Raw genomic sequence first — 72,089 nt, forward strand, 5'->3', positions numbered from 1 at the left:
GCCAAGGCCCATAAGCCTTTTAGTTTAATATAGTCCATTCATTTATTTTTGCCTTTACTTCACTTGCTTTGGGGTCAAATTCATGAAATATTCTCTATAGCCATTGTTCATAAGTTCAGTACCTATGCTTTTTTCTCTGTACTTTATTGTTTCAGATCTTATATTTAGGTCTTTGATCCACTTTAAATTAATTTTTGTGCAGGGGGACAAACTATAGTCAAGTTTCATTCTTTTACATGTGGCTTTCCAGTTTCCCCAGCACCATTTATTGAGGAGGATTTCTTTTCTTCATTGTGTGTTCTTGGCTCCTTTGTCAAAGATTACACTGGGGAACAACTTTTTTTTTCACTTTCTGTTGCATGAGGTTTTAGAACTGTTTCTACATATTTCTGCATCACTGATTCCAAATCTGAAATCTGTTTTATGGTGCATGCTCTAGTTTTTAATGCAATTTTAATTTCTTTTTGTTATAGTTAATGGCGTGCATTTGTTTTTAAATTGGAGTTAAAGGGCAACAACTCTTGGATTGAACTACAAGGCAATTAATGAACTCTTGGATAACCACAAGGTAATTAATGTTTTACAAACATCACTTTTACATAATTGTAGTTGTTTTTAAATGTAAAAAATTATTATCTGATAAAAACGCCCTCTTATTTTGTTTTAAGATTGAATCATGGCTTCTTCGAGTAGGCATAAATATAAGAATAGTCCTGATACCTTCTGTTATATATGTGGCTGTTACACACTTCAACGTCAAAGGCACAATATTTCATCATTTGTGACACATGCATATATTGCCTATTTTCAGCAGTTCCAATTGGTTATTCAACTCATCTGCAAGAAGATTATAATGACATAAAAACTGTCCTTGACTTTCTGAAGTATGAGGAGCCTAACTATATCATTTGTGTGAATCTTAAAATGGTAAATTTCCTGCTAGGACAACAGAGAGGTTTTACAAAGTATCCTTGCTTTCTGTGTTTATGGGACAACCGAGCTCAGGAGAAACAATGGACACAGAAGGAGTGGCCAAAACGTAAAGCTCTGGAAGTAGGGATGCAAAATATTGTGAATGAACCTGTAGTTAATTGAGATAGAATCATTTTTCCCCCACTTCACATCAAACTTGACTTAATGAAGCAGTTTGTTCAGGCTTTGAGTAGAGAAAGTGAATGCTTTCTTCTTTTTTCTTTTTTTTTTAGATATTAAGCAGATCCTGGTATTATTATTATTATTATTATTATTATTATTTTTACAGGGACAGAGAGAGAGAGTCAGAGAGAGGGATAGATAGGGACAGACAGACAGGAATGGAGAGAGATGAGAAGCATCAATCATCAGTTTTTCGTTGCGACACTTTGGTTGTTCATTGATTGCTTTCTCATATGTGCCTTGGCCGCGGGTCTTCAGCAGACCGAGTAACCCCTTGCTTGAGCCAGCAACCTTGGGTCCAAGCTGGTGAGGTTTTTGCTCAAGCCAGATGAGCCTGCACTCAAGCTGGCTACCTCGGGGTCTCGAATCTGGGTCCTTCCACATCCCAGTCCAACAATCCATCCACTGCGCCACCGCCTGGTCAGGCGAAAAGTGAATACTTTCAACATATTATTTCTGCTTTTCCTGCCTTGTCTTTCGAGAAGATAAAAGCAGGTGTATTCAATGGACCTCAAATTCGAACCCTCATATGTGACAAAGAATTTGCCAGGAAGATGAATAAGGAGGAGAAAGCAGCATAGCAGTCTTTTGTGGCAGTTACAAAAACTTCCTTGGCAACAAAAAAGCAGAAAACTATAAACTTCTGGTTCAAAGGATGCTGTTGGCTTTCCGCGACATTTGATGTTACATGAGTGTTAAGATTCACTTCCTGAACAGTCACCTTGATAAGTTTCCTGAAAATCTTGGAGCTGTTAGTGATGAACGGATTACTGCTGGAGCATCAAACGAGATTGTCCTCAACAAGTACACAAACTTATGAGCTACAAATGCAAATTTTTGCCTGAATAGAATTTAAAAAGTTTTGTGCAAATTTTATGATTAAAATAAGTGTTTTAATATGTTCTATTTTGAAATTGTAGATAAATTCTGATGCAATCATATCTTTTAGTGTACTAGTGTATTTATTGCATTATGTAATTATATTTTCACAAAGATGATGCCCAAGAAAACATTCTACTTCATTATGTTAAACCAAACGTTGAAAATTTTACAATAAGATGAAAACATAAAATCTTGAATTGCAAAAAAACTGTAGCTTACAGAGAAAAACTAATGTCAGATTTGAGATCAGCACAATCGAAATAGGTGAGAACAAGTGTTTTTGTGGATGCAACAAAAACTTTGTTCCCCAGTGTTATTTGTCTGTGTAAATGTGGCTTTGTTTCTGCGTTCTCAATTCTGTCCCATTGATCTGTATGTCTGTTTTTTTTCTGCCAATACTATGCTGTTTTGATTATTGTGAGTCTATTATAATTTCAAGTTAGGTAGTATGATACCTCTGACTTCATTTTCTTTTCTCTGGATTGCTTTGGCTATTCAGCTTTTTTTTTTTATGATTCCATACAAATCTGGTAATTTTTTGTTCTATTTCTTTAAAAAAGGGCATTAAGATTATAATGGGGATTGCATTAAATTTGTATATTGCTTTGCGTCATTTTAACTCTGTTGATTCTTCTGATCCATAAATATACATATTTTTCTATTTCATTGTGTCTTATTCAATTTCTTTCAATATTGCTTTATAGTTTTTAATATATAGGTCCTTCACATTCTTTGTTAAGTTTATTCCTATGTATTTTGTTGCAATTATAAAAGGAATTATTTTTTTGAGTTCATTTTCTAAAGTTTTAATATAGGCCTATAGGAAAGCAATAGACTTTTGTATATTGATTTTGAATCCTGTAACTTTACTGTATTGGTTTATTGTTTCTAATAGTTTGTTAGAGGTTTTTCTATATACTTTGGGGTTGTCTATATATAGGATCATGTCATCTTCAAAAAGTGATACCTTTACTTCTTCATTCCTAATATAAATGCCTTTTTTTCTCTCTTGCCTAATCACTCTGGCTAAGACTTCCAGAACTATGTTGAATAAGAGTAGACAGAAAGGTCAACCTCGTCTTATTCTTGATTTTAGGGGAAAAGCCTTCAGTTTTTCACCATTTAGTATGATAGTGGCTGAAGGTTTGTCATAGATGGCCTTTATTGTGTTGAGGTGCTTTCCTTCTATACCCATTTTATTGAGTTTTTTAAACATAAATGGATGTTATATCTTATCAAATGCCTTTTCTGCATCTATTGATAGAATCATATGATTTTTGTTCTTTGTTTTGGTGATATGGTATATTACATTGATTGATTGATGTATATGGGACCATCCTTTGTTCCTGGAATGAATCCTACTTAATCGTGATATACTATCTTTTAAATGTATTATTGTATTTGATTTGCTAGTATTTTTTTTTAAGATTTTTGCGTCTGTATTCATTAGAGATATTGGTCTGTAGTTTTCTTTTCTTGTGTTGTCCTTGCCAGGTTTTGGTATCAGGGTCATGTTGGCCTCATAAAATGTGTTAGAAAATATTAAATTTTCTGTTTTATGGAAGACTTTGAGAAGGATAGGTAACAAATCTTTGAATGTTTGGAAGAATTCACTAGTATAGCCATCTGGTTCTAGACTTTTATTTGGGGGGAGGTTTTGATAATTGTTTCTATTTCCTCCCTGCTTATGGGTTTATTTAGGTTTTGCACTTCTTTGTGACTCAGTCAAAAAAGATTGTATAGTTCTAGAAAATTATCCACCAAGTATAACTTTTGACTCCCCCAAAATGTTACTAATAGCCTATTGTTGACCAGAAACCTTACCTATAAACAGTCAAAGAACCCTATTTTGTATGCTATGGGTAGTTTATACTGTGTTTTTACAATAAACTAAGCTAGAGAAAATAAAATGTTACTGAGCAAATTATAAGAGAAAATGTTTTTGAAAAAGTTTGCATATAAATGAACCCATGCACTTCAAATTCATGTTGTTCAAGGGTCAATTGTAGTTTCTTTTTCTGTGTCGAAAAGTTCAGGTCACATCTTGCCAAATCCCTCTCTCCCCCAGGAAATCCATCTCTTTTTCTAGTCACAGTGGATGACAGAGCTTGTTTACCTCTTGTCTGATCAACATCAAGAATTTTTTTTAATTGCCAATTTGACATGTAATATAAATGATCTAGGGTTTTTGTTTTTCTTTTGTTTGGTTTGCAATTCTTTTATTATATGTGAGGATAAACTGTTTTTTGTTTTGTTTTGTTTCTTTTTCTTTTCTTTCTTCTTTCTTTTTTTGTTTTTTTTTATTTGTTTGTTTTTGTTTGTATATTAACTTGCTGTGGTCTCTCTTCTGTGAATTTATAGTTTATATTCCTGGGACTTGACCTTATTCACCTTTAATTACCCTGCCAAAGAGGGAACAGAGAGGGTTTTAATAAATGCATTCCTGATTTCTGATTCCTGCTTTAGCCTCACAGACTTGAAACAACCCTATCAGGTGAGTGCTGGTTGTGTGCTATTTTAATAATGCAAATTCCTGTGTTGCAACAACACATATTTTCTGAATACTTTCTGAGTTCATCATGGTGCAAAGAAAAAAGTACTCAGAACTAGAAGACTTGGGGATGAGCTCTAATGACCAAAGGAAACATTATTTCTCCTGGCCTCAGTTTTCCCATCTGTACCATGGAGATGATAATGAAAACTTCACTCAATGCTTCTTTGAAGAATAAATAAGATTACAGGTATGCAGCACAAAATATAATGCATGCAGCATTGTATATACCACACAGTAGGCCCTTCAAAAGTTAAGTCTGCAGTGATGTTTCCTTTCTGACATCTATAGAAACTGCAACAAAGGAAAGATTTCTGTGGAGTAAGAGCAATCAGAAAAGGTTTCTTAAAAGAATCAGAATTTGGGAGATGATGTCAGAGTAATGGTGCGGTAGGAAGCGATACCGATAAATCTCCCCCAAAACTCAACAAGATCTTCAACCAGAAACAGAAAAACCTGTCCTTGGAGCCTCCAGATGTTTCGCAATACACGCAAAGGTATGGTCGAGTGAAAAATTGGCTAAATATATAATCAAACCCCAAAGGAAATAGGGAGTAAGAAATGCTCCGCCTTCCTCACTAAACTAAATAGGGCTGCTTTCACTGGAAACTGAGAGTATAGAAACTAAGGCAGACAAAGGGGGTGAATAGATCCAGGCTGTGGCACAAACTGCCGAACCAGGCTGTGGCACGGAGATCCAAGCCGAGGAAAAACTGTGCCTGTGGCAACCCAGGCAATACAAGCTAACACTCATGCCAAACCCAGACAAAGAAAGACAAGTGGGGCAGCCATTTTCCCTGATCTCCTGGTCGGCGCGTACAGATAGTGGGTGAGAGATTCCTTCAAAATCCCCGGGAGTGGGCACCCATGTTATCCCACAGAGAGGCAGAGTCAGAGGCTTTTGTGTGGGCCGAAAGTGGAATCTCCAGGCCGCCCCAGCGCCCTGAAAAAACCATGCACGGGGAGGAAGCGAGAGCCAATTCCAATGCTGGAACTTTTCCGTGAGGGTGGGGGTTTCACTCAGAGTGTGAGACTGTCGGCCTGATATCCTGGTCTGTGTACAGATAGTGAGCGAGAGTTTCCTCCAAGCACCCCGGGAGTGGGTGCCCGCCCGTGTTACTGGACAGAGTGGCAGAGCCAGAAGTCTTTGAGTGGGCGGAAGCCCCGTATGATTATGCTAGCAGCTCTGACTGACTGAGCCTTACCCAGAGCCCTGTGCTGAGTGGGAATAGAGTGGGGAGTTGCCAGCTCTTTGAGCCTCTTACTATCCAGGCAGAGGCAGCAGCAACCCCATAGCTGGATTATAAGGCTACTAATTGAGGAAGGAAAGACTAGGAGAGAGGCTCCAGGAACACGGAATCTCTCACTGTTGGAGCCTATAAATGCTAATGAGCCTCAACTGCCAACAAGACTGAAGCACAATACACAACATTGCCATAGAGACTTATCAACTGCAAACCTCTACCTGAGCATGCAAAAGGGGCAGAACCCGGGGTACAGAGTCACTGACCAGAAAGAGGGAGAGAAAAGAAAAAGCAAGAAGATAACCTCTCAAAATCAAGAATAATCTGCAGACTTTATAACCTATCCCATTTTATTATATTTGTTCATTTGTTTCTCTTATCTTCATTCTTGATTTTTTTTTTCCTCCTCCAATTTGGTTGTTTAACTCTCTGCTGGTCTTACTCTCTCCTCTCCCTGAACTACACTACCCATAAGTGTTACATCTCCCATTATCTTTTCTTTCCTCTTCCTTTCTTTCTATGAGGGTTGCACTCCAAAACCCTTAACTCTCTCTCTCATCTTTTTTCTCTTTTCTTCTTTTAGTGGTTCCCTCTTTTCTCTCTCTCTCTCTCTCTCTCTCTCTCTCTTTCTTTTCTCCCTCTATATTAGTTTCTTCCTTTCTCCTTTATGTCTCCTCTCATTCAAACCTCAATAACAAACAAATTATCTTATCTGGGACTCAAACTTATGTTTGTGGCATTTTGGGGGGGGTTTACTTCACCTTTTTAACTCACTAGCAGTGCTCCCATCCCTGGCTCTCCATTTTATCTAGTTCTTGTTCCACTAAATACAATAATAATTTTTTATTTTGTTCCCCCATTTTCCTGTTTCCCTCTTATTCCTCTCATCATAACTCTTAGTCAACCAACACCTAAAAGCAAATCATTTTATTCATGACCCAAATTTTTTCCTTATTTGCTTTATGTGGGTCCATACCCCCTTTTTTTTCTTTTTTTTGTCCCTTTATTACTTCTCCCCAATTCAGGCCCTCCATTACAGGCAATTTTTGTTCTATTTAGTACAATATAATTCACAGTTCACCACAAGATTTTCTCAAGAAAGAGGGGAGAGGAGAGGAGAGGGAAAAAAAGGGGGGGGAATAATTTCTTTTTTTAAAATTTTTATTTTATTTTATTTTTCTTTATTTCATTATTTTTTTTAAAAAACAACTCTTCAATTTTTTATTTTTTTAACTTTTTATTTTTTATTAAATCTCATTAATTCTATCAACAAAATCACCTTCAGATCCCATTAAAGAAGAGAAAATAAAATATCATGGATACAAAAGAAAGAGAGGTAACAGATAGATGAGGAAAAATCTATGGAGAAAAAATTTAATATATTAGAAACCTTGGAGTTAAACGACAGAGAAGTTAAAATAGAAATTCTAAAAATACTCAGAGTTATACAAGAAAACACATAAAGTGTTTTATCTCTAAATTTAGGGAGCTCAGAAAACAACTCAATGAACACAAAAAAGATATATCCAAGGAAATTGAAACTATAAAAACAAATCAAACAGAGATGAAAAACTCAATTTACGAGCTGAAAAACGAGGTTACAAGCTTAGCTAATAGAACAGGCCAGATAGAAGGTAGGATTAGTGAAATAGAAGACAAGACACTTGAGGCGCAACAGAGAGAATAAGAAAGAGACTCAAAAATTTAAAAAAGTGAGATAGCCCTACAGGAATTTTCTGACTCCATCGAAAAGAATAACATAAGAATAATAGGTATATCAGAGGGAGAAGAGAGAGAAAATGGAATGGAGAACATACTCAAACAAATAATAGATGAGAACTTCCCAAGCCTGTGTAAAGAACTAAAGCCTCAAATTCAAGAAGCAAACAGAACTCTGAGTTTTCTTTTTATTTTTTATTTTTTGTATTTTTCTGAAGCTGGAAACGGGGAGAGACAGTCAGACAGACTCCCGCATGCGCACGACCGGGATCCACCCAGCACACCCACCAGGGGCGACGCTCTGCCCACCGGGGGCAATGCTCTGCCCCTCCAGGGCGTTGCTCTGCGGCGACCAGAGCCACTCTAGCGCCTGGGGCAGAGGCCAAGGAGCAATCCCCAGCGCCCGGGCCATCTTTGCTCCAATGGAGCCTTGGCTGCGGGAGGGGAAGAGAGAGACAGAGAGGAAGGAGGAGGGCATGCAAAAGCAAATGGGTGCTTCTCCTATGTGCCCTGGCCGGGAATCGAACCCAGGTCCCCCACACGCCAGGCCGACGCTCTACCGCTGAGCCAACTGGCCAGGGCCCCGAGTTTTCTTAACCCCAACAAACCTACTCCAAGGCACATCATAATGAAATTGGCACAAACCAACAACAATGAAAAAATTCTCAAGGCAGCCAGGGAAAAGAAGAATACAACATATAAAGGAAGGCCCATTAGATTATCATCTGATTTCTCAACAGAAACTCTACAAGCTAGAAGAGAGTGGACTCCAATATTTAAAGTCCTGAAAGAGAGGAACTTTCAGCCATGAATACTATACCCATCAAAGCTATCCTTCAAATATGAAGGAGAAATAAAAACATTCACAGATACAGAAAAGATGAGGGAATTTATCATCGGAAAACCCCCACTCCAGGAATTATTAAAGGGGGTTCTCCAATCAGATACAAAGAACAAAGAAAACACAAAACCACAAGTAAAAGCTCCAAGAAGAACACAATAAAACCAAATTTAAACTGTGACAACAACAAAAAGAAATGGGGGGAGAGGATGGAGATTAACAGTTGCAAAGGACGATGGAGTGCAAAAGTACTCACAAAATAGTACACTACAATGAACAGTGTAGGAACCCTTTTCATTACTTAAAGGTAACCACCATTGGAAAAACCACCACAGAAGCACATGATTTAAAAAAGATAGCAACAGAGGAAAGATGTATGGAATACAACCAAATAAAAACAAAAGATAAAAAAAATGAAAGAAAAGGATCAAACAAGACACAAAACTAACAGAAAGCAATCTAAAAAATGGCAATAGGAAACTCACAAGTGTCAATAATTACACTAAATGTAAACGGATTAAACTCACCAATAAAAAGGCACAGAGTATCAGAATGGATTAAAAAAGAAAATCCTTGGCCCTGGCTCGTTGGCTCAGTAGTAGAGCGTCGGCCTGGTGTGCAGAAGTCCCGGGTTCAATTCCCGGCCAGGGCACACAGGAGAGGCACCTATCTGCTTCTCCACCCCCCTTTTCCTCTCTATCTCTCTCTTCCCCTCCCGCAGCCGAGGCTCCATTAGAGCAAAAAGATGGCCCGGGTGCTGGGGATGGCTCCTTGGCCTCTGCCCCAGGCGCTAGAGTGGCTCTGGTCGTGACAGCGATGCCCCGGATGGGCAGAGCATCACCCCCTGGTGGGCGTGCCGGGTGGACCCCGGTCGGGCACATGCGGGAGTCTGTCTGACTGCCTCCCCGTTTCCAGCTTCAGAAAAATACAAAAATAAGTAAATAAGTAAATAAACATGGAAAAAGAAAAAAAAGAAAATCCAACTGTATACTGCCTCCAAGAAACTCATCAAAGTAACAAGGATAAAAACAAATTCAAAGTGAAAGGCTGGAAAACAATACTCCAAGCAAATAACATCCAAAAAAAGCAGGCGTAGCAATACTCATATCTGATAATGCTGACTACAAGACAGCAAAAGTACTCAGAGACAAAAATGGGCATTTCATAATGGCTAAGGGGACACTGAATCAAGAAGACATAACAATCCTTAATATATATGCACCAAACCAAGGAGCACCAAAATAAGTAAGACAGCTACTTATTGACCTTAAAACAAAAACTGACAAAAATACAATCATACTTGGAGACCTCAATACACCGCTGACGGCTCTAGATTGGTCATCCAAACAGAGAATCAACAAAGATATAGTGGCCTTAAACAAAACACTAGAGCACCTGGATATGATAGACATCTACAGGACATTTCATCCCAAAGAGACTGAGTATACATTTTTCTCCAACGTACAAGGATCATTCTCAAGAATTGACCATGTGTTGGGCCACAAAAACAACATCAGCAAATTCAGAAAAATCGAGTTGTACCAAGCATATTTTCTGATCATAAAGCCTTAAAACTAGAATTCAACTGCAAAAAAGAGAAAAAAAATTCCACAAAAATGTGGAAACTAAACAACATACTTTTAAAAAATGAATGGGTCAAAGAAGAAATAAGTGCAGAGATAAAAAGATATATACAGACAAATGAAAATGACAATACAACATATCAGAATCTATGGGATGCAGCAAAAGCAGTGATAAGAGGGAAGTTCATATCACTTCAGGCATATATGAACAAACAAGAGAGAGCCCAAGTGAACCACTTAACTTCACACCTTAAGGAACTAGAAAAAGAACAAAGACAACCCAAAACCAGGCGAAGAAAGGAGATAATAAAAATCAGAGCAGAAATAAATGGAATAGAGAACAAAAATACTATAGAAAAAATTAATAGAACAAGGAGCTGGTTCTTTGAAAAGATCAACAAAATTGACAAACCCTTGGCAAGACTTACCAAGGAAAAAAGAGAAAGAACTCATATAAACAAAATCCAAAATGAAAGAGGAGAAATCACCACGGACACCATAGATATACAAAGAATTATTGTAGAATACTATGAAAAACTTTATGCCACTAAATTCAACAACCTAGAAGAAATGGATAAATTCCTAGAACAATACAACCTTCCTAGACTGAATCAAGAAGAAGCAGAAAGCCTAAACAGACCTATTAGTAGAGAAGAAATAGAAAAAACCATTAAAAACCTCCCCCAAAATAAAAGTCCAAGTCCAGATGGCTATACCAGCAAATTTTATCAAACATTCAAAGAAAACTTGGTTCCTATTCTACTGAAAGTCTTCCAAAAAATTGAAGAAGAAGCAATACTTCCAAAAATATTTTATGAGGCCAACATAACCCTCATACCAAAACCAGGCAAGGATGGCACAAAAAAAGAAAACTACAGACCAATATCTCTAATGAATACAGATGCTAAAATACTAAACAAAATACTAGCAAATCGAATACAACAACATATTAAAAAAAATAATACATCATGATCAAGTGGGATTCATCCCAGAATCTCAAGGATGGTTCAACATACATAAAACGGTTAACGTAATACACCATATCAACAAAAAAAAAGAACAAAAACCACATGATCTTATCAATAGACGCAGAAAAGGCTTTCGATAAAATACAACACAATCTTATGTTTAAGACTCTCAACAAAATGGGTATAGAAGGAAAATATCTCAACATGATAAAGGCCATATATGATAAACCATCAGCTAACATCATATTAAATGGCACTAAACTGAAGGCTTTCCCCCTTAAATCAGGAACAAGACAGGGTTGTCCACTCTCTCCATTCTTATTTAATGTGGTACTAGAGGTTCTAGCCAGAGCAATCAGACAAGACAAAGAAATAAAAGGCATCCATATCGGAAAAGAAGAACTAAAGGTATCACTTTTTGCAGATGATCTGATCCTGTACATCGAAAACCCCAAAGAATCTACAAAAAGACTACTAGAAACAATAAGCCAATACAGTAGGGTCGCAGGATACAAAATTAACATACAGAAGTTCATAGCCTTTCTATATGCCAACAATGAAACATTTGAGAACGAACTCAAAAGAATAATCCCCTTCACGATTGCAACAAAAAAATAAAATAAAATACTTAGGAATAAACATAACAAAGAATGTAAAGGACTTATATAATGAAAACTATAAACTATTGTTAAGGGAAATCAAAAAAGATATAATGAGATGGAAGAATATACCTTGTTCTTGGTTAGGAAGAATAAATATAATCAAGATGGCCATATTACCCAAAGCAATATACAAATTTAATGCAATTCCCATCAAAATTCCAATGACATTTTTAAAGAAATGGAGCAAAAAATCATCAGATATATATGGAACTATAAAAAACCCTGAATAGCCAAAGCAATCCTAAAGAAAATGAATGAAGCTGGGGGCATTACAATACCTGACTTCAAACTATATTATAGGGCCACGATAATCAAAACAGCATGGTATTGGCAGAAAAATAGACACTCAGACCAATGGAACAGTATAGAAAACCCAGAAATAAAACCACATATATATAGTCAAATAATTTTTGATAAAGGGGCCAAGAACACACAATGGAGAAAAGAAAGCCTCTTCAATAAATGGTGCTGGGAAAACTGGAAAGCCACATGCAAAAGAATGAAACTGGACTACAATTTGTCCCCCTGTCCTAAAATTAACTCAAAATGGATCAAAGATCTAAACATAAGACTTGAAACAATAAAGTACATAGAAGAAGACATAGGTACTAAACTCATGGACCTGGGTTTTAAAGAGCATTTTATGAATTTGACTTCAAAGGCAAGAGAAGTGAAGGCAAAAATTAATGAATGGGACTACATCAGACTAAGAAGTTTTTGCTCAGCAAGAGAAACTGATAAAATAAACAGACAGCCAACTAAATGGGAAATGATATTTTCAAACAACAGCTCAGATAAGGGCCTAATATCCAAAATATACAAAGAACTCATAAAACTCAACAACAAACAATCCAATAATAAAATGGAAAGAGGACATGAACAGACACTTCTCCCAGGAAGAAATACAAATGGCCAACAGATATATGAAAAGATGCTCATCTTCTTTAGTTATTAGAGAAATGCAAATCAAAACTGCAATGAGATACCACCTCACACCTGTTAGATTAGCTATTATTAACAAGACAGGTAATAGCAAATGTTGGAGAGGCTGCGGAGAAAAAGGAACCCTCATCCACTGTTGGTGGGAATGTAAAGTAGTACAACCATTATGGAAGAAAGTATGGTGGTTCCTCAAAAAACTGAAAATAGAACTACCTTATGACCCAGCAATCCCTCTACTGGGTATATACCCCCAAAACTCAGAAACATTGATACGTAAAGACACATGCAGCCCCATGTTTATTGCAGCATTGTTCACAGTGGCCAGGACATGGAAACAACCAAAAAGCCCATCAATAGATGACTGGATAAAGAAGATGTGGCACATATACACTATGGAATACTACTCAGCCATAAGAAATGATGACATCGGATCATTTATAGCAAAATGGTGGGATCTTGATAACATTATACGAAGTGAAATAAGTAAATCAGAAAAAAACAGGAACTGCATTATTCCATACGTAGGTGGGACATAAAAGTGAGACTAAGAGACATTGATAAGAGTGTGGTGGTTACGGGGGGAGGGGGGAGACGGAGAGGGAAAGGGGGAGGGAGAGGGGCACAAAGAAAACTAGATAGAAGGTGACAGGGGACAATCTGACTTTGGGTGATGGGTATGCAACATAATTGAACGACAAGATAACCTGGACATGTTATCTTTGAATATATGTATCCTGATTTATTGATGTCGCCCCATTAAAAAAATAAAATTATTTAAAAAAAAAAAAAGAATCAGAATTTGAACTGGGCCTTGAGGGTAGGGGCAATTTTTGTGTGGTGGATGGAAAAGGGAAGATATTATGGAGATGGGAACAAGGCTTAGAGTAAAAAATGTTCTTATAAATGCAACTGTTTTTTAGTCCCAAGTGCCAGCCATTAATCCACATGAGCAAGTGTTTTATTTTTATCATCATCATTATTTCCACTTTACAAACTGGGAAGCAGAAACTCAGAGTGGTTATGTGACTTCCTCAAAACCACAGAATTGGTCATTGGTGCAGGAATTTGACTCCCAAACCCTACCCCCTTTTTAGCAAACCATCTCTAACAACCATGAAGGTGATTCTGAGTCTCTGGCCTCAGAAGAGAACCTTCCATTCAGCTGTGGGAGCACAGGAGCCCTGCAGCCTCAGCACAGCACCTACAGGTCCACCTCCACTTCCGGTCTTGTTCATGCACTCTGGGGCTGCTTCCACCAGGGACTGAGGAGGGTTGTACTAGGGCCTGGCTAGTCCTCTCTGCTCCGACCTCCCTGTAGAGTTGGCTGAAACTTTGCCATGGTTGCGTGTTGCTCTAAGGCGATCCTGCCCAGTCCTGCTCCCTCCACATTTTCACAGGCATTACCTCCAGGAACCCTCTCCACTCTCTGTGTCAGCTCCAGGAGAACCCACAGACACACTGCCATCATCATCTGACCCCAACCCTGGCATGGGGGGCAGGCCCCGAGACTTGTCTACTTGGCATGGAGGGCTCAGTGAGGCAATGCTGGGGTGCGAGGGGTGGTCTGGGACAACACTGAGTGTTCCCCATGTGCCAGGCATCAGTTCAAAGGATTCTTTTTTTTACTTATTACTTCAATTAATCCTCACAAGAACCTGAGAGGGAAGGACTGTTATTATCTTTATTTTAAGACCAGGAGTGCAGGCCCAGAAAGATTCAATAACTGACTGTCCGGTAGACTGTTATATGGCAGCACCAGGATCCTAACCCAAGCAGTCTGGCTCTTGAACCCTTCGTTCTTAGCTGTGTTTCTACAGCTGGACCCTGGGAAGCTCTCTGGGCAGGAGAATGAGGGAGGCTTGTGCACAGAGGGTCCTCTAAGGGTCCTGCCATCTCTGTCCTGCCAAGCCCATCATTCAGTGCTGGTCTCTGTCCTACAGGCCTCAGCCAGTCATTGTGTGTCCAGAAAATGAAAAGAGGGAGGGAAGTATTTCAAGTGGACAGTAGAGCCAAGTTGCCAACAGCAGTGTTACGTGGAGATCAGGGGCCATGACCAACATTTAGAGGCAAAAACCCCATACCAGCCTGCCTTCTGGCAGTTGAAGACGCAGTCATGCTAATTTTACCCAATTCCTTTTCAGCCCTACACCAGCCTCCAAGCAGCTGCAGGACCAGTGCACCCACAGTGCTGCCATATGCTGTGGCCCTTGTGTGTCTGGAGTAAGGCTTGCTCAGCTCTGCCAGCCTGGATGCTTATCAGAGGAACTGTCAGACAGAGGTGTGAGTGGCAGTGACTCTCCTTCATCTCCTATCACTTGTTTCAGACAGACCTGGGTTCGAATCCCCCTCTGCCTCTTACCAGCAGTGTGTCCTCAGCCAGGTTAACCTTATCAGATGGTTATTACTGTATGACAAACCATCGCAAAGCCTAGTGGCTTTAGGCCACAACCACCAGTGCTTGCTCATGAACCAAGGGATTGGTTGGGCAGTCACTTCTTCTGATATAGTCCCCACTTGACCAGTCTCTGCTGTAGCCAGTTGATGGAGCATGGCCTCAGGGAATGCCCCTGCCCCTGGCTCTATATGCCCACTCATCCTCTGGTGGGCCAGCACAGGATTGGTGCCATAATGTGGCAGCAATTTTGAGAGACAGGGAAAGAGCAACAGATTGGGCTTCTGCTGAGAAGAGCAGCACAGACACATTGTACAGGCTGTGAATGGATGGTGTGAACTGAAGCCAACACACCATATTACTTAATCTCTTTGCGACTCTGTTTGCTAATGTATAAAATGGGAATAATCTCACTTGTATCACTGATGATGCTCTGGGATTCTGTTTTGTTTGGGGGCATGGTCAGTCAGGTGCGGCCACAAGAGTGGGCACAGGAAAGGAGTGGAAAAACAAGTTGATTATCCTCACAGGTCCTACTGGGACAGGGACACTCAGGCCGAGAGTGGCCATGCAAAGGTAGAGCTAAGGGAGCGGGCTCAACTGAGCAGTCAGGGAGCTGAGGGAGCGAGATTTGTGGGTAAGGACCTTTAGTGGGGGTCAGAGGGTACACAAGCAAAGGGCACAAGGGGATTTCATTTGTGCCTCTATCACTAGGTTATATTCACAGGGGGGTAGAAATGAGAATTTGTGGCAGGGGCCCACCTTCTCACCCTGGTACATCTGGTCACCTGGTCTCATACTCATAGCCTATTCACAGGGCTGTCAAAACACAGAAAGACACAAGTTTTAAAAAATCTTTACAGTAACACACCTGGTAAAATGTGGGCCCTGTTATTTTATTTTGAAAGCTAATGTTAAAATATGTAAAAGGCCAAGGATTAGATTTGCCTTTGTGCAAACCATGTCTTTGTATCTGGGAAGCTATTTTGAGTCAGGTCTTTAGTCAGAATAATTCGAATACAAGGTATGACAAAGACGCTCCTCATATGAGGAAAGACTATGAAGCAGTCCCCACACAGAGAGGCCAAGTGCTCTGATTAGCATTCCTTCACTTTTTCATTCATTCAGGAAGTTGATCAGAAAACATTTATCAAGAGCCTGCTGTGTATGAGACATTGCATGACAGAAATTGCAGGAACAAGGACTAGTTTGTAATAGAGAGGAATTGAAATATTAAGGTTGCTGAAGGACTGTGTGAGATCAGTTGTCAGGGTCACTTCCTTGTAAGCTGCGGTGATGAATATGGCCCTCTGCCTAAGGGACTGGGTAGCCATTGAAGGCTTTCGGCAGGGAGTGGGGTGGTTAATTTTGTCATTTCTAAAGATCTTATAGGCTGCTGTGTGGTAAATAAATGGGTGGTTGCTAGACTGTGGTAGAAAGAAAAGACCAATTTAGGAGATGTTTCAAGCATCCAGGCCATTAAGCTGTGGCTGGACCATTGTGGTGGCAAAGATGAGGAGGACTTGGTTGACTGGACAGATATTTGGGAGGTAGAATTAGTGAAACCTGGTGGATGAGGGGTAATGGAGGATAGGCGTGAATTGTGACACTCAGTTTTTGTCTTGGGCACTGGCTGGAGGGAGCCACTGGCTAAGACGGAGAATATAGGTGGGGTGAATGATGAGTCAGGCTTTAGCTGCCTGGCCTTTGTGGTACCCATGTGGACACAGTCTGTAAGCAGAAATATATGACCAGAGTTTAGGAGATAGATCTGCACCTTACCAGCAGCTCAGAGATAAGAACCAATGCCAGGTTAGTGTTGGGTGTGGTTGAGCCATGGCCTAGCTATGGTAGCACAGATGGTCCATTCTCTAAAAGGGTTTTGACTATTCTGTAGCTATAAACTGTTTTTTTTCCTGTGAAAAGATGTGTGTGTGTGTGTGTGTGTGTATGAGAGAGAGAGAGAGAGAGAGAGAGAGAGAGAGAGAGAGAGAACTCATGAGTGTCAAGTTATCTCTAAGTATGGCAGAAGGGCCCCCTAGGTAGGAAGCAGTCCCACAGTTCATCATTCTTGGAAGACGCCAATCCTTGGACACAAAATAAAGATTCAGGACCTTGGTCCAAGACTGCCAGGAGACCCTTGCTTTGTTTCTGTCTGCTCATCCCCTTTCCCACTATCCACTGGGCAAATGGGTAGGGGTGCTTTTACCTCATGCCAGTCCTGTTGGGTTAGGTCAGACCTTCTTTACTGAAAACACTATGATCAAGCCATCCAGGCTTAGCTTTTGATAAGGTAAGTGGAAAAAAATAGAAAATTGTTTTCGCTTTTGACTCTATTTTCATGGTGTTCATGTTTCTAAAGAGGGTCGGGAAGTCAGCTCTGAGATTCAGAGGGAGACAGGACATTGGTTTTCGGGCAGTGCCTGTTCTTGCCTTCCCTTAGGCAAAAAATTTTCTTCTTGGAAAATAAAGAACAGGCCACAAGATTTGAGAGATAAGAGGCTCTGATAAGACACTTTAGTTACACATTTTCAAAATATTATATACCAGAACCCCTAATATGGCTTAAAAGGTCTTCTCAACATCTTAAGTCCTCCCTGACCTACCATTTCCTCATCCTCACATGCCAGAAAAAGGTGCATCATTATAGAAGTTTCTGCCAAATTAACACAGCTAGCTTTTAAGACCTCTCCCTGTCAAGACCCCCCCCCTTTCTATTCCTTGCAGTGCTGACACTTGTTCTAGAATTGTGTATCAGCAGCCTCTGAAAGTGTGGAGGCTTCTGAGGGGATGGCTGAGCTCCCAAGGGAAGCCCAGAGGTACCTGGTGAGGACCACTCACTCTACTATGCTCGGTAGCAGCCAAAGTGTGGGCCACTCCGCCTCTTGGCCTCTCCACTGATCCTCCATATGTTTTAACCTTGGCTTTCCCATTGACAAGTAACCCTCAGCAATTTTCCTAATGCCCTGAAGCTGAGCTATTCATGGGTCAAGTGAGAATGACCATACATCAGAGTCATATCACACATGCATCTCACTCCCCCAGATTCAGCACTCTCCTGAATCATTTACAACACCTGGAGACAGGGCAGAGGTGTGTGGCCGCACTCAGAGAGACTATGGATCCCAGGGGGAGAATGAAGAGGGAGTCAGAACCCAAATTTCTCTGAGAGGGCTATCTGCTCTACCTTCTTGGTTTAATTCAGTCATTCATTGAGCAAATATTTACTGAGCCACTGTAAGAATGGATAAAACAGTCCCTACATTTCTGGAATTCGCATCCTAACTAGAACCAATTTTCATGCTTAAAGATACAATTCCTGTTCATCATGCAACATGGTTGGCAACCACATGCCAACCTCTGCATTTGCTGGCAAACAGCTCCAGTGGTTGGGGGAGAACTTGCGGTGAGAGATGCTATATCTGAATGATTTGAAGGAATGGTCACTACAGGTGATTTTCACTTTCTGCGTCACATTTAGATCACCTTGGCTATAAATGGAGACCCCACTGTACCTGTGTGCAGGGGCATGTGAGAACTCAATGTAATGCTTTGTGCATTGAGTGGACACATCAAGAAGGGTTGGGAGGTACAAATTAATGATTTCAGCCCCAGCCAAGAATGTGTCACTTGGAACTTTGAGTTTTATTGATGACCGCACTCCCTGGGTAGCACTCAGAGAGCGCTGGCACTTCGCCCAGGTGGGGGGGCATCTGTGCCTGTAGGCACCTGGGGGCTGTGCCCCAGAGACGGAGGGCTGGGCAGGTCAGCTGCACTCCACACCAGCATCCTCATTGTGGTTGCAATTGTGAGTGCCCCAGGAACTCTTGCTGCAGCTCCACAGTGTGGTCTCTGTCCCTCTACACGCAACGTTATCCAGCCAGATCGTCCCAGTGCCTAGACAGAGAAAGCAAGGAGGGGATGGAGAGTGGGGTCGGGCTGGAAGCTGAGTGACCCACTGGATGCTGAAGCTCCCATTCGGGGTAGATTGGCCAGTTTCTCACAGCCACTCCGGCCCAAGGTGTCGACGGCTGGGCTACTCTCTTATAATGACTCTGTCCCTGTGCTGCTTTAGAAAGTCTCATCCAAGTATTGCTACTGATCCACGCACTATCTGAAATCCCCTCCTGAGGGTCCCCCGGCGCTAACTCACTATGGTGTGTCCATGTTCCTCCCAGGAATTCACCTTCCTCGAACCCCCTTTCTTCTGACACTTGATTTCAGGTCAACAGCGCAGTTGGGACAGTTGGATTGTTTGAGTGTAGTAGTTTATACCACAGTGTGACAATCGATGTGAGGGAAATGTGTATTTTAGAGTTGTTTTACAATCAAACTAGACTCAGATTTAAAAGTAGTTATGTGCTTCAGGGGGGAGTAAGGGCAGAAGGCGTTCAGGGGGGAGCACGGGAGGGAGGGGCCATGCGTGCCTGCCGGGGCAGCCCTGGGGTGGAGATGGGCTCGGCCTGTGGGCTTAACTCTGGTAGAGAATGTCTGAACCTTCTGCTGAGAGACACAGGCTGAGTCTCCAGCACCTCAGACTGATTTTAGGATGTCCCTGCTCCAATTTCATTTATCTTCCTTTGCACCTTCTTAAAGGTGATCACAGCATGGGCAGCCCAGTCCTCAGTCTCTGGGTAACTGGCACCAAGGCTGGGGTGTGCCTGCCCTGTGAATTACTTTGTTCTTCAAGCACCAGCATCTCAGCTGGACTTCAGAGAGTTGTGCCTCACAAACACCATCAGCCACACCACATTCTGGCTCAGGGGCTGGACATACATTGACCCAAGCCAGGCTGGCCAGAACCCCAACCAAGCCTTTGATGTCACTCTTGGAGATGAAAGCTCATGTTTATTCTAGGGTGGCCAAGCTGGAAGGGTGTAAGTCTTGAGCCCTGAGCTGTAGAACTTTTCAGTTGCTTGAACCATCTTTTTCTTTTAACCCAAACCACACCGAATCGGTTGCAACCAAAGGAAAAGGAAGCCCACATCAGCTCCTCAAGGCAAGAGATGGAGGACTCACTTACCGGCTCCAACATTGAAAATGGCCTTTCCCACAGAGTAACCCAGCATATGGCAAAAGACAGTGGCATCTGAATTGTCCCAGTCATCATCACAAATTGTCCCCCAGGCACCGCCATAGTAAACTTCCGCCCGGCCTCGGTTCGCAGAGCCTACAATCCTGACACTGTGCAGGGATTCACCTGGGTGAGAAAACACATGGAAGAGAGGTGAGGCAGGCAGCCCAGGGCTTTGAGTGAAGGTAGGCTCTGCACTTGCATTTGGGGAAATTGAATTGTTAGGGGAAGGGGAAAGAAAAGAGCCTACGCATGGCACCAACATGGCCTGGCAAGAAGCCTTTGTGCCCCTGGGCCTGCAGCCATGATACCATTGGAACACGTGCCTCTGGCTGTCTTACAAATCCAGACGACCACTCCTTCACTTGTGTTGTGGGGAGATAAGAAAAGTTGAGGAAGAAAAGGGAGGAAGGAAAGGAGAGCAGGAGAGAAGAAAAAAAGGAGGAAGGATGGAAAAAGAGGGGAAGAGAGCAGGAGAAAGGGAGGAAGAGGAAAAAAGGAAGAAAAAATGTTGCACTGTGGTTGTTGCTGTGAACACACTTATCCAAAGGAAGAGCCCATTAACCTGCCAAAAACTGAGGAATTCCTCTGAGAACCAAGTCCTCTCCTCTGCTATCCATACATTTTTTAAGTACAGAATGGACTCTAAAGCTCAAATTAAAGAGAATAAAATCAGCAATTACCTTTTTGACCTTTTTCTCCCTTTAATCCTTGTGGCCCAGAGGATCCTGTCACAAGGAGAAAAACCACATGATTTGAAGGAAACCTGCCAGCCCCCCTTGCTCTCCTCTGCCAGAGGTGGGGAGGTAGGCAGAGGGGTGGGGAGGAGGCTGGACTCTCTTCCCAGCTTTGCTGGTGACCTGGCCTCATGGGGACTGGCTAGTCCCTGGGCACCAGTGGTTAAGTATGAAGAAATGGACCTACGCCACAGCAGGAAGGGTTTAAGCTAGATTAGAGAAGGACATGGAACAGGGAAGAGACATAGAGTGGGAAGCATCCCCTTCTCAGAAAGCTCTGGTCATTTGAGAGTGGCCTGGGCGAGGCTGGGCACGGTGTGCGTGCGTGCTCACGTGTGTCTCCGCTAGGCCAGACTGCCTGTCCACTTTGGTCGGCTCAGTGCTGAGGCAGTCCCAGGGCAGAACCCATCCACTGGACCGTGACCCTCTGCTTCTGACCACTCCCAAGCGCCTTACCTCAGGGCCTCTCCTCTTAAAACTTAAAGGAGAAGCAGAGGCCTTACCTTTCAGTCCTGCGTCACCCTTTTGGCCACTCGGTCCAGATGCACCCTTGGGGCCTGCCAGGCCTAGGCTTCCCTTATCTCCCTTCATGCCCACAGGGCCTGGGGAGGAGAGAGACCACCCTGTCAGATGTCCTGCTCCACTTTACGAGGGGGACCAAGAACCTTGGTGTTCAATGACTGAGTTGTCTTTGATTAGCAGGTTCCCCTGTGAACTGGGCTGTTTGGATATTCAGCTGGTGTCTTTGGTCCAGTGAGGAAGGTGGCACCACTTAATCCTGACTCCCATGTAAATGCTGGTTGAGAACGTGCTGACAGGGTTCCAGAGATCGTTGGTCCTCATCAGGCTACCTAATTGTGTGGAGGTGTTAGACATTCTGGAAGAATTTGCTAGAATGTTTCTCAGCCTCAATTTCTCCTCTGGTGACTTAAAATAGGGACAGAACATCCAGTTTTCAAGGAAGACGTGTGTCTGAGAAGTGTAGCTTCAGTGCCCCTTGGACTCGGGCTGTGGAGGACACTGGAGATGCTGCATGGGAAGTGTGACCAACCACAAGCAAGAGCTCAGGGACTGAGGACGGCCGTAAGAGTCTGGTGAGGTGAGCGAGGAGGGGGGGCGAGCTCGAGGTGCCTCAGTGGCTGCACAGGCTGACCTACCCAACCACTGGCTCTCTGCATTTCTTACCCTTCCCTACTGTCAGTTCACTGAATCCCTGTGGGCTTAGGCCACTTTGAAGGAAGGTCACAGCGGTGCAACAAAGTCAAGAAGAATCCCCCCCCCCACCCCCCATGAGCCTTTCCAGTCACCATTCTGAGGAAATTAACATGAAGTCAGCCTCTTACCTGGAACTCCTGACTCTCCTTTTGTTCCTTTCTGTCCTTGAAGTCCTAAAATCAAAATACCAGAAAAAAGGAAGAAGATAATGAAACTTGGATATTAGGCACTTTTAATCTTAGACAACCTCTACCTTTTGTCTGATTAATGCAGATGGAAAGATACATTGGTTCTTCAGATTGTTTAAAGCCTCCCTAGCAGAGCAGAGAAGGAGACAGACTGCGGCAATGGGAATGTGTGTGCTGGGTGACACAGAAATGGATGGGACGGAAGTCCGAGGTAGACAGCCCTGAGCCTGCTGGCTGGCCTTCCTTGCCAGTGATAGCCTGACTCAGTATCTCAATCCAATTCTATTCCTTCCTGTTGCGATTTATCGGAATTGAGAAATGTTTTGAAAATAAAGCTATCTTTATATCCAAAAGAATGTAGATGTTACACAGTGGCCACCAGGAATGTTGGAGGCCCTCACCCATAGCAAATGCTCAATAATTTGGTTGGCTTATTTCATTATGGCCCCCAGTGTGGTGAAAGATCCATTTGGAAGAATAATCATTACAATTATTGGTGACTATACTATTTGTAGTTCTAACATGAAAAATCCTTTTTCCCTCCCTCCTACCCTCCCTCCCTCCTTTCCTTCTTCCCTCCTTTCTTCCCTTCCAACCTTCCTTTCTTCCTTTTTTCCTCCCTCCCTCCCTCCCTCCCTCCCTGCCTCCCTCCCTCCCTCCTTTCCTTCTTCCCTCCTTTCTTCCCTTCCAACCTTCCTTTCTTCCTTTTTTCCTTCCTTCCTCCCTCCCTCCCTCCTTCTCTTCCTCCCTCCTTCTCTCCTTCTCTTCCTCCCTCCCTCCCATTTATTCTTTCAATCACTAACTTCTATGGAAGGTCCACTTTTCTCAGCACCAGGATGAGTCACTGTGGGATAATAGTTTATTGGTTTAGCAAACGCATAGTTTCTCCATTTTTAAGGGCCAGTGTTAGTGTTATTTCAGAGAGACAAGACTCTCCAAGACAGCTACGCAGACCTGGGAGAATGAAATGGTGACACTGATGTGGAGAGAGTTACTAGAGGACTTGAAGAGCAATGAGAGCAGAGGCCGTGCTCATCACCAGGCCCTTGACTGGCATCCCTCCTGGGTGCAAGCCCAGCCTTAACCAAAGGCCCGCCGTTTGGTGTTAACAGAAATCACAGTTACCCTAGCTGCACATTGCCTGGGGGAACTTCATACTAGAGGAAGTTCCTGCCTCCCAGGTCCTGACTTTCCTGAGCACCTACCATGTACTGGTCAATGGAGGGTAAGTTAGAATCCTGGTGAGTCTGTTTGGAACACCTTCTCGAAATAACAAGCCAAGGAAGCCCTGGCTCCTAGCACCTCTCAGATGTCTTACCTGAGGTCAGGTGCTGCCAAGGGTGGAGGGTCAGAGGGCCAAGGAGCCATGAGCTGCCACTACAGGCATTGGCTCCCAGAGAAGCAGGACACATGGGAAGGCCCTGAGCCGGCTACTGCTACAGCCCCTCCTTATAGGGACAGAGACAGGACCGAGGCTCAGAGCTTCATCTAGGACAGCAGTTCTCAACCTGTGGGTCGCGACCCCGGCAGGGGTCGAACGACCAAAACACAGGGGTCGCCATTTTCCGATGGCTTTAGGCGACCCCTGTGTTTTGGTCGTTCAACCCCTGCCGGGGTCGCGACCCACAGGTTGAGAACCACTGATCTAGGAGCTGGAGCACTGCAATGCAAAGGCCTGATGCTGGCAGCTCACCCAGGCCATTTGTGCTCTGAGCCCTCTATCTGGAATGCTTAACCCGACGGTCCCCTGAGAACTACAGTCAAGCCTGAAAAACCTGCTCAAATATCAAATGTCACTGACTGTGAAGCTTCTCCAACCTTGCTCACAGATGGCACGCTTCCTTCCAGGGAAGCCAAGAGCCTAAAGTCCGATGCCCTGCACTCTGACCTTGAGCAAAGTGTCTCTGTCCCTCCGCTTCCCTGTCCTCCTCTGAGTCTCCTGGCTGTCCCTGGAGAGCAGTGGTGAGACTTCAGTGAAGTTGTCTGTGTCAGCTGCTGAGCCTCATTTCTGGCAAGTGCTCAGTAAAGGTGCCCTGTCTCCCCTCCAGGCACGGATAGCCTCGACATGACATGCGCTCCAGGCTTGCTGCCCAGCAAGCCCCCGTTTGCTGTTGATCTGAGGTCAACCAGCAGGTGGCAGACGATTCCTCTCTGCTCACCTGCACCTGAACAGCCTGCGTCAGGATCAGGGGGGTGAAGATACATTCGGACACATATCTACACCATATCCAGACTCTTGGCCCTCTCTGTCTACATCCTACAGGGCACCATAGTGCAGAAATCTCTACCTTAAGACCCTGTCCCTAGAAGCAAAGTTCAGGGAATTCAGGACTGTGGCTCTCCTCCCCTCCAAAGAAGTGCCCCTCTCCAGCTGTCTGCAAAGCACCAGCCAACAAATACCATGTACAGACAGGAGCCCTGGGAAACCCTTCTTCATCAGGTTCCCAGTCCTTGTCCTGATGCTCCCTATTTCATTTCTCACATCTTTCCTTTCAGCCCCTCGCCTTCTGGGGACTCTGTGTCTGCTGCCGCCCACAGTGCACGGGGCACCTGCTGGGGGCGTTCCCAACACTGCCATGTTCTGTCTCTCAGATGGTTCTATCTCCCAGCTGCCCTGCAAGGCAGGGCCAGTTCCCTCTCTATGAACCAGGAAGTCCACACTCAAAAGCATCCGGGATCTGTCTAAGCCAGGTCCCAGGCCCCACCCACCACAGCCCTGTGGCTGCGGGCTCACTGCTTCCTGCAGCGTCTTCATTCAGGCTGTTCACCTGGTTCCTCAAACATTCCTAGCTGATCTTGGGCCATTCCTTTGTCCTAAATAAGTCATCAAACTGGAGTGTTCCTCAGCATCACCTGCAAGGGGTTTGTTAAAAAAGCAACATGCAAGGTCCTGCCCAGAGTAGCTGATTCAGTGGATGGGGTGGACCCTGCATTTCTAACGGACCACACCTTGAGTAGCACTGCCCCAAACACATCTCATTCGATCTCTAGAACCAGCTCACAGCCAGCCTCCTGTAAGCAGCCTTCCTGCCTCTGAGGAAGCCCCCATCTCTCTCACATCTGAGTGCCCCCAGAACCTGTGGGCCTTGAGAAAATGTCCTCTGGGGTGTGTGTGTGTGTGTGTGTGCAATGGATGGTGGTTTTGTCTCGAACACTCCCCTCTCGAGTGGAGGGAATTAGAATTGAATTTTATGTGATTTCTCTTAAGCCTCACTGTACTCTAGAGCAGGGGTCCCCAAACTATGGCCTGCAGGCCGCATGCGGCCCCCTGAGGCCATTTATCTGGCCCCCGCTGCACTTCTGGAAGGGGCACCTCTTTCATTGGTGGTCAGTGAGAAGTACTGTATGTGGTGGCGCCACAAAGCGTGGCATTGCTCACATATAGTACTACTTCCGGTGACGCAGGACGTACGCATCACAGCTCCAGAAGCACGTCATATCACTTGTTACAGCTAGCAGTGACAAATATGGAACCGGACATTGACCATCTCATTAGCCAAAAGCAGGCCCATAGTTCCCATTGAAATACTGGTCAGTTTGTTGATTTAAATTTACTTGTTCTTTATTTTAAATATTGTATTTGTTCCCGTTTTGTTTTTTTAATTTAAAATAAGATATGTGCAGTGTGCATAGGGATTTGTTCATAGTATTTTTTATGGTCCGGCCCTCCAACAGTCTGAGGGACAGTGAACTGGCCCCCTGTGTAAAAAGTTTGGGGACCCCTGCTCTAGAGGATATCCACAATTCAGTCAAAGAACTCATAATCACTTCACTATGAAATTTATAGTTTAAAGCAAGGCAGCATTCTGATTGGATCAGAAAGAGAGAATATGGTGGACAAGTAGGATCTAGATGTACATATAAAACTACGCAGGAAAGAGAGTGAATGCTGGGTTTCCTTCTTAACCACAAAAGAGCTGGCTCTCCTTGGGTATCGCAAACATAGAAGCTGAGAGGGCCCAACATATTTTTTTGCAAGGTGTTGACTCAAGGAAAGTATTCGCCCACCCCAAACCCCACCCCCATAATAGTTTAGTCAGAAAGCTATGGCTTCCTATTGTTTAGTGTTTAGCTGGCGTTCTGCCTAAAATTTTAGAATGTTCCTTTTTCAAGGAAAATTTGCCTATTTCAAACCCAGAGTACCACTGAGCTGAAAGACCCAGATATTATTATAGACTACTCATAGAGGGGGAAACTGAGGCCTAAGGAGGTCAAGTACCCACCCACAGTCACCTAGCTAGTCAGTGGCAGGTCCAAGTTGAGGCACAGTTTTCCTCATTGATTTATGCAGAAATTTCCAGTACAGATATTGATCGACTTATGACCTATGCAACTTACGACCATTCGACATTACGACCACAATTGCTAGCCACGACTGCTCCGCATCTGGCAACGCAAGCATTGCCCAGCTGGGTGTACGACAGTGCGGACCAGCTTCTGGCAGCATTACCATCTCTGCTTGTACAATTTCAACTGTTATCCCAGACTTGGTACAGGAATTTGTATTTTGTGTCTTGGATATTTTTCATCAAATCCCTCCCAAGATGTCTACCAAGAGGAAATTGTCTTTGTCTATGCCTCAGCCTGCCAAGAAGGAAAGAAAGGTCATCGATCTCGACACGAAAATGAGCGTGGGCTCATCCGACTTGAGCATGGTTTCACCAGCTTGAGTGCAGGGGTGCTGGCTTGAGCTTGGGATCATAGACATGACCCCTGGTCACTGGTTTGAGCCCAAGGTCACTGGCTTGAGCTAGGGGCCACTCGCTCTTCTGTAATCCCCTGGTCAAGGCACATATGAGAAAGCAATCAATGAACAAGTACGAAGAAGGAAAGAAAGTGAATGTGATCACACATGTTTATGAAAAAACCAACTCCAGTAACCCCAACTGCTGCCTCAGATGACAACATCAATGATCTGCAGCCAAGCACCAGCAGCCAATAAATGTTTTGTACATGTTTATATATTTTGATATGTTTTGCAATTGGGAAAATGTTTCCTATGGTATTTTTTACACCTGTATTTTGTATTTTTATATGCACCTGTATTTTGTAATTTTGTATGTTTTGCAAATATTAAACCAGTTGTACTGGTAATGCAGTGTTATACTTAAACCTCATGAATGTAAAAATAAGAAACAAAATGGTATAGAAATAATAAAAATGGCATAAAATGAACAAAGAAAAAATTATGATATATAACAATAATGAAAGAAAATTATGATAAAATATGACTTAAAGATTTTTATAACATCATTTCACAGTACTGTACATATAGCCTATTCAACTTACGACCAAATTGTGTTACGACCGGTCTGTCGGAACCAATCGTGGTCATAAGTCGAGCACTAGCTGTACATTAGGAAACCTCCTTACATACCATCCTGTTAACAGGCTAAAGGCAGCCTGGCATGTTTAGGATGAATTTAATAACTGACAAATTGAGCTGTGTGTCAAAATGGAAGAGGGTGCATAGTGGACCCAAAATTAGAATGCACGTAGGCCTCTGCAAATGTTTCTAAGAAATTTAGAGAAAGACAAGGAAAAGATTCATAAGTGACAATTTAATAATATGACTTGGTAGAATTTAATGAATTCTAGGACTAACTCAGTACTTAGATACAGAGAATGAAATTAACTGAGAATAAAATTCACAATATAGGGCTTAATTGCTATTAAGGATTACTTTTTGTTGCTTATCTTTTTTTTTTTTTTTAAACTCTTTTTTTTTTTTTTTTTTTTTCATTTTTCTGAAGCTGGAAACAGGGAGAGACAGTCAGACAGACTCCCGCATGCGCCCGACTGGGATCCACCCGGCACACCCACCAGGGGCGGTGCTCTGCCCCCCAGGGGGCGATGCTCTGCCCATCCTGGGCCTCGCCATATTGCGACCAGAGCCACTCTAGCGTCTGAGGCAGAGGCCACAGAGCCATGCCCAGCGCCCGGGCCATCTTTGCTCCAATGGAGCCTTGGCTGCGGGAGGGGAAGAGAGAGACAGAGAGGAAAGCGTGGCGGAGGGGTGGAGAAGCAAATGGGCGCTTCTCCTATGTGCCCTGGCCGGGAATCGAACCCGGGTCCTCCGCACGCTAGGCCGACGCTCTACCACTGAGCCAACCGGCCAGGGCTTGTTGCTTATCTTTAAAGTAAAACATTGTAAAATACAGATCAGAAAATAGATTTTAAGTTATTTTGCACTTTGGGTTTGTCTCCAGAGAAAACAACAGGACAGAAAATTCAGGTTCTTGTTATGGTTTAAACTTGAAGGCTATTGAGATGCAGAATTTCTGATCAGACTGGTGTTTTGGAGCTTGAACACTTTGGCTGTTTCTAACATCATTCCCTGAGGTAGAAATAGGAAAATACAGAGAAATGCCGTAATTACAAGTTGAAGTGAGTCCTTCCTCATTTACAAATCAACTTTATGAAATTTTAAGGTAAAATTCATTTTGTTGTGGGTTTTTCTTTTTGCCAAAATTTTTAAAAAATAATTTTGCAATTGTTTAAAAGATCAAAGGCTAGAAAATCTAAGTTTTGAGGGTCTGATAAAACCCTGTTTTGTGAATGGTAAAGGAAATTACTACCACAGAGAGTTCTGCTGTATGATAACGCCTACTTTTTTTAAAAAATTATTTTTATTTATTCATTTTATAGAAGATAGACACAGAGAAAGAGAAGGGAAGGAGGAGCAGGAAGCATCAACTCCCATATGTGCCTTGACCAGGTAAGCCCAGGGTTTTGAACCGGCGACCTCAGCATTCCAGGTCGACGCTTGATCCACCGCACCACCACAGGTGAGGCATAACGCCTACTTTATAAACTATGCAGTTCATTTTCTCTTCACCATCCTTAGTCTGAAATGGCTTCTTTTTCTCAAGAGGTATGAACAAGAGAAAACTTTGCACTGGAATGGGTTGGAATGGGGTTTGTGGCTGTTCATGGCAGCAGGGAGATTTGGTGACTAAGCCAGGACTTCTACTGTGAGGTGGGTGGTACAGGCAGTACTGATTTATCTTGTGACCTATACTTTATGTTGGTCTATACAACAAAGCTTGGAAAAGCAGTGTTGGAGTCAGACTCTGAGATTAACTCCCAAATTCGGTGTCTACTAACTGAAAGGCCCTGAGGAACGCCTTTGCTTCCTCAACTGTAAGGTAGGAGGGATGATGAAACTCGGGTGTGTGGGTAGATGAACTAAGGTCATGGGAATAAAGTCCCAAGCACAGTGTCTGTCACAGAGACATTGTGGATAATAAACAGACCTTTTTGTTTTTATTATCAATGCACAATATTGAAAACTAGCTATTTACCAGGTCAAGCCAAGGCACTCTAATTTCTCTGTTTTCATCTAATGCAACTAGATATCCTCTTGAGAGATTAATGATTTTATTTACAAAATGGGAAAACTACATCAGTTTGAAAAACTGGCTTGATATAATCAAAACTGTGCAAATACCATAGGACCTCTAGTTCGGGGAATACCAACATCCTGACATTGAAAAGTATGCGTTATCTTCCATGATGACATCTGGCCACCAGTCACCACCCATCCTTCCGTCTCCCACTTAAGAAATCTAACCTCTCCCCAAGTTCATGAACCTCTTACTTGAGGGCGATAGATAGGCCTATCTGCGATGGGGCTGATTATGGTCCTATCTATGGGAACTCTCTTTTGAGATGACCAAGTGGACCATCAGCGATTTGTTCGAGACAAGCATTTGGATTTGTGTGAGGAACCCGGGCAAGTTTAGAGAGGCTGTAACTACCACAAGCCTCAGAATGAAAATGTAGTTCATCATGTTCACATGGGCAGCGGGATTCAGTAATCGCCTTTGGAATGTGCCTGGTTGATGCTTCTCACTAGTCTGATTGATGGAGAGCCCAAGCTTCAGATCAGCCAGGCCTGGATTTGAACCTTGACTGCATCTCCGACTGTGCAATAGCACTCACAAGTGTGCTTAGCCCACTGGGTGGTCATTGACTGCATCTCCGACTGTGCAACAGCACTCACAAGTGTGCTTAGCCCACTGGGTGGTCATTGACTGCATCTTCTACTGTGCAATAGCACTCACAAGTGTGCTTAGCCCACTGGGTGGTCATTGACTGCATCTCCGACTGTGCAATAGCACTCACAAGTGTGCTTAGCCCACTGGGTGGTCATGAAAACTCTCACTGTCAGGAGCTGCCTTTTTCATGCAAGCTCTCCCAGGATTCAGGGTGCAGGGCAAGATTCCCTACTTTCAGACAGTGGAGACATAGAGCGGGGCCCGAGCAGTGGGCACAGTGCCCCTTTGGGTAGAATTTTACCCAAATATTCTTGCTTTGTCTACCAATGGGGGGTGTAGGTAAGGATGAATACTCCTTTTTTATAACTGAAGGAAGAAAGCCATGAAGCCAAGCAGAAAGCACAGGGGTGAGACAGTCTCAGGCCCCAAAGTCAGACACCTAAGGAAAGAGGAAGGTATAAGGTCAGAGGAGGGAGCCACCTGACCACCACACCAGATGAATTCTTCCTGGAAGATTTCCTGGAAGGCCACCTTGCTGGTGGCCTTCAGGTGGCATCAAGTTGAACAGCCCCTGCCTTTGCTAACAACCTGCGTGTCAGTGTAAAGAAAGAAATCAGCTCCAAGACTAGATGAACTGGCAGGACAGTGGGTGTAGCCTACACCACGGCTCCCAACAACCTTCAGTAAAACCCCAAATGTCAAAGGCCCAAAGCTCAAAGCTGGTCAGCAGGTGGCCTCACTTAGCCTCTGACTAAAGCCCCTGACTCTTCCACATCCCAACCTTAGACACCAATCAGGCACCAAGGACACCACCCCAGAGACCCTCCCTCACTCTTCCATGACTTTGGCTGCTCTGGTCCCCGCCTCTGCTCTTCCCTTCCCCTCCTGTGTAGGTCTGACTGCCACGCAGTCTCCGAGGCTCAACGCAAGCTCCTATATCACCCGGCACGCTCTGCTTCTTGCCACCCCCCTCCAGAGCCCCGCCACGCGAATCTGAAGCATTTAACAGGGTTAAGTCACATTTGTTTAAGGAATCAATCAGCCAACCATTTAATCAATGTAAATTGAGAGGCCCTGCCTCTGGTGTGGGTCCATAGCAAGCCCTGTGGTGAGGGCATCCAGGTTTGCAAACCCCAGCATGACCTTGGCCCTGGCAGAGGAGGGGACTGCAGCAGACCACTCACAGACATCCTATGCAGCTCTTTCTCACAGCCCAGCTCTGCCACCACACCTCCTGGCCTGCACCTGGTTTTCTAAATGGCATACAACAGTTCTCCGCGCAAAGAAACGTTCTCCACATCAAAGTGTGCCTGACACAGTTTGGCAAAGGTTTGTTTGCCTTCTAAACCATCAGTATGTCTGAGGGAAAGTATGGGGTCTTATGCATTGTTGGGGTCCAGCAATTAACATGGTTACCCAGACTTTATAGACCATTGCAGCTGTCCAGACTTGCGTAGTAACTAGATAAAATTGGCATAGTGGTTGAGAAATAGACCACATTGATATGATGGCTTATAACCTAGAGCAAGCTGGCATAATGGTTTATAACAGACTAAATTGACATGACAGTTTACAGCCTAGGCTCAGTTGGCACAATAATTTAGAAACTAGTCTCAATCAGTTAGTTGCTGTGGGCTACTACCGCTAGCCTGAGAACCCTGGGCGAATGCACAAGATAGGACTTCTCGATAGCCCATGCCCAAATCCCTGAGCCTCAGGGCCTCACTTTAGGTCAGCAGGAGGGAGTGGAAACTGTCCACAGCTAGAAGCAGAAGAGAAGACAGCATGGCTGAGGTGCCCTGCTCCTCTCCGATGGTGGAGGTTTGGTTATAGCATTCAAGGCCTTTAAGGAACTCTAGACAGAGGAGGAACAGCCTTAGAACCTTCAGAGGGCAGAGCACAGGAGTCCCTCTGCCTCTTTCTGGTGGGCCCACAGGGAGCCAGTCCTTCTTCCTGTTCATCCCTGACACCTAGCAGCCCCGCCCACCCACCTACCCACACCCTCTGTTACCTGGGTCTCCCTTGCTTCCTTTCATGCCTTCGGCTCCTGGACTCCCGGGTCTCCCTGGCGGTCCTGGACAACAGATGTCATGGCAGGCATCAAAGCTGGGGAGATGGGTCTTCAGACATCACTCCCCACACCCACCACCTAATGTGCTCCCTGAGAAGCTTTAGAAGCCATGCAGTGGCCTTAAGTGTGAGGGGGGGGATTAAAGTCTCAGCAATTTATCACTTGTTTCTATTCACTGCTGCAGTTTGGAGCTTGTGAATTTATTTAAAACCCTGGGTTGCAAATGTCCAGCTCCACCCCTGGGTGACAGAATGGGGTGCAGCTCTAAAGAAAAATATCAGTTAAGCATGCTGCTTGTTCCTCTCAGGAGGAGCCAGGCTTTAGAAGCCCCAGACACTCTGGATTAATACTACAATAAAATAAAAGATAGTGAAGTTCAGTCCTGGACTTGACTTTGCACAAGGACAGTGGGAGCTGGAATGATGCCCAGATTCCTACAGTTTTTACCTTGATCTCCTTTGGTTCCAGGAATTCCAGCTACACCTAAAAATTAAGAAGGACTTTTAGAGATTTTTCTCCCTCTAGCTCAGCCTTCCAGAGAAACATGTAACAGCAATCCAGTGGAGCTGATCGTGCTGCCTCTTACCTGGAGGACCTGTTTCCCCCGAGTTACCTTTATTCCCCCGGGCTCGAGGGGCTCTCCTAACCTCCCATGTCTCCTTTCATGCCCGTGTCCCTCTTGCTTCTTGAAAAACCAAGAAGTCACAGTCAGCCATGGGAGAAGGTCCCACTCTGATGCTTCTTGTGGCTCTCAGAGATACAGTGGCTGCCCTCAGGGAGCACACCACCTTTCCCCAGAGACAAGACATAAACTCATGGAAAATGGATGGAACAACCTGGCTGCCTGGTTGGCAGTGGAAGGTGCAGAAGCGGGGCTCTCAGGACCCAGGTCAGATGGGCCCCATGGGGGGCAACCACAGCTCAGGCTCCACTTGCACTGCCCGGCTCACTGGGGGAATTATTTTGTCAAGCCTCCTAGACTGAAATCTTAATCTTCCAGAAGACAATGGAAATGTGGAGACTAGGAGCTCTGGAGCACTGGTGGAGAGACCAGTATCATCGCAGTTCACTTTCCTGCCTGGCACCAGTGCTTCCCCCACGGTTTCCTTGTTTTCCAAGGTTTCAAATTTTCCACTTGTCATCAGCATGCGAGGTTTGTCCCAGCCTGTCCACTCCTTGATCTTCATTGCTTCTTCTTCTTTTCTGCCACTGCTTGGTGCATGTCAGTTGAGGGCAGCTCCTCACAGGGCAGGACGCACCAGCCCCTTCCCAAATTGCGAGTTTGGTTTGGGAGCAGGCTGCATGGCCCTCGCCAGCTGCGCCAGGTGGACCTGCTCATCAGTATCCCACTGGCTGGCTGAGTCAGGAAGCTGCTCTCCTGCCATCAGTAAAAACCCACCTGGGCAATTCCCAGGCATTGGCTTATTGGGATAGAACTGGTTAGAAGTTTCCATCCCATTTGACTTTATTACATCAGAGCTGGAGAGGACTCAGAGGCCCACCTGCTTTCTCTTCTAGTGAATGAGGAAAGGAAACAAGATGGTCTCAAGAAGAGGGAGAGAAGTAACAACTGTTGTAAACCTATCTTAGTCTAAGCTTTGAGTGGCGTTAAAGGCAGGGCTTAGAAATTAGATTTGTGGAGATGCTTTTGATACTCAGAGAGTGATTATTTCTTGAGGAAAGACAAAATAACTGTAAATTACTTGGTTAGAGTTGAGATCTCTTATAACAGCTTACATGCAAACAGCAAGAAGGCAGTTCTTGGTCATTCAGTATTCAGTTCAGCAGAAGGGCCAAATGGCACTGTTAGAAGGGACTAGAAATTATTTCCCTGGAGGAACTTGTTGGTGGCCCAACCAGGACCATCATGCCATGACCAACTGTGTGGTTGTATGAGGTTTTCTGAGCATGGCCTAGGCCTGAGTCTGTTTGCTATGACTTTCCAACCACAGCTAAAAATGGAGTGTGTCCTCTGGAACCTCATGGCTGTGACATTACCCATCTGCTGGCACAAAGGCAGAAAACTTGAGTAGTACCGGGGCAGGTCATACTTGGTTGGCAAGCCCCATCGGCCAGCTTGGGCAACAGTGGGTACGAGAGATCTTATAATCCTGGGAGAGGAGATTTGGGAAGAAGAGGGGTAGGTCAGAGTCTTGATTTCTGAAGAACTAAAGCTGCAGCCTTTCCCCTCGCCCAGCAGTGTTCCCAGGCTGCATCTGGGTGTGGGCTCACTGCCTTCCCATGTGGTGGTGGGTGAGTGCGGAATGGAAAACAGAGTGGCTCAGACTCCGTGGGAAAGGGCTGGAAGGCAAAGGCCTAGCTGTTGTCCCCTTCTCTGGGGCTAGCAGGGCCACCTCGAGAAAAGTTTGGGCCTCCCTTTCCTATTGCAAATAGAACTCTGAGTTCTACTTTGGGAATCATCCTTAGAGGTCAACTGTCCAACCATCTGCTTGGTGCCAGGATCCCCCTTCTACCTGAGCCAGGAGAATGCTGCACCTACTCCCCTCCCCAGGGGCAGGCTGCTCCCTAAGACCTGCACCTGCCCCTTACATCAGGGGCAGCCCTAGGTCTCCCTGGTCCTTCCTCTCTCACCATGGCACAACTCACAACTGGATCTCCTGAAAACTTTGGCTCAGGGCCCCGGGGGGCGTGGTGACTGTTTACTTGCCCTTCATTGTAAATCCTCTTTCTGCTCTTTGTCTAGAAACATCTTTGCATCCCAGCAGCCTCAGCCCTTCCAGAGTCCTAGAGGTTGGAGGGCTAAGTGGAGAGTGGGCCAGACTGAAACGGTTATGGACTATGACGTTTGGTTTCCCTCCTTCCTCGGGAGTTGCAGTGAGCTCCTCACATTCTCTGCCCCAGCCATGATGCAGCCATTTGTAAGGTGGCTGGGCAGGTTTGGCCTACAGCCTAAAAGACAGACACAATTGTGGGGTTTTTGGCATAACTGCTAATTCCCCATTGACCCTCTGAAGTATGCAATCCCCATTTTATAGACAAAGAAACTGAGATTCATAAGGGTAGGAGGATATTCTCAATGTCATAGAGCTAGTTCATGATGGAGGCAGGGATGTCAGACCCCAGTGTCCCTGCTACACCAGGCACCAATAAGCTTGACTCTGTTCAGTGATGCTCCCAGGAGATTAGAGCGTCCACACCCCTCCAGCCTCATCTAGATGCCCTTCCCACAATGCAGGCCGCTTCTCAGCATTCCCAGCCCAGCCAGGGTGTCACATGGAGCTGGCCTCCTTCACCCGCAGACTGACCCTGCTGAGTGTGTAGAGTGCATCTATGCCTGCAGCCCTCTGTAAGCTCTTTGAGAAAGCCTGCTGTAAGTGCTGACACATACAATGACCCCGGCTTACCTGCCTCTCCCTTGGTTCCTGGTGGTCCCACCTGTCCTGGGGAGCCTGGAAAAGAAAAGGGACTCAGAATATAGCCTGGACAAGGGGAAAGATGAGGCTTATGGGGCCAGTAGACACATGGTGGGTATCAGTGCCTCCTTCGTGTCCCTCAACCCCTTTGTCTCTCTTCTTATCCAGGAATGACAGACTCCTTTTGACCTGGAAAACCTGAGGAAGACACCAATGAGCCAAGCAACAAGGTAGGCTGACAATGCCATTGTTTATTCAACAAACTGTCATTGAGCACCCAAGACAAGCCACACTGTGTGAAAGAAAGAAAAATAAAAGAGGCAACTCCTTCCTCCAAGAAGCTTATGGCCTACCAGGCAAGTCACAACTGTATAGGTGACATCTTCTGAGGGAGGCTGTCAGACAGCCTGGGCCACAGCAGAGCAGGGTGTCCATGTACAAGTCGCTTCATTGTTTTGACCTTCACCTTCCTTGTCAGTAAGATGATGTTGCTACATCAGTTACCCAGGGCTGTGCCAAGGTGGTCATTTGGAGACCATACTGAAACACGCAGCTGGTTTTGGGTAATGGTACCTATTGCTGCTGCTATTTGTATGCAGTTCTCCCTATCTTTCTAAGGGCCGCTCTTGCTTTGTAAGTGTCACAATGACTCAGATGGGTAAGACAAGACTCCTTGTCCTCTCTCAGTCCTCTCCGGCTGCTATAACAAAACACCACAGACTGGGTGGTCTATCAACAACAGAAATTCAGTTCTCACAGTTCTGGAGTCTAACAGTTTAAGATCAAGGGGTCAGCTGGTTGGGTTCTGGTGAAGGCCTCTTCTGGGTTGCAGACAGCTGACTTCCTGCCATGTCCTCATATGGAGGAAAGAACTAGGGAGTTCTCTGGGGCCTCTTTTATAAGAGCACTAATCCCATTCCTAAGAGCTCTATTCTCATGACTAATCACCTTCCACAGGCCCCAGCTTCTAATACCATGACCTTGGACATTAGGATTTCTTTTTTCTTTTATTTTTTTATTAAATGAGAGGAGGGGAGGCAGAGAGATAGACTCCTGCATTCACTCTGACCAGGACCCACCCAGCAAGCCCCCTTATGGGGCTATGCTTTGTCCCGTCTACGGAGTTGCTCCGTTGCTTGGCAACTCAGCCATTCCTAGTGCCTGAGGCAGAGGCCATGAGCCATCCTAACTACCTGAAACCAACTTGCTCAAACCAATCAAGCCATGGCTACAGGAGGTGAAGAGAGAGAGAGAGAGAGAGAGAGAGAGAGAAGGGGGAAAGGGTGGAGAAATAGATGGTCTCTTCTCCTGTGTGCCCTGACAAGGAATAGAACCCCGGACTTCCACACATAAAATCAATACTCTACCACTGTATCAACCAGCCAGGACAAGGATTTCAATATATGAATTTGGGGGGAGGACACAGACATTCAGACCATAGCACCCCCCCACATCACCCTGGAGAAGAATGACTTTCTGAGAGACATGAGCCTTGCCCAAGGTAACACACTTGGAGAGAGGACAGCAGATTCTGGGTCTCCAATGGCAAAGCCTGCACCCATCCCAGGGCACCAAGGTGGGGAAGCTTTTATAGTCATAACTCGGTATTGGCAGGGGACTGGTTCCAGGACCCCCACAGATACTAAAATCATCAGGTACTCAAGTCCCTTTCATAGAATAATGCAGTATTTGCATATAGCCTATGCACATCCCCTGTATACTTTAAATTATCTCTAGATTATTCATAATACCTAAGAGAATCAAAGGCTATGTGAATAGCTGTGGTACTGTACTATTTAGGGATAAACTTTTTGGAATTATTTCTTTTTCAAGTATTTTCGATATGTGGTTGGTTGAACCTCCAGATGCAGAGCCCCAGAGCCGGAGGGCTTAGTTCATTTCGGAGTAGAATTGCAGCCCAGTGCGTGGAATCCATGATGTTATATTCATTTAATACACACAAGACTGGTGTCCAAGGGGGTGGAAGTGAACCGGGCCCTGAAAGCTCTCGCTTCAGCATGGGGTCTCAGGAAAGGCACCGCTGAGACTCTGTTCTAGTTTGACAGCTGGCTTCCCCAACCACTGTGTGACCTGTACTTGGCCGGGCGCCGTCTTCCTCTGTTCACAGGAATAGCAGCACCTTCCTCACAGGATCCTCAGGGGCTTTGATGAGGTTGTGGAAAATGATAGAAACCCAGTAAAAGGGTTTTTTGTTATACTTATTAGCCAAAGGGAAGGGTGAGAACCCCAGCGGCCTTGAACACAGGAAATATCCCCCCAGAGCTACTCCTCAGCCTAGTGGATCAAGGCCACAGGCTCCTGCCCTGGCACTTTAGAGGAAATGCCCCAGTTCTTGACAGGGCGGGTGCAGGCCCCTTGGAAGGGTTTTCTAGGGTGAGCCCAGGAGTCCTGTGCCCATCTGCATGGCTCCCTCCCACCACGGGCTGTCCAAACTCTCCCAGCTCACTGTGGTAGCATGGACCCTGGACAGGGAAGAGGTCTCAGGCTCTGGAGTCCAACTCCGCTCCTCCAATCCTGCCTGGGTCAGCTTGAGCAAGTGAACAGACCCCTTTTCTCATCTGTGAAAGGGATAACAGCAACAGCCACTCGGGTTGGTATGAAAGGTCAGTAAGCACAGATAAACTGTGCAGTCACTTAACTGGGGAGGCTTGCCCCACCCCGGGTCTGCCTGGTCCCTGACACCGCCACCACCACCCCACCCCTGCCCATCTCCCACCTGTGTTTCTCCTGCTCTTGCACTCCAGGCTCATGAACGCCCTTCTCTGCATTCCTGGACTCACCAAACTCCCTTCCCACCTCAGGGTTGTGCACTTGGCGAATTTCTTTCTAGGACACATGCCTCATTGCAACCTACCCCTCACCCTCAGGGGCAACTAAAAGGTGGCTCTGGAGATTTCCCGGCACCTGTGGAGGTGAGGTCCCCTCTGTGCTCTTTTTAACCAGGAAACCATCCCCATTCTAGAGCAGTAGCCAGGCCTGCTACCAAAGCATGCTAGGTGGGTCTCCTGTCTAAACGGGAAGGTTCCTGAAGGCAGGGGTCTTGTCTGTCTTCCTGTGTCTGGATGCTCACTGCCTGGGCAGTGCCTGATCTGTAAGAGGCTTCAATAAATATTTTCTGTGAGAAAAGAAAAAGGTCTGGGACACAGAAAGGAGAGAAACTGAGGCACAGGTAGATTCCATACTACCTTCCCCAAAGCTGAACTTAGTTGCAGTTGCACGCCCCCACCTTCCTCGACTGTGTTATGAAGGCTGGGCCAAGGCACAGCTCACAAGCAGGTCACCTCAGGTGAAAGCACTAGCTCCGAGCTCTGCACCAAGCTGTCCTCTGGCCAACCTATTGATCTCCATATGCTTCACAACAGAATGTGCCTCTGGGAGCTGTGGCCAGGCAAGGCAGGCAGTCCACGGGGTGGGGAGAAACCACAGCCTCCCGAGGTGGTGGGGAACCTGGGAAGGCAGGTGGGCCCTAAGGAGGAGCCCAGACCTCCTGCAGCCCAGGCTGCCAGTAATGCTATTCCCTACCCCTGGTTTCTGGCTCCAGAAGAGAGTGTGGGAAGAGAGACACACACAGAGATAGAAGTTGTCAGAGACTGAGAAACACAGAGAGGTAGCATTGGAGGTTACACACACACACACACGTTCACACACATATAGATACTCATCGAGAAGGAGCCTGTCCTCTGGTGTGGAGGAAAGTGGGCTCTATGTCTGGTCCTGAACCACTGTGCTTGGGGCAGGTAATGGAGCAGATTTTAAAGGTCAGAATAAACCCACTGGCTTGAAAAAACGTTTAAGCATTGATTGTGTCAGTCAAAGTGATGGGAGTTTTGGAGCAGCATCTCCTTAGAGGAGAGAAGCCGACCTTTATCGGGTGGGGGGCTGTGTCAGCACGAGCTCCTGTCCTCTCCCCAACAACAAGAATGCAGCAGACACCACCACCACCACCAGGTACTCAGTCCCGCCAGGCACTGGACTAGGCAATTTTCCAGTCATCATTTTATCCCGACACCAATCCTGAAGGCCCTACCATTATCCCCAGCTTATGGGGAAGGACACAGAGCTCAGAAATGAGAAGTGGCTTGGTCAAGGCCACGCAGCTCCTGAGAGGCAGAGCTGGGCTCTGTGCTCCAGTCCGCCAGGCGGCACTTTTAGGGCTGACTAACTCCACCTGGTCCGTGGTGCATCTGGGCCAAAAGTGAAAAATGATGAGACTGAAGAGGTCTGCCCTGAGAACGTTGTGTATGTTTATTTTCAAGATGAAAGTTCTACCGCTCAGCTAATGGTCTGGAGGAGGCTGTGAGTGAAATGTGTGTGTGTGTGTATGTGTGTGTGTGTGCGTGTGTGTGTGTGTGCGCGCGCGCAACAAAACATGTATGTGTTGAGAGGTAGGAAGAAAGGGCAACTATGCTGCAGGCTTTGCCCTCAGAGCACCTGTTATTGTCAGACATGTTTTTTGTTGTTGTTTTTTTGTAGTTTTCTGAAGCCAGAAACAGGGAGGCAATCAGACTCCTGCATGTGCCCAACCAGGATCCACCCGGCACGCCCACCAGGGGGCGATGCTCTGCCCATCTGGGGCGGTGTTCTGTTGCAACCAGAGCCATTCTAGCGCCTGAGGCAGAGGTCATGGAGCCATCCTCAGTGCCCAGGTCAACTCTGCTCCAATGGAACCTTGGCTGCGGGAGGGGAAGAGAGAGACAGAGAGGAAGGAGGGGGGGGAAGGGTGGAGAAGCAGATGGGCACCTCTCCTGTGTGCCCTGGCCGGGAATCGAACCCGGGACTCCTGCACGCCAGGCCGACGCTCCACCACTGAGAAAACCTGCCAGGGCCTGTCAGACATGTTTTCACATCACCTCACTTGGGTCTTACAGGACCTCTGAACAGTGACATTATCTCTCTTATTTTCTACACAAGTGAGCAGCTGAAGTTCTAGAAACAATGAGTAACTGGCCCAAAGTCACATAGCCAGTAAGCGCAGACTAGGACTAGAACTCAGGTCAGTCTGAACACAGGCTGCCCCTCCCCAGATCATGACAGTGACACAGCCAGACGGGTGCTCAGTGTTAAGTGTTGGGTCACAGGCACCAGGCCAGAGCACTTACGGGAGGCAAAGGAGCTGACTTGTGTTGGCAGCTGGGACCTTTGGGGGGAGGCCAACGGAGGAGATGCCCTGGGGCTGGTTTTAGAAGTGGCTAGATTTGGACGGGTGAGCCCAGAGGGAGCCATGTCCCGTTTCAGGCATGGATCAGGTCAAAGGCTCAGAGCTAGGCGTGCAAACATGGTGAGGGATCAAGAGGGGAACCCAGGTGAGGACTGAGGAGAATGCGGGGTGGCTGTGAGGATCCACGGAAGGCAAGTTGGGTCAGGTGTGGAGGCCCAGGAAGGCAGAAGACGAGGGGTTCATGGGAGAAGGTTGTGGAAGGGTAGCGTGGATCAGAGTGAAGATGAACCCACCTGGGGCACCTTGTTCGCCTTTGATCTGGAAGAGCTCTGCAAGAGAAGAAGAGGGATGTCACAGGTGAGCTGAGGTGGCCCGCCCCCAGAGCCCCCAGAGGGATGTCACAGGTGAGCGGAGGTGGCCCGCCCCCAGAGCCCCCAGAGCCCCCAGAGGGATGTCACAGGTGAGCGGAGGTGGCCCGCCCCCAGAGCCCCCAGAGCCCCCAGAGCCCCCAGAGCCCCCAGAGCCCCCAGAGCCCCCAGAGGGATGTCACAGGTGAGCGGAGGTGGCCCGCCCCCAGAGCCCCCAGAGCCCCCAGAGGGATGTCACAGGTGAGCGGAGGTGGCCCGCCCCCAGAGCCCCCAGAGCCCCCAGAGCCCCCAGAGCCCCCCCGCTCGGGGCTGAGGGTCAGCCCCTCTCAAGGGAGGAGCAGAAGGCAGACGGGGTGGGCAGGAGGGAGCTGGGGGACTCTGGGCTAACAAGCCAAGCACCTGGGCATCTTTTAGGAATGAGTCCTCAGAGTGAGCCAGGTGTTTAGTTGGACCCATGGTCTATACCTGAGAGCTGTAGATCCCTAGGAGTCCCAGAAGCAGGGCCCTCAGAGAACACCTCATATTGTCAGAAGATTATGGAGCCAAACCAGCAAGGTAAGTGTTCCAGGTTAAAGGAAGAGCTTTTGTACTAATCAGAACTTGTCCTTCATGTCTCAAGGACAAGAATGACACTCCCTGTGCCTGAGCACCTGAGCCTGGACTCCGCCCATCAGCCACACTGTGCCCTCTCTTCACATCCCAGCTTAGCACTCACCTGTGTTCACAGCGGGGGCAGCAGCCTTTGATGGGAGCGGCCCTACTGGACCCTGTGTTCAGCACGTGCTCCCTTGGGCCCAGCTCCCTGGCTATAGGCTCACCCTTCTAAGCCCCAGCTCGCCCCAGACACAGAGGTCAGAGCAAGGACCCTGGGCTCCATGCAATAGTGTAAACCCTCCAACAGCTAGGAGCTCGTTTTCCCTAAATGAACCCTTCTCATCCTAAAGCAGATGGAGGGAGCGGCGGGTGCAAGGCCTGGAGAGGACCAAGGGAAGGGGAACACGAATGGCTCCAGTTTTTCCTGTCTGCAGCCCTGCAATCTAAGCCACCATGTTGCCCCGATGGTCCAGCTATCCTGTCTCCTCTACAGTTCCCACATCACCGGGGCTGGCTTGGTACCCACCATGACTTTCTACTAGCAATGTCTGTGTGCGTGGGGTCCTGGGAATTACCAGGCTCCGAGTCTTACCCAACTTTCTAAACATTCTGGATAGGTCTGAAGGTTTTATGACAGACTTGGCCTTGGACTGGTTGCCCCAGTCCTGGCTCTTGAGGTCACACTCTGCTTGGACAGGGTCTTTGGTTCCTACGTTCCTGGTCCCACTCTCCCACACCCCTGTCTGCAGCCCCTGGGCACTGTAATTTCATATCCATCCCATATGGCAAGCCCCGTGTGCCTTGGGCCTCAGGGTTTCATACCAGGCCAGGGTTTGGGAAGACTCCCTTGCCAGGGAAGGAGATTCAGCCCAAAGGCCCCCTTGCCCATGAAAAAACAGCTTGTACTGTCTCGTCCTCCTCTGTGGAATCTCGATCTGGAGGGGAGGGGCCAAACCTGGGTTCCGAGTGAAGTTGTCCATTTGTTGCAGCAGCCACTCCTGCCGGCTGTGGACCTGGGTGAGCTGGGCCTGCACGAGTTGCAGCCTTAGTGGCCCTGCAGCCCGGTGAGGGGCGCGCTCTGACCAGAGCAAGGCGTAGGATGGGCTGTCCTCGGCAGCCAGCGTCCCGTTGTCGAAGCGACCTTCCAGGGCCCGGAGCTGCTCCTGCAGATTCAGAACTGAACAACCCATCCGGTCCCTCAGCATTCTTTTGCAATCTCATGAAAGCCCGAGGCATTTGATCCTATTCCTGACACTTTTGTGTCATACATGCATAATTTCTGTAGGCTCTGAATGCATAAACACATTTCACAGGCCGTGAGGACTTCTATATCTTGCACATGCATCCTCCACACTCAGGCATGGCATTACATGGTCACAGAACATCCCTGCATGTACCCACAGCATCACAATCAACCTTCAACCTTCATGCAGTTAAGACCCTAGTGCATGCTCTGGTCGTGAGCACACAACTCATGTGATGTGCTGGTCTGACTTATTCATGCACATGACACGTGTTCATGACAGCTGGGTACAAAATGTTCTTGAGTGACTTCAGTGTCTGCTGATGAAATTGTTTCATAACCTTAGTATTTGGACTAGGAACACTTTGAAAGGTAAAGTCCCATTAAAATGATCACTGTGATTAACAGAGCCCCTTCTCACTCAGAGGCTACAGTTCTTGCTGTGAGCTGCTAAGGGCACACCCATGTGAAATCATTGCCTCTCGCTGCTTTGGACACACACACAGGCTTGCACACGAGTTCTCTCTCTCTTTCTCACATGTGCAGCACAGCGCACTTTCTCTTCACTCCCCTCCTCAAACTTCACCAATGAGCTCAGGGACTGAGAACTCTCTCCGAGCAGGTGGGCAGCAGTGACCCCCGGGCTTTCCATTCAACTGGACCTCTGTGTCAGTCAGGGACAAGTTCAGTTGCTCCCAGAAGGACCAGGCAGGACCCAGAGTGCTTTACCTTTCATCATCAGCACCCCAGTGCCCACAGAGAGCAGAATCAGGTAGATGACCACCATGGCCATGAAGCACTTCACCTCGTTTCTCTTCCTGGGCTTTGGATCTGAAAAAAACCCAGGCGGAAGCTGGCTGCTGCCCAAGGCGGGGGGCAGGGGCTCCAACCCAGCCCACAGTCCTCTCTGTGTGAGCAAGCAGAAGGCTCCCTGTGAAGCTGAGTAAAGAAGACACCAGAGGCCCATGGCCCCAAGACTTCCCCCAATCCTCCTTCTTGCTACAGCACAGGAAGTGCCATTGTGGGTTAGTCATGTGTATGGCCAGGCAAGCAAACGCTTGTGCTACCTATCCTAGCATGGAAGAGGGTCCTTAAACCAAGTGTCAGTGCCTGGCCACAGGGGATTCTTGGGAGATGTTTATTAGATAAATTAGTAAAATGATGCGTTTGTTTCAAAACTCTGAGAGGAAGATGACCCTATTTTATAAACAAGGAGTAAGGTTTGGATAAGTTGAAAACTTATTAGGTTGTAAGACACAGACCTGGAATTCATGTCCAGGTCTTTATTTTCTTTGTCTTTAGATTTTGAAATTATAACAGTAAAACATTTCTAATAGAATTAAACAGTATAGAGAACATTGCAAGAGCTAAGACTCTCCCTCAACCCTCATGGTCCTCACTGAGACGATGAGCTCGGCTTGTATGCTGGGCTGCGGCTTTCAGCCCACCCTCTTTGCTCTTAGAAACTTAATACCCACAGACTCTTAGGTAGACTTTTCAGTTTTTTAAATTTTACACAAATTATATAATATTATGTATAGAAAAGCACTTTGGTTTCTGCAATGAATGATTTTTCATGGACATTCTTCTAATTTTTATTGAAGATAAAGATTAAACAATTCTTTTTAACTGCCTAAGAGTTCTTATAAATAAAACCCACAATACATACAAATACTTCCCCACTGATGAGCTCTTTCCAGTTTGGGGTGTTACAACAGAGGTTGCAATGGTTCCGACTCCAGGCGTGGCCCCCCACCAGCTATCTCCCTGTTTAGAGGCATCCGAAGGCAGGCAGGCACGTGGCTGTAGACAGCCCACCACTCCCATGGCCGAACACCTACCCTGCTCCAGGAATTAATGAAACATAACCTAGGGTGGAAATGGAAATATAAACTGTGCTTCAGAGACACAGGTATCATAGAGATCAAAAGCAGGGGTAAGGAAGTAGAAGCTATAGATATGTTCAAACTAGATGGTAGGGCATCGTGGAAAGAAGGTATCTAAGTAAGGATAGGAGAGGAAAACAGATGTAGCAGAATGATAGGAGAAGCTCAGGAATATCCACTGAGGCCCAGAACTCTTTTCTATGTCTTACCACCTGGCATAGAAGCAAGATATTGAAGAACCTGTCAATTTGGAATCTGTGGGCATTATCTAACTTACTCTGCATAAAGCAAAGGAGCTGAGAGATTCTTTACCCTCTATGTTGATCATTTCATCTTTTAAAAGACAGAAAATACTTCAGAGGAATACCTACTCTAGATTGATTTGTCCATGAGGAATTGTTGCTTAAAATGAGAGAGGAAAAAATGAGAGAGTTTACCCTGAAGTAAACTGTGGTGAGTCTGCGTGAAGATTTTAGGGAAGCAGTTTTCAGAAATTTGACAGCTCTATTGTCTGACTCAGAATGAAAATATGGCTCTGGAGGAAAATAAAATTTTAATTTTATAAAAGATATTCATGAAGAAAAATGGCTGCACACACAAACTAGGGTTCCCAGGCCTGTCATCTCCCGCCCCCTCCCCCAGTGGCAGAAGGCAGTGGGATGGGCTCACTTCTCTTCTGTTGCAATACCAGTAGAGACGGAGCAGGAGCACCCACCCCTGCCCGCAGCACTGGGCTGTAGTGAGCAAGACGAGGGAGGCGGTCTCTGCTCTGTGGGCACGATATCTTCCGTCCCCCACCTAGTAGCACTAGGCAGTCTGGAGCAACAGGTGAACAAAACACAATCAGGGCTCTGAAAACGAAGTTGTTGTTTTTGGCATCACAGCCCACAAAATGGGACCAGAATCTATGTAATAAGTCTAAACAGTGCGACAACTTAGAAAAATAAAATTAAATGGGATCCAGAGTCTCTTGATGTGCTACCCATAACATCCATTATCTTATGGAAAATCCAAGAACAGAGAACAGAGACAATTACAGCTTGAATGAGAAAAGGTATTCAACAGATGCCAGTATTATGATGACACAGATACTGGAATTATTGATAAGGATCTCAAAGCAGACTAACAAAGATTTTTTAAACATTTTATTTAGAAAATTAAATTTAACTTCTCCCAGGAAGAAATACAAATGGCCAACAGATATAGGAAAAGATGCTCAGCTTCATTAGTTATTAGAGAAATGCAAATCAAAACTACAATGAGATACCACCTTACCCCTGTTAGATTAGCTATTATCAACAAGACGGGTAATAGCAAATGTTGGAGAGGCTGTGGAGAAAAAGGAACCCTCATACAACACTGTTGGTGGGAATGTAAAGTAGTACAACCATTATGGAGGAAAGTATGGTGGTTCCTCAAAAAACTGCAAATAGAACTACCTTATGACCCAGCAATCCCTCTACTGGGTATATACCCCAAAACCTCAGAATCATTGATACGTAAAGACACATGTAGCCCCATGTTCATTGCAGTACTGTTCACAGTGGCCAAGACATGGAAACAACCAAAAAGCCCTTCAATAGAAGACTGGATAAAGAAGATGTGGCACATATACACTCAGCCATAAGAAATGATGACATCAGATCATTTACAGCAAAATGGTGGGATCTTGATAACATTATATGGAGTGAAATAAGTAAATCAGAAAAAAACAAGAACTACATGATTCCATACATTGGTGGAACATAAAAACGAGACTAAGAGACATGGACAAGAGAGTGGTGGTTACCAGGGGTGGGGGGAGGGAGGATGCAGGAGGGAAGGAGGGAGAGAGTTAGGGGGAGGGGGAGGGGCACAGAGAAAACTAGATAGAGGGTGACGGAGGACAATCTGACTCTGGGTGAGGGGTATGCAACATAATTTAATGACAAGATAACCTGGACATGTTTTCTTTGAATATATGTACCCTGAATTATTAATGTCATCCCATTAACATTAATAAAAATTTATATAAAAAAAAAGAAAATTAAATTTAATGAGGTGACACTGATTAGTAAGAGTACATAGGCCTCAGGTAAACCTTTCTATAACTCTTGAATTGTTAATTGTGTTGTTTGCTCAGCACCCAAAGTTCAATCATTTTCCTTCACTGTATATTAGTCTCTTTTTTCTCTCTTTACCCCACATCTTCCTCCCCAATCCCACTGCTAACCATTTCAGTTTTATATCCCACCTATATGTAAAATCACACATGCATAAGAAAACAGCCTTAGAGACCTGTGTATCAATAACTAAACACATAATATTTACTGTATATCATTGATATCTTAGAAAGAGTATGAGGCTGAAAAAATATTCAAAGAAATTAGAGGTGGCTGAAAACTTCTCAAAATTAATGAAGACATAAACCTATAAATTCAAGAAATTGAGAAAACCCAATCATGCTAGATGCAAAGAAATCAATACCAAGACATATCACAAGTAAAATTTTTGGAGAAAAGAATCTAGATACAAAGAAAATATAAAAATCTTAAGAAAAAGAAAAACTCTTGAAAGTAGCTAAGAGAAGAAAGGCATATTACCTATAAAGGCATACCAATTTGGATGATAGAAGATTTCTCATCTTATCCCATGGAGATCAAATAGAAGTGACACATTTTTCCTATGCTGAAAGAAATGAATTATCAACCATAAATTTCATATCCAATGAAAATATCTTTTGGCCTTGGCTGGTTGGCTCAGTGGTAGAGTGTCGGTCCAGTATGTGAATACCCCAGTATCAATTCCTGGTCAGGGCACACAGGAGAAGTGCCCATCTGCTTCTCTACCCCTCCCCCTCTTGCTTCTCTTACTCTTTCTTCCCCTCCTGCAGCTATGTCTCAATTGGAGCAAGTTGACCCCAGGTGATGAGGATGGTTCCGTGGCCTCTGCCTCAGGTGCTAAGAAGAGCTTGGTGGCTGAGCAATGGAGCAACATCCCATATGGGCAGAGCATCACCCCCTAAGGGTGCTTGCTGGATGGATTCTGGTTGGGGAGCATGTGGGAGTCTGTCTCTATGCCTCCCCTCCTCTCACTGAATAAAAAAAAAGAAAATAATTAAAAGGTGAATGGGAAGTAAAGAACTTCTCAAATAAAGAAAAACTAAGAGAAATTATTGGTAGTAGATATTGGCAAAGAAGTTTAAAAAGCATGACCCCAAAATACAGAAGAATTGAAGAACACCATAAAGCAACAGGGTTTAATTAACACTGATAGAATACTTCACACAACAGCAGCAGCACACATATTCTTTTCATGCACACATGGAAAATTCACTCAGTCCATATCCTGGGTCATAAAACAAACCTCCACAAAATGTAAAAAAAAAAAAAAAATGAAGTCCTGTTAGAGCATGCTCTCTGACAATAGAATCAAAATAAAAACCAATAACATATAGACAATAGAAAAAGTTCCAAAATCCCACTTGAAAATTTAAAAAAAACTTTCAGTTTTTATACTTATTTTTTTTTAATTTTTAACTGAATTTATTGAGACGACATGGGTTAATAAAATTATGTTTCAGGTGTACATTTTTATTATACATCATCTGTACTCTGTATTATGTGTTCACCACTCCAAGTCAAGTCTCCTTTTATCACCTTTTATCCCTTCTATAACCTCTTTTATCTCCCCATTCCCTTTCCTTCTAGTAATCACCATGCTGTTGTCTGTTTCTATGAGGTATTTTGTTTGTTTGTTTGTTTTTGCCTTTATTTTTTAATTGATTTTAATTTGTTGTGTTTACATAGTTACAAGGGTACCCCCCCAATTTATCTTCTGCCCTCCCCCCCATGTTCTCCTTGATACCACCTTTGCTTCTTCCCCCACTGCCTTCCACCCTTCCCTCCATGATTTACTATCTTGCCCTCTATGTCTCTGTGTTATGTGTATATATTTCACTAATGTCTTTCCTTTCTTTGATTGCCTCCTCTTATTCCCTTTCCCTCTGATCGCTTTCCCTCTGGACTCTTTGACCCTTTCTCTGCCTCTCTTCTGTTCCTCATTTCACATTGTTCATTAGATTCCTCATATGAGTGAGGTCATATGATATTTTTCTTTCTCTGCTTGGCTTATTTTGCTTAGCATAATAGATTACAGGTCCATTCATGTTGTCGCAAAGGATAAGATTTCCATCTTTTTCATGGCCACATAGGATTCCATTGTGTAACATGGCTTTTTATTCCACTCATCTACTGATGGACACTGGAGCCATTTCCAGATCTTGGCTATTGTAAACAATGCTGCAATAAACATGGGGTGCATTTCTTCTTTTGAATCAGTGATTTGTTATTCTAAGGATATATTCCTAGAAGTGGGAAGGCTGGGTCAAAAGGCAGTTTGATTTTTAATTTTTTGAGAATCTCCATATTGTTTTTCACAGTGGCTGCACCAGTTTGCATTCCCACCAGAAGTTCAGGAAGGTTCCCTTTTCTCCACACCATTGCCAGCACTTGTTATGTATTGTTTTGTTAATGAGCGCCATTCTGACAGGTGCAAGGTGGTATCTCATTGTGGTTTTAATTTGCATTTCTCTAATGATTAGTGATGTTGAACATTTTTTCATATGCCCATTGGCCATCTGTATGCCCTCTTTGGAGAAGTGTCTATTCAGTTCTTTTGCCCAATTTTTGATTGGATTTTTTACTTTCCTGGTGTTGAGTTTTACAAGTTCTTTGTAGATTTTGATTATTAACCCCTTATTGGACATGTTGGCAAATATGTTCTCCCATTGTGTAGGTTGTATTTTTATTTTGTTTATGGTGTCTTTTGCTGTACAAAAGCTTTTTAGTTTGATATTGTCCCATTTGTTCATCCTGTCCTTTATTTAACTTGCTTGTGGAGTTAAATCAAGGAAGATACAAACAAGTGGAAGTACAGGAAGAATAAATATTATTAAAATGTCTATACTACAGCAATATATAAATTCAATGCAATTCCTATTAAAATATCAATGTCATACTTCAAAGATATAGAACACATATTCCAAAAATTTATATGGAACCAAAAAAGAACACGAATAGCCTCAGCAATCTTGAAAAGGAAGAATAAAGTGGGAAGTATCACACTTCCTGATATCAAGTTATACTACAAGGCCATTGTACTCAAAACAGCTTGGTACTGGCATAAGAACAGGCATATAGATCAATGCAACAGAACAGAGAGCCCAGAAATAAACCCACACCTTTATAGTCAACTGATATTGACAAAGAAAGTAAGAGCACACAATGGAGTAAAGACAGCCTCTTTAACAAATGGTGCAGGGAAAACTGGGCAAATACATGCAAAAAAAATGAAAAGACCACCAACTTACACCATTCCCAAATTAAACTCAAAATGGATAAAAGACTTGAATGTAAGTTGTGAAACCATGATCATCTTGGAAGAAAGTATAGGCAGTAAGCTTTCCAACATCTCTCACAGCAATATATTTGCTGATTGTCTATGAGTTTTTTTGTTTAACCCCTTCAACTTTTCTACCCTACCCTGCATCCCCCATCCCTCTGACAGCTTTCAGTGTCTGTTCTCTATCTATGAGTCTGTTTCTATTTTGTTTGTTAGTTTTAAAAACATTAAATAATGGATGAACCATATAGAAAGTATCAAATAAAATTAAAAATAGAACCAAGTGAAAGTGAGAATACAACATATCAAATTATGGGAAATTTATAACACAAATTCTTACATTACAAATGAGGAAAAATCTCAGATCAATAAACTAAACTCAAACCTCAAGAAACTAGAAAAGAAGAGGCAAGTAAACCCTAAGCAACCAGAGAAAAGAAAATAATAAAGATCAGAGCAGTGATCAGTGAGATTTAAAATGGAAATACAAAATAGATTAATTAACAAAACGGAATGCTGAGTCTTTAAATACAATCAATTAAATTGATAAAGCTCTAGCAAGACTGGAAAGATTTTATAAAAATTAGGCAAATCACCAATATCAGGAATAAAAGAGAATATTACCACAGATCTTGCAGCCATTAAAAAGAAAATAAATTACTAACTTTAGTTTACAACTTAGAATAAATGGCACAGTTTCTAAAAAACATAAGCTACCCAAACTCAGTCAATATAAAATAGATAATATGATATCCATAATTATTAAATAAGCTTAATTTATAATTAAAAGCTTCTGAAAAAGAAATAGGAAATATTTAATTAGAGTATCTTGACAAATCCTTAATAAAGAATAAGGACCAATTCTCCCCAATCTCTTTTGATAATATAAGAGTAGAGAATACTTCTTAACTCATTTTATGAGGTCAGGATTACCTCAAAAGAGACAAAGACAGTGCAAAACACCCTCCATATCTCTCAAAATTTGACTTAAAAATCTTCAACAAAATATTAGTAAGCCATATCAAGCAATGTATAAAAAGAATTTATATACCACAACTAACTCAGATTTCCAGATATGCAAAGCTTGTTCAATATCCAAAAATCAATTGATATGACCCACCATATCAACAGATTAAAGAAGAAAAATTACATAATATTTAATTCAGTGGTTTTCAACTGTATGGACTGGCAGTTGAAAACCATTGATCTAATTGACACAGAAAAAGCACTTGACAAAATCCAGCTTGTAATAAAGCTCTCATAAGTATGATTCATAGTCTTATCTCTAATAATAATAAATTCATAATAAAAACTCTCAGAAAACTAAAAATAGAGAACTTCTTCACCTTAAAAAAAAAAGGAGTGTCTACAAGATATCGAAAGATTATGTGATACTTAGTGGTGAGACAAAATACTTTTCTCCTAAGATTAGAAACAAGGCAAGGAAAGATCTCCGTTCTGGCTTTCTTATTTAATCACATTTCAACATACTATGGGCAAATATGTAAAAATCAAAGTTCAAACACAATGGCATTTATAATCACTCTGAAGAAAATAAAATATTTAGATATAATTTAACAAAGTGTATATACATTATCTATATGCTGAACGTGGCAAAATCTTGATTTAAAAAATAAAATCAAAGACCTAAATTAACGCAAAGGCATGCCATGTTCATGGATTGTAAGACTAAACAAAGTAAAGATGTCAATTCTTCTCAAATCTATTTATAAGTGTAATATAACTCCTTTAAAATCCAAGCAATGCTTTTTTTGTAGGTATAGGTAAACTTATACTAAAATGTATTAGAAAGGCAAAGTCATAAAATAGCTAAATAATATTGAAAACAAAAATAAAATGTGAGAACCTGGTAGTAAGTCTTGAAGTAAATTTACAGTAATCCAGACAGTGTGGTATTGATGGATGATAGACATATAAGTCAATGGAACAGAATAAAGAACAGAGAGATAGACTTACACAAATATATATGTGATTTTTGACAGAGAGTTAAAAGTAATTTAATGGAAGGATAGCCTTTTTAACAAAAAGTGTTGGAGCAATTAGACAGCTATAGACAAAACAGACAAACGGACCTTGACCTAAACTTCACATCTTTTAAAAATAATCAACTCAAAAGAAAGCCACAGCCTGACCAGGTGGTGGCACATCAGATAGAGTGTTGATTGGGAACACTGAAGACCCAGGTTTGAACCCCAATGTCACCGGCTTGAGCATGGGCTCATCCAGCTTGAGCACAGGCTCACCTTCTTGAACCCGGGTCACCTGCTTGCGCATGGGATCACAAACATGATCTCATGATCACTGGAGCACAAATATTGCTGGCTTGAGCCCAAAGTTGCTGGCTTGAACAAGGGGTCACTGGCACAGCTGGAGCGCCCTGGTCAAGGCACTTATGAGAAGGAATCACTGAACAACTAAGGTGCTGCAACTATGAGTTGATGCTTCTCATCTCTCTCCCTTCCTCTCTTTCTGCTTCTCTGTCTCTCTCTGTTTCTGTCTCTCTCACATACACACACACACACACACACACACACACACACACACACACACACACACACAAACCTTAAACTTAATTTTAAAATGTAAAACTATAAAAGAAAACTTTTAAAATGAAACATATGGGAAGATCTTCAGTGTGAAGGGCTTGAAGAGTTCCTTGACTTGATGCCACAATCCCCACCCCCTAAAATGACAAGTTGGACTTTAATAGAATATAATAATTTTGCTTTGCAAAAAACTCTGTTTAAGAGAATGGAAAGACAAATTACAGACTGGGAGAGAATATTTGAAAACTACATATCCAGCAGGGACTTGTATTTTTAATATATGTATAAAGAACTCTCAAAAATAAAAAATAAAGAAAAAAACTAATCCAATTAAGACATTGGCAAAAGACAGGAAGACATTTCACCAAAGAGAGTATACAGATGGCAAACAAGCACATGAAAATATATTCAACATCATTAGCCATTAGGAAAATGCAAATTAAAATTACATTGAGATATTACTATCATACACCTATCAGAATGGCTCAGATTAAAACAGTAATAACAACAATTGCTGGTAAGAATGCACAGTAACTGGCTCAGTTGTACACAGCTGGTGAGAATGTAAAAGGGCATGTTTACCCTGGAAAAATAGATCAGCTGCTTGTTGAAAAACCAAACATACACTTAGAATCCAGCAATTGCACTTTTGGGCATACATCCCAGAGAAATAAAAACTTATGCTCACACGAAAACTTTTACTAAATAGCCATAGCAGCTTTCTTTGTAATGGCCCAAACTAGAAACAACCCAGTGTTTTTCAATGGGTAAACTGTTAAATAAACTGTGGTACATTCATGTCATGGAGTAATTACTCATTGATATAAAGAACTAACTATTGATACACACAGCAGCTTGGATGGATCTCAAGAAAATTATGTTATATGGAAAAAAAGCTAATTCTAAAAAAGAAACACACTCTGAAATTCCGTGTGTAGAACATTCTTTAAATAACAAAATCACAGAAATGGAAAACTGACTAGTGGTTGTGTGGGGGAGGGGGATAGTGAGCACTGGTGGGGGGTGAGGAGTAGGTGCAGCTAAAAAGGAGCAGCATGAAGAGATGTCTATGGTGACTGAATGCACATCCAGCATCTTGATTCGGGTGGTGCTTACACAAATATACACATATGGTTAAATTGTGGAGAACTGAATTCACACACACAAATGAGAGCCTGTAAAACTAATGAAATCTAAATAAGCTCTGTGGATTGTACAACATCAATTTCCTGGTTGTGAAATTGGACCACAGCTATGCAAGATGTCATTGCTGAGGGAACTGGATGTGGGACACAGAGACTTCCCTGCACATTTGTTTTGTGCAACTTTCTCTAAATCTATGATTATTTCTAAATCAAAAGTTAAAAAATAAAACACTGTAGGATAAAGCCAGCTGTTTAAAAAATGATAAGAAGTAGTGACACAACAAGGAAAAATTCAGATCAATGACATGAACAAACAGTGGTCACCTCAGCAAGGCTGACCCTGAATGGACTCCAGGGTTAAGGTGTTGGGAAGTTTTAAGAATCATCTTAAGAGAAGGAAGAAGGGACAATGAGGCCCACAGCTGGAAGCCAATGCTTACTGTTAATTAAAACAAGCCACACCACAAAACCCATAACTTTTCTATTTATATTGGGGGGAGTCTTCTCTGTCAAGAAAAATGTTCTTTGAAAAGATGAAGAAAAGATAGATGCAGATAAATATAAATTACCAGGACAGGGCTAGAAGGAGATGGGAATACATACTTGCAACTAATGGAGAAATGAGTCCTAAAGACCTATTACAGTACAGTGATTTATAATCAACAAAACTAGATTATAAACCTCAAACTTGCTGAGACTAGATCTTAACTTCTCTCAACAAGGAAATAACTGGCAATTATGTGATGTGATAGAGGTGTTAGCTAATGCTATAGTGATGATCACACCGCAGTATAAATGTATCATGTCAATATATGTACACCTTAAACTTACACAATGTCCTGTGTCAAATAAAAAATTAAAAATGAATAAATAAATAAATAAATACATGAAGTTCTTGAGACTAAAATTACTGGAAAGAAGCAACCATGAAGAAAGATATGAAGCCTGAAATAAGGAGCTCGTGGGAGGTCAGACAGATGACAGTCCATAGGCCTGCAAGAGCTTCCTGATCAGGGGATAGAACCCCTGGAGAAACCAGACATGTCAGGAGAGTGACAGGATGACTCGAGCCAGACAGCCAGACGGGAGCACACCCAGGACACACCAGAGTCTCTTGATCAAGTTCAAATACTCCATTCCCAATGTGGGAGATGGGGTTGAGAGCAGCTCATGAGGAGAGACCTGGGGTTTTGTTAAAACTTCAGGGATCAAGCTTCTTTGAGAAACTAAAGCAAGCTTTGCAGAAATAAATCAATAATAAAGACCCCTGGAGCCCTTTAGTGCTGAAACAAGTCATTTTAGTCATCTCAGTAACACTAGAGGGGGCCACTATGTTATGAAGTCCCATAAGGATTACTCATCCAGAAAGTTCCATTTGTTCCATGATTTTTGTATGAGATGACAGGATTCATAAATGAGTAAATGCATTTAGGAAAATATTTCTTCCATCTGAATTGGAACAGCAATTTTGTTTCTTGGTTAGACACTGAGTCAATGACATCCACAACCCAGGTCAGAAATCTGAGCTTCACCCTTGACCCTTACATCTCTCCCACTTGCCGAGTCCCACCATTATAGTTCCACTGATTTGACTTGTACTATTTCTCCAGACCACTCTCCCTTTCTTCTTTTACAACCACTGCCTCTCATCTCTTGCTGCCATGCTCCTCTCTGTCCTCAGCATTACTCTTTCTGGCTTGTCCCCCCTTCCATAATAATGAGTAATCTTAAATGGAAGCCGATGCCTCTCAGCTCAGCTTGAACCTCTTCAAAGCTCCCCACTGCCCTTAAGATAGAGTCCATATTAATTTGCCCTGGTCTCAATTCCCACTGAGCTTTCTCTATGCCATTGCTGGGCTCACCCTGCCAGCCTCCTGCCCATACCAACAGGACTGCAGGCTCCGTGTTTATTCCTGTCTGTTTCTTCCATGCTGGCTGCAGTGCCTGGGAGGTAGTAGGTGCCAAGTAAGTTTTATCGGCTAACTTTGAACATTTCATATCTTAAAAGTCATATATCTAGAATGCTGCATTTCCTGATGTGCTGAACAACCATCGATTATTAAAGATGTTTACATGCATGCCTTTTCTATTACCATACCATAAACTCCCAAAGGCAGCACACCAGACCTTTCAGCTTTGTACCCCCCTAAATTCCAACCATCAATCTGCTCAGACACATGCTGGATGAGAGGGGTCCTGACTGAGGCCGGCGGACAGAGTTGCAGTAGTTACTGAACATACGTCTCCCAGAAAAGACTGGAGTGAGGAAGGCTGGTCTGCTTGGAAGATGGTTCGCAGAAGGTATTCTACAATAGGAGATCAGAGCCCCCCTCTGGAAAGCACTCACTGATGACTTTATATGCTACAAATCCTAGAAGATTTACACAAGGTGTCACCAGTGTGACACTGAGGGGAAAAAATACAGATGACAGAGTTGACTGAACCTTTTACATCTGAGTTTAACCCACACAAATGGATTATGGAGCTACAGATGTATCTCAGCCAGCGAGAAACAGAGAAAGCATTCCCTGATCAACACGTCAGTTATAACAGAAGTAGCCTTAAGAAGTTCTGAGGAATTGCATTAACATGAAGCACTTGGCTTCTTTTCATCCTCTTGTTCTGACTCATGATCTCATCCCACAACCTGCGCGTCAGAATGAGACACTAATCAAAGAAAGGGCACTCTAGGCATTAGCTTATATATACAAGGGGTAAAATAAGCATTAGCATTAATAAAAGAAAAAATATTTAAATACAAATGAAAAAAATTGTAAAGCTTTAAAAGAAAACCTCTCTATGCTAAAAAACACAGAATCTATTATTAGCATTATACAAATTCTAGATTGAAGCATTCCAGAAAAGTATTAGTGAGAGTCCATGGTGCAAACCCTAGACTTTCTATCTCTACTCTACCATCATCACCAACAGAAAGACTACATACAGCACCAGGGAGTGTCATTATTGGGGAGTAGTAGTACTTTACCATTGATTTCAAAAGGCTCCATTGTAGATGACATGGATTGGTCCAGAGCAGCTCTTTCTCCAGTGGTAGCTAAGAATTCTTCCTCCTTGAGAATTTCCTGAGATTCTATCACTACACTTTATAAATGGTTAAAGTCCTGAAGCTAGCAGAAATGCTTCCCTCCTGAGGAAGCACTCGGGGGAAGATTGTTCCCATTTAACTACTGTAGCTAGTTGTATACTATGCAGCACTTCCTTTTGGCTCTGACTTCTGAATTTTCAAAATGTTTCCTACCATGATCAGAACTGGCCAGTTCTCAAAAATAGGCTATTCATGCGTGGAGCTCCTGCTTAGTGCAGCAGCTTGTGAAGGCGGGTCGAGATGGTTTCTCTTACAAGTCCTTGAAATTGCCCCTTGCTCCTAGACCCCTGAGAGCAGAGAGTTGGATAATCCTGGGAAGGCCATTTCTCTACCTCCCCCCACCCCTAGCTAAGCCCTGACCCAGCTCGCTATCCCAGGACCTCTCCAGCTCACACTGAAATCTCCCTCCTCTGACCTCCTTCTACTTTTGGGGTCCATCCTTGCTTTTCAAACATGGACTGGCAGCATCAGCATCACTTGGAAACTTGTTAGAAGTGAAGTCTTGGGTCCCACCACAAATAGACTAAATCCCACTGAATGGTTAGTCATATCCTCAGGTGGTATATGTGTACATTAACATTGGAGAAACACTGCTTCAGGCCATGTGTTTTAGCATTCAGTTATATCTCCTCTTGTAGTTTGCCCATGCTCTGTGTGCACCTATGTGTTTTCTGGTTAGATCTGAGAAACTTGAGGGAAGAAACCCCTTCCTTCTGTCTCCCGTGTTGGGCATGCCCTACTGCGGACGTTGTATGGGGCATTGGTTAAGACACAGACCCTAAGAAGTTGAAAGCCCAGATTCGAATTTCTCCTCTACATAGCAGCTACGTAACTGTGGGCATGTCACTTAAACTTTAAGTGCCTTACTTTCCTCATTTGTAAAATAGGAAAGTATACATAGTAAATTAATTAAGCCACATAAAGTGGCTAAGATGGTGTCTGGTGGACAATGAGCACTAAGGTAATGCAGCCCAGTTATCACAGGAGACACTGTGAGCCTACAGGACATCTTTGCCTTATAGGAATTCATGGTTCAGTAACTGGATGTGGGTACAACTGAAAAAAAGAAACCCAGAAAGTTACTGTTAGGTGTGGTGGGAATGAAGTAGCTGAGAGGACAGAGTGGCCTGGAGTGGGGGGACTGAGGGGTGGGAATACCACAAGACTCATGATCTAATCTGGGTTTAAAGGGATCACTACAGATCCCTTTCCTGGAGGGAAAGGGAAGGGCCTGCAGTTAGGAGAAATGGCAAGAGCAGCAGGGAAGCGCAGGATTCCGGTCACTGGAGTGTGGGAGGGGAGGAGGACCGGGGGCAGCACTGAGGCCAGGGAGCCTGACTCCTCTTTGCTCTGTGACGTGGCAGCAAAGGGGAAAGAGAAACTCAGGAAAGGGGGTTGCTGGCAAAGCTTCACAAGGCAGAGTCCCAATAGTGCCCGCAATTTGATCATCCAAGAAGTCTCTGGTGCCAACCGAGGGTTAGGGACAGAACCAGGGCAGAAAAGGTCAAAAGGAGATAATTGAAAGTGAAAAAGTGAAGGCAGCTAGTGACTAGGTCAGAAGTTTTGGGTGTGAGTGGACTGTAGGGAGGCTTCGGGGGGGTTTCCCTGCCGGAAGGAAATCCCCTGGGCAAAGGAACCCCTTTGCTTAAGTTGCTGTGCCTCCTCTTTCTGCATAGTCAGCTCAGCTCTGACCAAGGGTATCTTTATTCATGGGGGAGGGAAGGGGGCTCATCGGAAAACTCTGGAGGCTCATTGCTCACTGCCACCATCCTCGGAGGCTGCATTCAGTGGATGTCAAGTATAGACATTTTGGATCTGGCTTATGGGGCCAGACAGACTTGGAACCTAAATTCAGTCTTCCATTAACTTGCTGTGTGACCTCAGTGACTGACAAACTCTTTGAACCCTAGCACACAGTCATAGCTTGTAGAGCCATTAACTGTGATTCAGGATTTATCAGGTGCCAGGCACTGGGCTGGGCTTTGCATTCATTCCTTAATCCTCACAACAACTTGTACCTTGCCTCAGATCTTGTGGTTAGAATGTGACATCCCAGAATTCAAATTCAGAAGCCCCACTTCTACACCCAGTTTAATCCAGAGCTGGAACTCAGAAGTTTGCACCAGAGGGGCTTCTTGAAAACACGCACACCAGTCCCCACCTCCAGCCTGCGGCTCTGGTTTTAATAGCAGCCCTCCCTAGGACAGCTGGGCTGAGGATCCTGCATGGAATAGCAAGTGGTCCCTGCAGCACCAAGACCCATGTGGGCCCTCAGGATTCCATCCCAGGAAGCCCCAGTAGGTTGATCCATAAAAAATAACTGATATTCACCCTCTCGACATGCGATAAATGGCCACTTCATAGGATTCAAGCTAGTGCATCCAGCATGCAGGGCCAGGGCTAGAGTGAAGCAACTGAGGCATTAGCCTGGGGTGCAAAGGATTCAGGAAACAAGGTAAATAATATTTGAACACAATAATTTAAAATTAATGAAAAAAGCTCATCATGAACATTTTAAATAAAGATAGGATCCCATGCTGCCCTTGCAGATGACTGGTCACTCACTCACCTGGTTCCAGCCCCACTCATTACTCTGTGCGTCTGCATCTCCATTTACAAAAGGAAATACAATAGTTGCCCTGTCTGCCCACAGGGTTGGTGTGAGGATAAAACAAAATAACAGAAGTATGAACACGTCTGTAAATGAAAGGGCTCTCAGTGGAATAGCATCTGCTATGAAGCTGCTCATCATAATGCGAAACTCCTGCATTGTCTATGTCAACCTTTAAAATCCCTTAAATCTCCCATAGAGTACAAAACACACAATTTGGAAAATTGGTGCCATCTCTTCCCAAGGCCCACTCAGACACTTTTATCTTCAAGAACACAGGCTTACTTCTCTCGAGCATCAGATTAAGTGGTTGACTTGCATTTGGGGACAATGTTGTTCAAGAAATGCAGGCGTGGGCTTTATTTTTCTAGAAGATTGCATCTAATTGAGCTGGTGAATGTAAATGTGTGTTCAGAGTGGCTCCAATGTAGAGATATCAGTCTCTGACATTCTCCAAAGTGATAGCCAAGGGATTCACAGTGCTTTAATAGACAGGAGTTCTGGGGCTGGAGTCCCAGGCAAATGTGGCCTCTGCAGAACTTGACTCTTTATGAACTAGTGGGTCCTAAATTAGTTTAGTTGATGGGCCACCTGGAAGGTCACTAAGAACTCCTGAGTAACCCCATTTCAGGTTAAAGTTGGGGCAACCAGGTTGCTACATGATAAAAAATCCACTGACACAAACCTTAATGTTCAAAACAAACAAAACCCTGCAGCCAGCTGTCCCTAAGTCCCTGTCACACCTCATTAGCTGTCCGGCCATTTGCCCCACCATCTGTTGTCTGTCTGAGCTCACCAACAAAGACAATAGAAGAGGAACTTGTCCTAAAGACAACGTGTAGGAGACAGATATTAAAATTCCATTTATTGCCTGACCAGGCAGTGGCATAGTGAATAGAGCGTCAGCCTGGGATGCTGAGGACCCAGGTTTAAAACTCAAAGGTCGTTAGCTTGAGTGCGGACTCATCTGGCTTGAGAGCAGGATCGTCAGCTTGAGCCTGGGATCATAGACATGACCCCAAGGTTGCTGGTTTGAGCCCAAGATGCTGGCTTGAGCAAGGGGTCACTGGCTCAGTTGGAGCTCTCCTTTCAAGGCACGTATGAGAAAGCAGTCAGTGAACAACTAAGGTGCTGCAATGAAGAATGATGCTTCTCATCTCTCTTCTTTCTGTCTGTATGTTCCTGTTCGTCCCTCCAGATTTCTCTCAAAAAATATTTCCTCTATTGACTTTATTTTTTCTGTCACTTGTGCATGACAGTGGTGGTCAGTGTCCCCAGGCTTAGCTCAGTGCCTGATACTAAATGAAGCTTTACTGCTGATTCATTTTAAATATTAAAAAAACCCAGCAGCACAAATGACTGCCTACAGGTGACTAGACAAATAAAGATTAATAAATTGTGGTACATCCATACAAAAGGATACTAATCAATATATAATTAGAAAGAAATAAGCAACAACATGGATGAGTCTCGAAAGCCATTGAGTTGAATGACAGTAGGTAGACCTCCAAAGAGGACAGATTACATGAGTCCATTTATGTAAGGTTCTATAAAAAGCCACACTCACCTATAGTGTCAGAAAACAGAGCCATGGTTTCCTGTGGTGGGGTGGGGAAGAACTGACTGCTTGAGAGTACAGGGAAATTTCTGGGGTGATTCTATATCTTGATTGGAGTGTTATAAAACATATTGAACTTGAAATGTGTAGATAATGTATATCATTTAAAAATTATATTTCAATAAAGTTAATTTAATATAGTGGATAAATTATACCTCAATAAAGTTAATTAAAATAGATTTTTAAGGGAAAAGATGACAGAATCATTATTGTTGGACCTTGACCCAAATCACAGAGGTTAATTCTTTGAAAGCCATTGGGGGCAGTGGTTCCAGTCTCTCAGCAACAGGTATAACGGGGTGGGGGGACAGGCTGTTTCCCCACGTACAGCACTTGTGAGGCCACCCTTTCTTCCTTGTGCTGGTATCCTCACTCATGTTCTGGAATTGCTGGGTCAGGACTGCAGGCTGTGCCCTCAGAACAGAAGAGAGAAAAGGGAAGCAGACTGGTCTATGGTGAAACTTTCCCAGTGACACAGGGTCTACCCAGGGTGAAGACAGACAAGGTGATTGTGTCTCCCTGGTCAGATTCCAGGAGTACAAGTTCTCCTGACTCAGACACTGTGCTTAGCCTTCTGGAAACATGCACTGATTCCACAGGGACCAAACCTTTCATTCCCTCAATTAAATTGTATTCTTTCTGGCCCTAGCCACTTGGCTAGGCAGTAGAGCTTCGGCCTGGTATGTGGAAGTCCTGGGTTCGATTCCCAGTCATGGTACACAGGAGAAATGACTATCTGCTTCTCCACCCCTTACCTTGTCCCTTCCCACAGCCATGGCTCAAATGAACAAGTAGGCCCTGGGTGCTGAGGATGGCTCTATGGCCTCGCTTTAGGTGCTAAAATAGCTCGGTTGCCAAGCAACAGAGCAGTGGCCCAAATGGGCAGAACATCAGCCCCAGAGGGTGGTTGCTGGGTGGATCCTGCACATGCAGGAGTCTGTCTCTTTGCCTCCCTGCTTCTCACTTGTTTAAAAATATATATATTCTTTCCAGGAGAGGTTTAGGCTTTGGAGATGATGCAGGACCAGGAGACAATAGGACCAACCAGGAACCTGGAAGATTCTGCAGAAGAAGTTGTTAAATATGCACTGAAAACACACTGGAATGATACTTAGCCATAAAAAAGAATGAAGTCTTACCATTTGTAACAACATGGATGGACTTAGAGGCTATTATGCTAAGTGAGATAAATCAGACAGAGAAAAGCAAATACCATATGATTTCAGTTATATGTGGAATCTAAAAACAAAATAAATGAGCAAAAAAACAGACTCCTAGATAGAGATCAGAATGATGATGACTTAGATGGGAGCCTTCATCCCCATCACACAACCAGCACTTGTAACATTACTAGTGAACTCTGCATGGTGCCATTCTAAGGTCGAATTGTAGTCCTCATTTTAATTATCAGAAGCACTGTATAGAGTTGCTTACTCTCTCTCCTATGAGATAATCTCTTCAGTTTTCTTTTAAGACATAGTATTATCTGGATAGTTTTTCTGCCTCACCAGTCACTCTTGTTTATGTTGCTGAGTTTTCTTTTTCTACGCCTCTTAATATTAGAGTGACCCAGGGTTCTATTTCTTGCCGTCTTTCTCATTTATACTCATTTCCTTGGGGCTAAGTAGTCTTATGGTTTTAAATTCCCCTTATGCATCACTGTTCACAAATGTATATTTTTTACTTTTTTTTTTTTTCATTTAGTGAGGAGGGGAGGCAGAGACAGACTCCTGCCTGCATCCAGACCGGGATCCACCCAGCAAGCCCACTAGAGAGTGATGCTCTACCCATCTGGGGCCCTTGCTCCACTGCAACTAGAGCCATTTTTTAGCACCTAAGGCAGAGGCCATGGAGTCATCCTCAGCGCCCGGGGCCAACTCACTCCAATCAAGCCATGGCTGCAGGAGGGGAAGAGAAGAGAGAGAGAAGGGAGAGGAGGAGGGGTGGAGAAGCAGAGGGATGGTTCTCCTGTGTGCCCTGACCAGGAATCGAACCCAAAACATCCACATGCTGGGCTGACACTCCACCACTGAGTCAACCAGCCAGGGCCAATTTATATTTTTAGAATATATTTCTTTCCTGAATGTTAGACTCATATTTCTATATATGTGTTGTATAAATGCATACTTCATTTTATTTCATTTTGCTTTATTGTGCTTCACAGATATTGTTTTCACAAATTAAGGGTTTGTGGCAATACTGTATCGAGCAAGTCTATTGGCACCACTTTCCCAAAAACATCTGTTCACTTCCTGTCTCAGTGTCAGATTTTGGTAATTATCACAATATTTTAAACTTTTTCATTATTATATTTGTTATATTGATCTTTGATCAGTGATCTTTGATGCTACTATTGCAATTGCTCTGGGCCACCATGAACCACGCCCACATTCAACAGAGAACTTAATTGGTAAATGTGTATGTTCTGACTGCTCTTCCTCATCTCTCCTCAACCTTTCCTATTTCCTGAGATGCAACAATATTGAAATTAAGCCAGTTAATAACCCTACAATGGCCTCTAAGTGTTCAAGTTAAGAGTATGTCTCTTGCTTTAAATCAAAAGCAAGAAATGATTAAGCTTAGCAAGAAAAGGATGTCAAAAGCCATGATAGACATCTTGCCCAAACAGGCAAGTTCTGAATGCAAAGAAAAAGTTCTTGAAGGAAATTAAATGTTTTGCTGCAGTAAACTTGTGAATAATAAATTAAAACAGCCTTATTGCTGATGTAAAGAAAGTTTTTGTGCTCTTGATGGAAGATCAAACCAGCCATAATGTTCCCTTAAGCCAAAACCTAATCCAGAGCAAGGCTCAAACTCTCTTAAATTCTGTGATGGCTGAGAGAGCTAAAGAAGATGCAGAAGAAAAGCTTGAGACAAGCAGAGGGTAGTTTATTAGATTTAAGAAAAGAACCCATCTCCACAGCATGACAGCACAAGCTGACGCAGCCCATGCTGATGGGGGAACTGCAGCAAGCTCCCCAGAAGACCAGCTAAGACAACTAATGATGGTGGGTACATTGAATGACAGATTTTCAATGTAGGTGAAACTGCTTTATATTGGAAGGACATGCCATCTAGGACTTGTACAGTAGAGAAAAGAAATCAATGCCTGGCTTCAAAGCTTCAAAGGACAAGCTAACTCCCTTCTTGGGGATTTATACCATTGGTGATTATGTTAACTCAACACTCATTGACCATTCCAAAAAATGCTAGAGTCCCCTAAGAATCAGGTTAACTCTACTCTGCCTGGGATCTGCAAATGGAACAGCAGAGCCTGAGTGACAGTGCATCTGCTTACAACGTGGTTTACTGGATATTTTAAGCCCACTATTGAGACCTCCTGCTCAGAAGAAAATTCCTTTCAAAATATGACTGCTCATTGACAATAGACTGGGTCACCCGTGAACTTTGATAGGGCTACACAAGTTAATGTCGTTTTCATGCTGTTAACACCACATCTATTCTGTGGCCCATGGATCAAGGATTAATTTCTACTTTCAAGTTTCATTATTTAAGAAATACATTTTGTAAGGCTATAGCTGTCACTGGTAGTGATTCTACTGATGGGGGGCAAAGTAAATTATAAACTTTTTGGAAAGGATTCCAGAGGCCATTAGACACATTCATGATTCACAGAAAGAGGTCAAAATATCACAGTAATAAAAATTTTAGAGATTTATTCCAAACCTATTGGATGACTTTGAGGGTTTCAAAACTCTGGTGGACAAAGCAACTAGAATTAGAAGTAGAGCCTGAAGATGTAGCAGTATTCTTGCAATCTCATGATCAAGCTTTAATGGGTGAGGAGTTGCTTCTTGTAGATGAACAATGAAAGTGATTTCTTGAGATGGACTCTACTCCTGGTGAAGATGCTGTGAAGATGGTTGAAATGACAAAAAGGGTTTAGAACAGGGGTCGGGAACCTATGGCTCGTGAGCCAGATGTGGCTCTTTTGATGGCTGCATCTGGCTTGCAGACAAATCTTTAATAAAAATAATAATAATGTTAAAAATATAAAACATTCTCATGTATTACAATCCATTCATTTTCTACCGCTTATGTTCATGGTTGCGGGTGGCTGGAGCCAATCACAGCTGTCCTCTGGGACAACACCAAATTTTTATTGGATAATGCGTAACATACAGGGGTCATTGTATGGCTCTCAACGGAATTACATTTTAAAATATGTGACATTCATGGCTCTCTCAGCCAAAAAGGTTCCTGGCCCCTGGTTTAGAATGTTATGTAAACTTATTTGGTAAAGTAGTAGCAGAGTTTGAGAGAATTGACTTCAGTTTGGAAAGAAGTTCTACTGTGGGTAAAATGGTATCTAACGGCATCAGGTGCATGAGAACTCATTTGTGAAAAAGGAGTCAATCAATGTGGGCTACTTCACTGTTGTCTTATTTTAAGAAATTGCCACAGCCACCTCAATGTCCAGCCACCACCACCCTAATCAGTCAGTGGCATCCACAGTGAGGCAGAGCCTTCCGCCAGCAAAAAGATCATGACTCACTGAAGTCTCAGATGATGGTTAAGCTTTTTCAGCAATAAAGTATTTTTAATTAGGGTATGTACATTGTTTTTTAGACGTAATGTTTTTTCACACTTAGTAGACTACAGTATGTAAACATAACTTTTATATGCATTGGGAAATTAAAAACTGCATAACTCCTTTTGTTGTGGTAGCTGCTTTATTGCAGAGGTCTGGAACTGAACCGCAGCAGCTCCGAAGAATGCCTGTAGACATCTCGAGCTCTACATTAAAGCTGAATTCCTGGTATTTCCTTCATTTCAGTTGATGGCAACTTCATCCCTCCTATTGTATCAATCAAATATTGTGAAGTCAACCTCGACTCCTTCATCTCTCTCACTCCCTTTATAGCCTCACATTTAATCCATTAGGCAATCCTTTGGCTTTTTATATATTTCAAAATACATACATAATTTGACATTTCTTGTCATTTCCCTCTTCATCACTCTGGTGCAAGTCACTACAGTCTGTCACCTGAATTACTTCAAGAACTTTCTGATTGACATCCACATTTCTAACCTTGCTAAATTCAATAAAGCGGCCACAGTTATTCTTTTACAATATAAGTCAGGCCCTTGCTGGTTGACTCAGTGGATAGAGTGTCGGCCCAGCCTGAAGACGTCCCAGGTTCAATGCCCAGTCAGGGCACACATGAGAAGCGACCATTGGCTTCTCTTCCCTTCCCTCTCCCCTTTCTCTCTCTCTTCCCCTTTTGCAGCCAGTGGCTCGATAAGTTTGAGTGCTGGTCGCAGGCGCTGTGGATAGCTCAGTTTATTCGAGCTTCGGCCCCAGGTAGGGATTGCTGGGTAGATCCTGGTGGGGGTGCATTCAGGAGTCTGTCTCTCTGTCTCCCCTCCTCTCATATATATAATTTACCAGCTTGGCTGGTAAATTACAGTTAATTTCTATCAATTTCAGTCATCAGCATGATGGCAGCTACTCATCTCCTACTTACCCTCAACCCTACAGCAGGCAACTGTGAGGACAGCAACCCACACTTCTGGCATGACTTGCTAAAAAGCCAGAGGGAGTAATAAGGACCTTGTCCTCTAGATATCAGGATTCTGTGTTTAACTATGGATTTCTGCTTCACATTACTGAGGGAAAGGTATGGAGGCTGTACACCATTGTTTCAACCCTCTCCAGCTAAATTACCTTCCAAGAGATTTAAAGAAGCAACAGCTGTTGTTCTGGACATTCAAAATCACCCGATAACTGATGGGATTTAGAAAGCATGACCAGGTATAAAAAAAAAATGTCAGTTTTCACCTTCTTATTAGGAGCAAACCTCCTTCTCCCCTGTTATGCCTTTCTCTTTCCTGCTCATGCAAAGCACTTCACTTCCGGCACTTCTGATCCCCAAATGTATGGAGGTTTCTCCCCACACTAAGCAATTCTCTATGATACCAGATGGGTACCCTGTAATTTAATTCAATTCTGCCACTATCTACCCAGAGACAGAGGCATCATATCCCACAAGTTAACATCTAAGTCCCACGAGACTGTCTCCCTTCACCCCAAACTGTCAAATGCACACTTCAGATCAGACACCAGTAACAAGCCCAGGTGATCAGCTGTTATTCTTTATTATTATTATTATTATTATTATTATTTGTATTATTAATTTTTGAGGGAGAGAAAGGAAGAGAGGAAGAGAGAGAAACATTGATTTGTTGTTCCAATTATTTATGCACTCTTTGGTTGATTCTTGTTATGTTCCCTACTGGGGATCGAACCCGCAACCTTGGCATGTCAGGTTGATGCTCTAGCCAGCTGGCTACTAGGCTGGGACCCATCTGTGATTCTGGTCAACTGGCTAGATTAGAGGTTCTAAAGCACCCTCCCCCCTTGGTTTTCATCACAAAACCCATGGAAACACTTATTTACATTAATCAGTTTGTTAAAGGATGAGGTAAAGGGTCCAGATGAGCAGCCAAATGAAGAGATGGACAGGGCAAGGTCAGGGAGGGTCCTGAGTGCAGGACTTCTGTCCCCATGGGGTATCCCCTCCTGGTGTGTGGATGTGTTCACCAGCCTGGAAGCCCTCTGAACCCCATGCCATTGGGATTTCATGGAGGCTTCCTCATGTAGGCATGACCCATTGTTAACTGCATTTCCAGCCCCTCTCCTCTCTGTGGAGGATGAGGAAGGGGCTGAAATTTCCAAGCTTCTAATCAGGGCTTGCTTCTTCTTGTTATTAGCCCCCCCACACACCTCGCACCCCAGGAGTCAGCCAGGAGACTACTCAGAATCATCTCGATAAAACAACAACAAGAAAATGCTGCTACTGTTCTTATCACTTAGGAATTTACAAAGGTTTTAGGAGTCCTGTGTCAGAGATGTAGTCAAAGACAAATATTAGAACAGCAGGTGTTCCTACTCACTTACTTCTTAGGAAATTACAGGGGATATAGGAGCTCTGTGCCAGGAACCCAGGGAAGAGAAAAAGGCAGGATCAGAAATGACTTGAGGAAACCTTAAGCACAGAGACACCTTACAATAATAATAAAATAACAAACAAATAAAAAAAACCTAGCAAATGTTGTGGAAGAGGTAGATTCTAATTCATAGATTGACCATGTTACAAAATGTATTAAAAAAACAACAACAAAATTAAACTAAATTTGAAAATCTAACTGGCTCTATGAAGCAATTGATGACTCAGGCAGCCTCCCATCTAGGAACTGGAAGGCCACTCTGAGGGGCTGTGCAATATGGGAAAGTATTATAGGAAGGGGGGGCAAGTGAGCTATTAACATAAAAAATAAAACAAAGGATTATTTTTGAACCAGGACATCTTTTGGGGGGAAGGAAACTGGCAAGAGTTTTCATCATGCACATAGCCTCTTCTTAATATTGGGAGTGGGGGTTAGGAGGGCCTGTGTGACAAGATTACCTCATTGGTATTGACCAGAAAATCCCAGACAAGTGGCTTGGTTAAGATTATACTTCTGGGAGAGGTCAAAACAGAAATTAAATTAGGTATTAAATCTAGGTTTGGCCATTGGCACAAGTGACGCCATTTGGGGCCTGTATTTTTCTCTTTAACAAGTTATTCTTTTTGATCAAACTCTCATCTTAACTTCTCTGCAGCTCTGTTGATCCTTGGCATGACATGATACTTCTGTTTAATCTCCATGATATTAACAAGTCACAGATCTAGGTTCATAATCCTTGAATCAGTCATTCTCTTCATTCCCTCTTTGTTGTTCCAATCTTAGGGAGATCATTTGCTGTGTAGTTAGCAGCTGCAAACATACCTCTAAAGCTCTTGAAAGAACACAGGGCCAAGGAGATTATCCTGATAGCTATAATAAGCAGGATAATTACCAATGTTTGGAGTGCACTTCAGAGACATAGCTCCCAAGACCCTAACCAAAAACAGAAAGATCCAGTTGAAAAAGTCATTCTTTTAAGCCAAGTGGCTTGCTCAATGATCTTATGTAACTGAGTTTCAACTTCGCCAGAAGTGTTGCTCCAGATCCAGCAGGTGGTGTTGGTCTCAGCACAGATATCTTCTTGCTCATCAGAGAGTCTAAGGATCTTTGCTGGGCAGCTAATGTCTTAGCCACAGAATCTTCAATGTCTCCAAGAGGTAAGAAGAGGTTTCTGATTATATTCCCATTTGTTTTTATTCCTAATGAGGAAAATATAGCTCTGCCAAAGGAAGTGATTCCTTAATCATGAATGCTTCCTGGTAGGTCCTTTATAGAGGCACAACTAAATATATTAAAAGGCTTTGTCTAGCTGTGAACCAGCCATCCAGGCATTCAGAGGCCCAAGGAGAATAATACACCACAGACAAAGATTAATCCTGTTGAGACACATTCAAAGCATAGGTCAGTTAGGTTTTCTCCTAGCCAGAAATACAAAAGTTATTCTAAATTCCATAGTTTACTCCCTTAACAATGGCCTGAGAGATACAGATGATTACATTATCTTTCCAGGTTAATACCAGAGTAAAGGTAAAAGAGAAAAGAGAAAAGAACTTCTTCATGTTTAGAAGAAGTAGAAAGTCTTGATCCAGAGTTTTGGGTGGAAGCAGTCTCCACAGGTGTCAGGTGCTTCTCTTCCTAGTCAATTTGATTTGAAGGTTTCCAGCATTTGTGCAAGAATAGATGTCAAATGGGGTCTTCATCAATTGTCAGATGTATTGCTGAGGTTCAAGCCCCTGAGTCAGACTGCTATCTGGGGAGTAAGGAGGACCTGGGACAGTCCCTTCCAATGAGCTTAGTGATTCCCAGTTAAAAGGGCAAGATAAAATGAGAAACTTTAGTGTGGTGAGTTGGTAGCCAGACATTTTAGAAAACTAAAATTCAGATGCAGTCCAATTTTTAGTTATATACCAAACCTCAAAGACAATGAATGGAATTAGAATCTAATATCTACAAATATAAATACTTTACTGTAAAAATGGCTAACCGTTATCTGAGCCTTCAATAAATTGTAATCTTCTTGCTGGTGGAAGTTCTTGCCTTGATGTTGGTGGTTGCTGACTGATCAGGGTGATGATGGCTGAATGTTGAAGTGGCTGTGGTGATTTCTTAAAATGAGACAATAAAGTTTTCCACATTGATTGACTCTGTCTCTCATGACTGCTTTCTCTGTAGCATGTGATGCTGTTTGATAGCATTTTACCCACAGTAGAACTTCTTTCAAAATTAGAGTTAGCCCTCTCAAACCCTGCCTCTGCTGTATCAAGTAAGTTTATATAACATTCCAAATGCCTTGTTGTAATTTCAACAAGCTACACATCAGTAGCTTTCACTCAAAAAAACACTTCATTGCTCATCTGTAAGAAGCAACTCCTCACCCAGTCTACTTCTGCAGCAATAACTCCTCATTGCCAAACTGTCACCATCCCGATGCCCTTGAAACGTGATACTAGTCTGCCACTAAATCGAAGAAGCAAATATGGGTAAACATGGCAATAATTTAAATAGTCAGTGCTATGGGAATCCCAAGACAGCCACTTACTCTTCAAGGCTCCCGTGGCAAACCTTGCTTTTCATATCTTGTTTTCCTTCATTTACCATAGCGCATTTAAGCTGAACTTTATTCAACTATCCCTTAGTATGGGTGATTGATATGTCTTCTTGTTGTTGTATTCATATTTTCCAGATGCATTGAGGCCTTTCTCTGCCACAAGGCTGATGCCTGCACTGTGGCAAAGAAGCGCTTAGCAAGTTTGTGTCCCACTTTGGGCACACCTTTCACAATTTCTAGTGATTGAGGTGCTCACGTCACTGAACAAAGCAAGCAATCCTTGACAGATGGCCTTGGAAACATCTTGACATTTTTACTGTACCTCTCACCTTCAGTCATCAGGCAAAGTCAAGGGAATTAATGAAAAAACTGGATTCAGGCAGAAGAAGTCAATTGCATGGGACTGTATAAACTGAGAAGGATGCCTAATGCTGTCTGAGTCCATGCATGTCTCTCTCAAACATGACATTCCAGTCAAAGCCTCACATTGGTAATATAACCAATGTTATATTAATTTTCTTCTATATTATTGGAATTCTTAACCTTTAGAAACCTTAATTTTTTATGAAAAACTAAAAGTAAGCAACTATGAGTTGTCATAGCAGGAGTCTATAGATTGGCAAAGCCATGAATACATGTAATAACCTCTAGAAAAACAGAAAACATTGACAACATATTTTATAATTTTTAGAAACACATGCTTCTTCAACAAAGTAAAAAATATTCCATTTACTATCAGAAAAAAACAAGAACTACATGATTCCATACATTGGTGGAACATAAAAACGAGACTAAGAGACATGGACAAGAGTGTGGTGGTTACCAGGGGTGGGGGGAGGGAGGACGCAGGAGGGAGGGAGGGAGAGAGTTAGGGGGAGGGGGAGGGGCACAGAGAAAACTAGATAGAGGGTGACGGAGGACAATCTGACTCTGGGCGAGGGGTATGCAACATAATTTAATGACAAGATAACCTAGACATGTTTTCTTTGAGTATATGTACCCTGAATTATTAATGTCATCCCATTAACATTAATAAAAATTTATAAAAAAAAATATTCCATTTACTAATCTGAATTTGTCTTTTAGTTTCTTTGTAATAAGAAACCAAAAGTAGATAAACCTACGTTCAGTAACTAAGGTTTTTGTGTTTTATCTCATTGGGAAATTATCAAGATAATCAATGACTATCTATTCATTAATTTAGCTAGCAAAATTAAGTTTTAATTTGCCAGAGATTGAGGAAACCATTTTAAGTACAAATAAAATATAATT

The 72,089-nt window shown here is 43.6% G+C and overlaps 1 protein-coding gene across 1 annotated transcript; it reads right to left on the bottom strand.

Annotated features, from left to right (window-relative positions):
- Window positions 1-18,545: 18,545 nt before the first annotated feature.
- On the bottom strand, window positions 18,546-57,118 carry MARCO (macrophage receptor with collagenous structure). The gene is made up of 12 exons (XM_066345190.1): window positions 56,949-57,118; window positions 43,712-43,813; window positions 42,695-42,916; window positions 41,071-41,106; window positions 35,590-35,634; window positions 32,672-32,707; window positions 32,165-32,227; window positions 22,094-22,138; window positions 21,254-21,352; window positions 20,697-20,741; window positions 19,963-20,139; window positions 18,546-18,836 (listed from the first exon to the last, which is right to left on the bottom strand). Exons 1-12 carry the CDS (start codon window positions 56,980-56,982, stop codon window positions 18,706-18,708), a joined length of 1,035 nt encoding a protein of 344 aa, XP_066201287.1. The 5' UTR covers window positions 56,983-57,118; the 3' UTR covers window positions 18,546-18,705.
- Between the last annotated feature and the right edge of the window lie 14,971 nt (window positions 57,119-72,089).

This window comes from Saccopteryx leptura, chromosome 7 (assembly GCF_036850995.1).
Source record: "Saccopteryx leptura isolate mSacLep1 chromosome 7, mSacLep1_pri_phased_curated, whole genome shotgun sequence".
Classification (NCBI taxonomy): Eukaryota; Metazoa; Chordata; class Mammalia; order Chiroptera; family Emballonuridae; genus Saccopteryx; species Saccopteryx leptura.

Coding starts and splice junctions, on each gene's coding strand:
- MARCO (XM_066345190.1), bottom strand. CDS start 56,982: ATGTCATCTACAATGGAGCCTTTTGAAATCAATG. Junction 35,635..41,070: donor AGGCGAACAAGGTGCCCCAG/GTGGGTTCATCT, acceptor TTTCTTTTCCAG/GCTCCCCAGGACAGGTGGGA. Junction 20,742..21,253: donor GGGTGACGCAGGACTGAAAG/GTAAGGCCTCTG, acceptor TCCTTGTGACAG/GATCCTCTGGGCCACAAGGA.